Here is a 72089-nt window from a genome sequence, read left to right as displayed (position 1 = left end):
CATTTCCAAGGAATTAATCTGTGAGAGCTCTTAAGAAATTACAACTTATACATTGTGATGTATGTGGTCCTATGAGAACATCATCTATTGGGGGATATCTCTACTTCCTCACTTTTCTTGATGATTACTCCAGATATAGCTGGGTGAGAAGTCAGAGGTTTTTATGTGCTTTAGGCACTTTGTATCCATGACTGAAAATGCATGTGAATGTAAAATTGACACTGTTCAAATTGAGGGGGGGGTATATGTCCAAGGAATTTCATGCATATATGGCTGAAAAAGGCATGAGGCATCAATGTACAGTGCCATACACACCTCAGCAAAATGGTGTTGCTGAGAGGAAGAATAGGTCTCTCATGGAGATGGCACGATGTATGGTGAAAGGCCAAGATGTACCTCATGGTTTTTGGTTAGAGGCAACTATGTGCGCAAACTATGTGTTGAACAAATGCCCTACCAAGGCCTTGTAGTCTAAAACTCCTTATGAAGCTTAGCATGGCAGGAAGCCTTATGTGGCTCATTTGCATGTTTTTGGTTGTCTTGCTTATACACTTGTTCCTGAGCAACAACACAGTAAGCTTGATGATAAGGCAGTTAAATCCATATTTGTGGGATACAGTTCAGAAAGCAAGGGATATAGAGTCTACCATTCGGCCTCAAAGCAGATTTTGGTAAGTAGAGATGTTTTTGTCAAAAACTCAGTTCAGCCCATGCTTTCATGCAAAAACAGCAGAATGTATGCTCACGGGACATGTTTGATTCGCTCCTACCTTTGTTTAATGGAGGGCAACCATATGTAGAGCAATTGAATGCTCAACCAAGTGGTGCTGAAATTCAACCTCTTTTGCAGGTGCAAAATCAGCTTGCAAATCAACCTTTTGATGAGGCAATTATTGAGGATGTAGTGGATGAGGAGAGAGCAGCCATAGAAGAATCTAGGCGTATGCCAAAATGGCTTGTGTAGACATTGAGGGATAGCAAGTTGGCAACTCCTTTACCTAGCAGAACTTGTGTAGGTTCTCGTCATGCAGATTATTCTCATGTGGATCATGTTCTCATTTCTACTTTATGTAATGAGGAGAAACCTGTTTCCTTTGAGGAAGCACAGGATGATTGTTGAAGATCAATGCAAGGATGCAACAAAAAAGACACTTAGGGCTCTTGTAAAGAGTTCCAAGTTGGAGATGAATGTGGGAGAGGGCTTGACAATAATCCCACATGGGAACTTTTGGGAGTTTTAGAGTTTTTGTATAAAAAGTGGCTCATTTGAGAGCTTAGGTACATTGGGCAAACTCATGTTTGAGCTCTCTTGAGACTAGCTCTCCCTCTTTTCCCATAGAGGTGCAAGCTCTTCTCTCTCCCCATCTACATTGTTGTAAGTTCTATTTTTGTTAATTCAATGCAATGAGTGGATGTTTGTCTCTCTTCTCATGTCAATTCTCTAGTGTGTATGTTTCTTGTTGATAGTTTCAAGGCTTGTGTGCATGCTAGGGAAATGAGTGTTTGAGAATGAAGAATGCTTTGAGCTTGTGTATGCAATAGCTTAGCTTTCTTCTTGTGTATGCAATAGCTTAGCTTTCTTCTTGTGTTGGATGCAAGAATGAGTGGGATGATGAGTGAGTGAGTATGGCAAGATTGAGCTTGAGTGTGTGTTGAGTCTATGTCAATAGTAGTAGTAGTTTTCTTAGCATTCTCTCCATCAAATGGATAAGCTTTTGTGCACCGGTACGGGTTGAATCCCTAGCTCCGAAAGGGATGCAAATCCCATTGGATTGAGCTAAGTATGGATCATACTACTCTTGCTACAAGTGAGAGAGTTTTCTATCTCTCCATTAGCGCCGCCTGCCGGGGAGACGACTCAAATGGAAACCACCACTATTTCCTCTTTTGGTTGCAAAACCATTGAGTGATTAGGTTAAGTTCGGGTATGCGATCCTGGTGAGAGTGGATAAGGTTAGGATAAGAAAAAAAAAACCATTGAGCCGTTGAGGTTTCTCCCGCATTGTTTTTTATGTTTTATTGCCTTTATTTCTTTTCAAGTACCTTCATTATGCTTACATTCATTGTTTTTTTTTGCCATTTCATGCTTTCATGCTTTTTGCTAAGAAACATTCGAATGCACTTTGAGCAGTTTTAAAGCTTTCTGGAATCGGTTTAATACTATCTAATAATTGCAGGTTATTGTCTAAATAAGAGATAGTGCCATTACTGAAACACAAACTGTATTGACTGAATTGCTCGAAAGACCACTATCTGAAGACAATAACAAAAAACGCTGAAGGCGTAGCAGTGAATCCGGCAGGCAATGAAGTTGGGCGCAAGCGAGGAAAAGGAAGGCGGCTTTAAAAAAGAATATATATATATATATATATATATATTTTATATTTTATACAGTAACGTGGAAGGGCCTGCATCGAAGCGCTGGCGCGAAGCGCTGGCGCGAAGCGCTGGTAGAAGGAGTAGACGGCGGCTCTGAGAGGCAGAGTGGAACGTGGAAGCGTAGCAGTGGCTGCGTCGGCAGAAAGCGGAGGAAGCAAAGGGTGTGGGCGCAGCCTGTTAGACGGCGGCTGGAAGAGGGAAGCGAAGGAGTACACGGCAGCACTGAGGCAGTTGGAGTGGAAGTGAGAGGAAGCTGCGTGGAGGCGACCGGCACTGGTTGTAGCAAGAGAGAAGCGAACGTAGTAGGAGAAGGCGTTGGCTGCATCGAGCAGTGGAAGACTGGAAGCGAAGAAGAAGCAGAAGCGAGCGCCGCGAAGCATTGAACGCGAGCGCGTGGGGGCAGCGCAGAATCTGGGAGTCGGCGAGGTGGCGGATAAGGTTGATGCATTTTCAATTTTTTTATTTTTTATTTTTAATTAATTTTTCATGTTTTTTATATTTTTAAATAAATAATAATAAATAAATAATATTAAAAAACAACCAAAAAAATATTTTTTCTTGTTTTTTTTTTAAAAAGAGAAAAAGAGACAGAAAAAAAAGAAAGAAAAAAGAAAAAAAAGAAAAAGAAAAAAAAGAAAAACAATTAAATTTATTTAAAAAAAGGAGAAAAAGAGAAAGAAAAAAAAAGGAGAAAAACAATTTTTATTTTTGTATTTTGAATCCATTGTTCATTTTTTAAATTTTTGTAAAATTTTGCATAATTAAAGTAGCTTGCATTTTTTATTTTTTTAGAATTTTTGTAATTGCGTGCATAATTAGTAGATTCATATTTTGGTACGAAATTTATTAGTTTTAAAAAAAAACAAACAAACAAACAAAAGAACAACAAAAGGAGAAGAAAACAAAAGAAAACAAAAGAAAAGAAATAGAAATTAAAAAAAACATAAAAAAAATAAAAAAAAATCTATAAATTAAGTGTTTTCTAGGAGTCTACTTTTTTGCATATTTTGTAATTTTTTAATTTTTAATTTTTTGCATAATTAGGGTAACTTGCATTGTTTAAAAATTTCTGTAAGTGTGTGCATAATTAGTATTTTTTAGCGTGATTCATAATTTTGGTAATTTAAAAAAAAGTAAAAACATAAAATCATTTAAAAAAATAGGATAGATAGTTACACCACACATACTCATTTTAGTTGCATTTAGTGGTTAGGTAGGGTAATATATATATATATATATATATATATATATATATATATATATATATATATATATATATATATATTAAAAACAGAAAAACAAAAAAACACATAAAAAATCAAAAAAATTTGACCTTATGCACTTGCGGTCGGGACATCTTATAGATTCTGCCATAGGGCTTAGGGCACCTTCTAGAGTACCTACGCAAGAAAGTGGGACCCAATCGGTAGGAAATTTGGCAGATATTGCTGAAACCCTTTCTGAATCCCAATCCGATACCCTTTCCTCCAGAACAACTAGTTCATTGTCCATGGATAATCTAGGGCCGACAAATAGTCACCCCTTAGCCCCAAATAGGACACCCGCAAGATCTTTTAATCCATTTGAAGCCGACACCATGGGGTTAACACTTAATGTGAGACTCCAATATGTCTACACAAATGCTCAAGGAGCTGAGATCTTTAGAGATCCATAGCAACGGTATCTTGTTAAGATCGCAGACATTTTCTCAGAACTTGATAGAGCACCTCTAGTCAATGACCAGGGTAACATGTACATGGGTGGAGATGGTGTTCGCTACGAAGTCACCTACCATCCAGAAAATGTAGACAAATTAGGGGAGCTCTCTAAAACTGAGTTCTTAGACTTATCAAAACTTTCCAGAGCAAGGGAGTCTAGAGATGACTGGCTCATTGAGCCGGACATGCCTGGACCCTCCAATGCCCAGTTCTCAAAGCCATCCATAGATGATTTACTTCTTGTAGATCTAAATTTGGAAAGGGATAGGAAAGGCAAGAGCAAAATGGATCAGGGGGCTGAGAACCAATGGGAGTTTGTACGACAAATTCCAGTGACAAAGGTCTTACAGGATGACCCACTTCAAGAGGTCTATAAGGACTCTTTAGAGGGATATTATGCCACAACTAGATTGCCACAGCTAGATCTTCCTCTAGCTCATGTGGTGGTAGTTGAGAAGCTTGCAGGACACATGAACAGAATAATTGATAAATGGGCCAATGAATACCGAACCTTAGATTGGAAAGAGATTCGGGAGCTCACGTGGAAAGGACAACCATTATTCATGGAAGTGTCAACAAATATAGCCAAACCAGGAGAGACAGCCTTTCTTGGAGAAACTGTTGTTCCTCCCCTACGAGAGTTCACTAGAGAGGGACCTTCAACATCTAAGTGGACCACAGCTAGTAGCCCAACTCTAGCACCAAGATATCGTCCTACACCAAATGTGCGACCACAAGTCACACAACAACATCTTTCTCATTATAACAATCGGAGGGTAGGGGAGCCAACTCGGCCTCCCATTAATGCACCTCCTGAAATGCGGGTGACAAGATCTTTGGAGGGGTTTGGTGAGGCTGGTAATAGGGTACCCACACCAATTTTTGATGCATGTGGACCATCTTACCAAAGAGAGGAACAATTCCCACTGAGAGTGAGAGGCCGTAGGCCCTATGATGAGTATTCAAGACAAGTAAGGCCATCAACTCTTCAGAAACTGGTAAAGAAGTATGAAGGGTCGGGAGATCCATACGACCATGTAGCAGCATTTAGGCAAGCAGTTCGAGCTAAGCAAGTGGCTGATAAGCATACTCAAATTGAAGGATTTGGACTCACTCTTAAGGGAAAGGCCCTTGCTTGGTTTCAAGCATTAGAGGCTTCAGACAAATCTTCTTTACGAGTTTTGGAAGAGAGATTCATTGCTGCTTTTTCCTTGATGGGAATTCAACATGACACGGTAGCACACATCTACTCTTTCAAGCAAGGCGAGAATGAGAGTGTTAGAGACTGTGTAAATAGAATGAAGCAGTACATTAATCATTGCCCAGAAGATGAGAAGCCCGCCCAAAGTCGATTAATTTCTCTCTTCTTATAAGGACTAAAAAATTCAACACTGCATACACATCTCTATGCGAAGAAGCATACAAATTTCAATGAGTGTTGCCATGATGCTATGGATTTCACCGATAACTTCAAATTCCAAGATGGTTCTGGCCCAGAGGTGAAAACTAGAGATCAGTGGGGTGATGACCAAAGTTTAGGGTCTAGCGCTCTAGTAAATCCAGACCAGATAGCTAACCTAGTACTAAGGAGATTGGGACAGACCTATCGTCCACCCATGCAGCCACAATAACAGCAGCAGAGAATGAGGAGTGTACTTCCTACAGGTCCTCATCTTTGTGGAGCATGTGGCGGTAACCATAAAATAGAGGAATGTAATACCTTTTCTCCTCTAGTCACAAACCAATCCACAAAAAAGTGGTGCCAAGCCTGTGCTTGGAACTTTACCCATACCACACAGGAATGTACTCGCATTGCGAGAATGAGACAGGAATGTGATCAGCCAAGGGGTGGAGTGGCTCCACAAATGTATCAACAGTATACTAATTTTGAACGTAAGCCACCGATGGCACAAGAGCAAGCACGACCTGTTCTTGGTGCTCAACCTCCTGCTCCAGGGACTGCTCCTGTGAGGGTTGTTGACTACGACAATTATGTGTAGAGACTTGGTAAACCCAGGCTATGTGGAAGAGGAATATGTATCATATTCATCCAAAGAAAATATCTTTGAAAGTCCCACATACCCAAGCCCAGCACTGGACACTCACCAGGGGAACAAAACTCTTTAATGTTGCTAGGCGGCTACCAACCTAGGACTCCAGGCCCCTCAGGTCAATGGCAGCCAAGGAAAGTAGAGGCCAAACCAATGGGCCCCTGTTATGAGTGTGGAGAACCCCATTGGGCTCGTGATTGTCCACATCGCTCAAGGCAAGCATCTCGATCCAATACAACAGTACAACAGTTTCCACCAATTGAAAGATATTGTCTAGGGTGTTGTGTAGAACACTTCCCAAAGGATTGTCTGCTGAAACCACATGAGGAAGGCACCTCTCAACCAAAGGTCTCACTCAACCTTGTAGGGGCAGTTCCATCACCACCTTCATCAGAGAATGAGGATGTCGTGCCACTTAGAGTCATGACTAGATCACAGACACGAAATGCCGAAATACAAACTGATGAGACACCTCGAACTAGGGATGCAAAGACAAATCTAGTGGACAAGACCCTACAGTCCAATAGAAAAAAGACCACTAGGAGGAAAAAGAACCGAAACAAGCAAACTAAAAGTGCATCCACTGGTTCTCAAGAAGCCTCTAAACAAAACATGAGGGATAAAACTTTTACATCCCAAGAAGTGCATGAGGAGCATCAACCTCAACCTGGGCCTAGTGCTAAACAAGATGAGACTAGTACGACTGAGGATAGTTCTGGGGGTTCTGTTTTTATGGATAAAGTGAATGAGACTCTAGATGCCATCATTGATGCTCATAGAAGTCGCATTGCAGCTTTATCTGAGCTACCCAAGAAGCTTCAAGAATACCCAAACCCTCGTGAGGAGAAGATCAATCTAGCTGTACATCAGCAACTCATTAGGGAAGCTCAGTCAATACTTGAGGGACCACCACCACCTATTCCTCGGGGCCCAATCTCTCTTAAGCCAACATTAGAAACCATACCGGAAGTATCATCAAGTCGAGAAATGAAAAGTGAGCTCATTTCACAAGCTCATAGCGAAAGGTCTGCACCAATTGACACCCAATTGAAAGGAGGTATTATGCCACCACCTAGCCTTGTCTTCCCATGCAATGATGAAGTTATTGATGCTAATGAGGACATGGCAAATGAGATGTGGGCCGCAGTTCATGAGAAAGTTAATGAGAACATGTCTTCTATTAGTTCGCCTCCATTCTCTGAGGTGGATTTTACCAGGGGCACGGAAAACAACTTAAGACGCCCAAGCATCCAGGAGGAAGTTCAAACAATTGTTTCTCCTAGAAGTAAGCATACAATGAAAACCTTACCATCATATCTGGGAGAATATGAGAACTGTTATCAAACCTTGAGGATACCCTCCATGCATAAAAGGTTGACAAAGGAGAAGGATATGAGTATCGTGCAAGCTATTTTGTCAGCACCAGTGGCTTGTACCTTACCATTGCTTGATTTGATAAAAATTCGACCTGAGTTGTGGAATGATATTGCCACATGTTTGTCAGAGCAGGTATTGCTACAAAAGGGTCACCATGAGTGTACTATACACCCTGAGACAAAGCATGTTATGCCAGTTCCTATCAACAAAGTAGGAAAATTTTGTGAGGACGATCAGGGAAATGCTACCCTCCCATTAGAAGTGCGAAAAGTAGCTTCAACTGCAATACTTGATAGTGGTGCAGGAGTGGGCATTGTGACAAGGTCCATTTGGAAAAAGTGGGGCAAACCAGCTATTCGGAGTACCAGGATGCGCTTGCAGCTAGCAAATGGAAGCTTAGAACATCCCCTTGGGCTGCTTGAGAACATATTGGTCACCACATGTGGGATTGAATATAAGCACACCTTTGCCGTAGTGGATTTTGGAAAACATCCAAACTATGAAGTGATATTGGGTAGACCATTCATGCGACAATTTAAAATGATTCAAGATTGGGGATACAATTATTTGTACCTCCGACATGATTCTGTCATCACAAGAGTCAACCTAAGGAATCACTCATATCGTGATGTAACAAGGTCTCCAATAGATGAGTTTGATTCTGCTTCATCTCAGGGCTCAAGAGGTACATGGTCAGACGGTCGAGAAGATCTGTGGATGTGTGGAGCCTCATGTAAGGATTTCAACACTGAGAGACTTAAGGGTAATCGAAGTGTATCAGACGAGGCATACATTCCACAACCCTTCCCTGAGCATTTAATTGATCCACTAGAATGGAGTCATGTCCTTGCAACATTATCGACCCTAAGCCAATTCAATTCTGTGACTCAGATGGATATGACATTATTCCTATACGAATGGTACAACCACGTGACCTTTTAGATGATTTGTACTATAGGGATGCATCAACAACAGCTCTGCATGTAGAGGAAGTCTCTGCTACTCCACGAGCTTTATCATTTAAAAAGGGTGGTGTTTCTACCTTACACAACGCACTTTCAAAATCTGCTCCTCTTGAAGCTCCAAAACAAATGATGTGGATAATTGATGAGTACTCAAGTGAGGGCCATGGCTGGCATGTTCCAACTACTCTAGTTGCTGCTCAAAGAAGGCCAGGCAAGAAGGGATTATCAATTTGGCTACCCAAAGATGCGTACAAACTTGTACCATCTAGCCCAGTTGCTAAGCCTCCTAAGAAGCACATCTTTTCCAAGCCTAAACCTCGGATTGTTACTCGTTGGGTCCCAAAGCATGTTCTTAAAGCACAAGGCTATTATGAGGGTGCAACAGCAATTTGGCTTCCAAAATGCCATGGTTTGCTAGGGGTAAAAGAGTGTATCAGAAAGATTCCCAAAGCCACCCTTGGTTTTCCATATGAGTGGGTGCAAAAGAAATCAACGCAACCTCTTCAAGATAGGATAGGTGGCTGTGATAGCACCTACAAATCTACTTGTGTTGATCTTCCCAAAACATGTAATGAATCACCAGTTGTCCCAAATTCTCCTTGTTACACAATTCAACCATCAACTTGTGTACCTAAGACAAGTCCAAATGGGTCTCATTTGAGCATAGATTCTAGCATTTCAATGCCTAAATCCTCTTATCTTGCTCAAATTCCAAGACAATTGCTAAAATTCCCACCTAAGAAGGACATACCCAAAACCAAAGATAAGGCATTAACACTACAATTGAAGCTCTTTGGTAGATCAATGTTTGAATAGTGTGGTTTCTTATGCCTTTAGAGGATTATGTTCTTTTTGAGATGATCTCCACCACCAGCGCAAGGGTAAGCTCAGCGACTCCACAATAAGATCGACAAGCCAGGGCACTTTTCTCCCACTGGGTTTTTCCCCTCGGCTATATTCGGTGATTGGCACCAATAACAAATTTTATTCCTTTATTTTCTTTTCTTGCTTGTTAATAAAAATTTTGCAGAGATCTCCGCTAAACAAGAGCATCAAACACACCCTAATAGTCCACCTATCGTGCATACAAATTAGGAAGGGGGGAGACATGCTACGCCTACAAAGACCGAGGAGGAGCAATCTGCACAAAATCAGCAATGCATCAATGCAAACGAACAACATCAACGGGCACTACAACAGGTGTATTCAAATCTTAATCTTCTGTTCTTTATGTGCTTTTATCTTTTGGATACATGGTTTGCATGTTCACACAATGTTGGCTGGTTTAAGTTTTTGATTAGTTGTTAAAATATGGTGAGTGAATTCTAGATTCTTAGAGGACTTAGTAAAAGATATTTCTATCTAAAGACAGTGTAGGATATATACCAATGGAATATGCCAAATTCTTATGCTTTCAAGGTATATTAGTTATCCCTAGTGGTAGCTACCTCTTAGGTATGAGCTAGGTGCTAGGAGTTAAAAAAAAATTATACCCTAAAAAAATATATACAAAGTGAATTGAGACATGACGTGTCTACAGCCATGAGGAATGCTTGGTAGGACCTGGGGTTGTCTCAGCACCTTGGGGCCGATGCCTTGGTTTCCATGGGGTGAACACTAACGTCTAAAACTTCAGAAAAAAAGACCTTCAAGGAATCTATCGCCTTGATAGATGTTGGTAGGACTCTGGGGTACACTATGGGCCCTCGAGACCGATGCCCTCATCTTCAAGGGGTACTCCTTATGTCATAAAAGAAAGAAAAAGGGTCTGTCTCCCTTGAGATAGCGGTCTTTAGATTCTCTTGGCGGAGGTCTCTTGGCCATTGCTTGGGTCTCTCTGGGATGGAACCTTAATCTTTATCACCTTCTACACACACATCAAAAAAAATATATACATAAAAATAAAAATAAAGAGAGTTCCAATCACCTTTGCTCATATTTAGGAGTAGGTTTGCCACTTAGGAATAACTTAAATACTTGTAGGACATTGAGACTGCGGTCATAACCGGCGGTGTACAAGCACACTTGCCTTTGCATAGCACTATCTACCACTTAGTCTCACTTTGACTAGTCTTTACTCACCTATTTTAGTACTCTTTAAAACTTTAATCAGCCTTTCACTTGTATGCTCACATGTGGAATTGTCATTGCTGTTTTTTTCTTTTCTTCTTTTCTTTTCTTTTTTTCAATAAAAGACTTTACTTGTATCCATTGTTTTTTGCTCCTACCGCGCTCGAGGACGTGCGCGAAATAGGAAGGGGGGAGTGTTGAAGATCAATGCAAAGATGCAACAAAAAAGACACTTAGGGCTCTTGTAAAGAGTTCCAAGTTGTAGATGAATGTGGGAGAGGGCTTGACAATAATCCCACATGGGAACTTTTGGGAGTTTTAGAGTTTTTGTATAAAAAGTGGCTCATTTGAGAGCTTAGGTACATTAGCTCTCTTGAGACTAGCTCTCCCTCTTTTCCCATAGAGGTGCAAGCTCTTCTCTCTCCCCATCTACATTGTTGTAAGTTCTATTTTTGTTAATTCAATGCAATGAGTGGATGTTTGTCTCTCTTCTCATGTCAATTCTCTAGTGTGTATGTTTCTTGTTGATAGTTTCAAGGCTTGTGTGCATGCTAGGGAAATGAGTGTTTGAGAATGAAGAATGCTTTGAGCTTGCGTATGCAATAGCTTAGCTTTCTTCTTGTGTTGGATGCAAGAATGAGTGGGATGATGAGTGAGTGAGTATGGCAAGATTGAGCTTGAGTGTGTGTTGAGTCTATGTCAATAGTCGTAGTTTTCTTAGCATTCTCTCCATCAAATGGATAAGCATTTGTGCACCGGTACGGGTTGAATCCCTAGCTCCGAAAGGGATGCAAATCCCATTGGATTGAGCTAAGTATGGATCATACTACTCTTGCTACAAGTGAGAGAGTTTTTTGTCTCTCCAATGATGATCATTGGATGCATGCTATGCAAGATGAGTTATACTCAAGAGAATGATGATCATTGGATGCATGCTATGCAAGATGAGTTATACTCAAGAGAATGACACCTGGTATTTGATAGATCTACCTCATGGCAAGAAGGCCATTGGTACTAAGTGGGTTTATAAGTTAAAACACAAAGCAGATGGTAGCATTGATCGCTACAAGGCCAGACTTGTTGCAAAGGGGTATACCTAGCAAAAGGGCATTGATTATGATGAGAACTTTACACCTACATCTCATATGACTACCATTAGGTGTCTCATTGCTTTGGCAGCACATCATGGGTGGAATGTACATCAATTGGATAGTAAGATTGCATCCTTGAATGGTGATTTACACAAAGAGGTGTATGTATCATAGCCTCTTAGTTTTGCTGTGTGAAAGGAGAAGAGTCTAAAGTATGCAGGTTGAAAAAGGCTCTTTATGGCCTTAAGCAGGCTCCTAGAGCATGGTATGAGAAGATTTATGCATACTTGGTTGCAAATGGTTTTTGCAACAGTCCAACAGAGAGTACCCTCTATGTAAAGAGGAGTAAGGACACATTTTTGGTCATCGTTCTATGCGTTGATGACATGCTGCTCACGGGACCCGATATAGATCATCGTTCTATGCGTTGATGACATGCTGCTCACGGGACCCGATATAGATCATATTTTAGCCTTTAAGGTAGATTTGCAGTCATCATTTGAGATGTCAAATTTTGGGGCCTTGCATTACTATTTGGGGATTCAATTTATGCAGCGCAATGATGACATTGTTATGCTGCAGTTTGAATATATACAGAAGCTATTGAAGAGGTTTAATCTTGAAGACTATAAACCTATGGCTACACCTATGGAGACAGGTACTTGACTTAGTCTTCAAGATGCAGGAGACTCTTTGATGCTAGTTTGTATCAGCAGGCTGTTGGATCCCTTCTTTATGTGTGCAACACGAGGCCAAATATATAGCATGTGGTCTCACAGTTGAGCAAATTTATGCATAGCCCAAGTATGAAGCATTGGCAAGCTGTTAAGCGAGTTTTCTGCTATTTACAGGACACTCAATATTTTGGATTATTTTATCCAAAGGGGGGTGAGTCACAACTGTATGCTTTCAATGATTCAGATTGGGCTGGATGTTATGATACACGAGTGCTTTTGTGCCTTGGTGATTCATGTATATCATGGCTCAACAAGAAGCAGCCTACAATGGCCACTTCCAGCTGTGAAGCTGAGTACAAGGCAGCTTTTACTACAGTTGAGTGTGTGTGGCTCAGACGTCTTATGGTGGCTGATTTGGGTGCTGGACAATCGTCTAGCGCTACAATTTTCGCTGATAGCCAGAGCGTATTAGTAGTTGTGAGGAACCCAGTGTTTCATACTCGCACTAAGCACATCGAGGTCCATTACCACTATGTCAGGGAAAGACTCTCTATAGCAAGCTCGGCTTGGTCTATCTGCCTACACATGACAACATGGCAGATTTATTCACGAAGGCTCTTTCTCGTGAGAAGTTTGAAGCTTTTCGTAAAGATGGTTTACTGCCTTTTTAGGATTGATCAGCCATACCCTCATATTCGCATCATCACTCCAAGGAGGGTTTATAGCATTATATGGTAGTGATGTGTGTGAACACACTTAGGACCGCCGGGGCACTTTTTCCCTCACTAGGAGGTTTTTTCCCTATGCGTATGTACACCCTCTTATCTACCCATTTTGGGGTGTGTACTTATCTTTTGTATCTGGCACACATTTGTTGATTCTAATCTAGTGAGTTTGTGTGCTCTCAAGCTTCTCTATCTTGTGTGTGTGCATTGTTACAACCCTAACCCTAATTCCAACAGCTACAAGTGGTCCAAGGAAGGTACAAATGGATATCACCAAACAACTTGTATTGAATGTAGTTGTCAGGAAGCATATGAAGAATGAATCAAATATTAGCAACATGGAGTTGTCACTATTATTGGAACACATGCATCCCCTAATTCAATGTCAAAGGTAATGTTCTTTCCATATTGATTTTAATTGTTTGTGGTAGTTCTTGTGAATGAACGTTTACATAGTTTGTTAAGTTGTCCAATTCTCTTATAGATTCAGGAGGATGGTGCATGCTTCTAGGATCAATAGTTCAGTGTAAGAAGCAGAGTCAAGTATCCTAGAATTGAAGAGACAATGCGCTTTTCAATTCTTCCATGGTAGTCATTTTCCTGGGAAGGGTCAACCACATGTTTTTAAAATGTCAACCACATGGCCTACATCCACCAGTTTAGATCTGGTGAACCATATGTGCCGAATAGGATACGGGGATTTAAAGAAGGTTTGGATTTGTTTTGATCAAGTCAGGCGTGTGCAAGGATGGACAACAATGGCTGCACATGTATATGATCCAAGGTACAGTTTGGTCTTGTAAAGTTTTTAAAAAATTAGATCTTGTTTTTAGTACTTTTCCAATTGTCGTATGATGGCATGCAGCCTACAAGAGCTCATGAATGACAATTGTAACTTGCAAAATGAAAGATGAGGACATAGTGGCATAGGTGCTTTTCTAAGAGATGATTAACAATGTTGTGGTCCAAAAAGGCTTTTCCAAGCCAGATTTTTTCGGCTTCATGGTTGATGAGGCTAGAGCCAACTGGAGGGGAGTTAGGACACTCTATAATAATGGACCAGAGAAAATATTGGAAGGTCATGAGTGTTCGTGTCTTTTTCATTGGGAATAAAGCTTAAACATCCATACAATACAATATGTAGTTAGGAATTTTCAAGAAGAGAACAAACGACTATGTTGTCGTGGCGTTGTGCATTGAGTGAGGAAGAGGCACTTTTAAAATACAAACACATTAGATCGTGGTGGTGGATGAACGGTAAAGTCGTTGATGCAAACTTACTAAGCCATAGATTGTTGGCTTAGTTGGTGGCATATTAGATATCCCCATAGGAGGAAACATCTTGTAGGGGTAAGTATTATTTTCTTGGTTTTCGAAAAGAATACCTTGTACTTTGAATTTGAATTGTCAACTTAACTATCTAGTTATAGAATGCGGTTGGAGCTTGCAATTAACTTAATCTCCTATTGTAGGATGTCGATGATGATGCTTGTGTGCCGCACATGCCGACCACCAATCTAGTAGAAACGAAACATGCAAGGTGGTTTTAGTAGGAGAGGGTTTTAGGGGAACCATCTCTTTATATGATGCAGCTATTTCAGACCTCGCTAATGCCCTCTTGCAATCCACAAAGAAGCATGGATTTATGCAAGGTAAATATCATGGATCAGGCCCTACAATAACAAAGTTGATGGGGGAGAAGGCCAATTCATCAAAAGCTCCAAGTTCGTCAAGCACTAGCTGATTGGTGGGGGAAGCAGTGAGTGGCACACCAATGCACGTGCAACCAAACTTTTTTGGTGATAACATTACTGTTAGCCGGTGTAAAAGACCCACAGTTATAAATGTTGAGAAAGATAACTCATCACATCATCTAGAGTATGTCATATAAAACTAACCACGCAAAAAACAAGGTAGGAGATTAAGCTTTCCACCCACTTTTCCTTTAGCTACATGTGGTCAACACAATGCAGAGGGAGAGACAACTAAAGCAGAGGTGCTGAAAATTGTGGAGAGCTTTCCACCCACTTTTCCTTTAGCTACATGTGGTCAACACAATGCAGAGGGAGAGACAACTGAAGCAGAGGTGCTGGAAATTGTGGAGAGTGACATATACAATTCAATGTGGGCTATACGTCGAACATCTCTACATAGCAAGGTAACTTGCCAAGGATGGTTAGGTGGCCAAGATGGCAAGTGCAAAAAGAGAATTAAGAACTGTGGGCAAGGTGTTTTAGCTCCTTCTTTCTATGGTATGAGAGAATGGTCTGGGGGGCAAAGGCATCAGTTCATGTGATTTTGTAAAAACAGCAATGTGGATCATACTTGGAGAGTATGTAATACCATTTGTCAATCACTTGTTAGACCCCCGAGATTGTTTGGCTAGTGAAACGAGGTACAAACTTGACTGTGGATGACATCCGAGCATTGGAGGCTACTAGGTTTGTTTTGCAAAAGGGACAATGTCAAGAAGCAAATGATGTAGTCAACGGTCAATAAGGTACAGAAGTGTCATATCATATATGGCAGCCAAGAGAATAGATTCGGCAATTTTAAGTATAGCTAACTACGGTCTTTGAGCATTTGATCATTAAGTTTGGGCAGATGGAAGTGTTTGTAATTGAGACTGAGGAATCACTAGTACGCAATGAAAAATACCGAGTGACTATGGGAGAGAATCCATCATGCACATGTCCTGATTTTCAAATCAAGGTAGGTACTGAACGACCATATTATGCATGCAAGCACCTTTATTTTGTATATTTGCATATCTTTGGGTTAGATGCAAACCATAATATGTTTATACATCAACCCACTCTAAAAAAGGACCTAGTACTATGGTTCAACGGTAGGAGAAAAATGTGAAAAGGACCTAGTACTATTGATGACATTGTACTATAGTTTTGAAAAGATCCTTCATGTTGCAATAATAAAATGTCCTTTGTCTCAATTCTCTAGCAAGGACTATTTACTTTTCATTTTTTTAATGTTTTAGCAGGATAATTAATATGGTTATATGTCAATGGCTTGAATATGTTCATTCCATTCATCTACTTTTTTGAATAAAGTGGATAGCCATGCATCTACACTTCTAAATAAAGTGGATAGCCATGCATGTACTTTTCTAAATTTAGGGAAAAGCCATGAATGTACTTCTCTAAATTTAGAAAAAAGCTATGCATTTACTTTTCTAAATTTAGTGGATAACCATGCAAAGTACCTTTTGCCTTTTTCTTTGTGTATCTATAAATTTGACGGTTGCCTTTTACTCTAATCCTCACTTCCAAACCTTGTTGCTATTAAATTTGCAGCAATGTGATGAGCTATGGTGAATCAAATGCTAGAATCAACATCATTAACAAAGAGATTAGATGATAATTAAGACTTGATTAGTGAGCAATTAACTGATAGCTTAATGTAGGCATGGATAATCAAAAACCAGCAAATTCTCATCAGGCCAATGCCTCAATTTATAGAGTTTACATCCAAGCATCTAATCCCGCTAATTTCTCCTTGATTCACTCCACCTCTTTTGCTTGATTCTCTCCACCTCGCCCATAATATCTCCTCACCTCCTAAATCTCCTCATGCTACCCTTTATTCTCTCCCAGTAGATACTTCTCACCTTTTCACAGGTTCTCTCACATTTACAGATTCTCTTTTACAGCCTCTTGCTAAGGGCTTGTTCCTGCACACACCCTATTCACTTGTATATTTCAACACCTCCCCTCAAGTGAATACTCCTAGCACACTTGGACCCTATACCAAGTTTCCCTCTTACTTGATAGTCCACGACCAGTACCTAGCACACCTCCCCTCGAGTGAATAATCCTAGCACACATGGACCCTATACCAAGTTTCCTTCTTACTTGATAGTCCGCGACCAGCGCCTCAAATCCCTAAACTCATAGTCCTTGACACTCTCTCTCTCTATGTGTTCAAGGCTACTACAAGTGCCCATAACCTTGACTAAAGTGTTCACACATACATCTGCCACATGGCCTACATCATCGATGGCTCAGAGGTGGTTTTACTCTGTTGAGGCAGGTTACATTGGGTTGTGGGGCTTCTCTCTCTCTCTCTCTCTCTCTCTCTCTCTCTCTCTCTCTCTCTCTCTCTCTCTCTCTCAGATTTTCACATGGCTCCTCACTTCTTGGAGCCTCACATCTTCTCTTGTCTTCAGTCTTCTTGTCGTCAGCTTCTCTTCACGCGTCCATGTCTTCCTCTTCTTTCAGTCTTCTTGTTGTGGCAACTTCTCTTCACGCGTCCATGTCTTTCTTCAATGCTTGCTCTAGCTCTTCTTCTCGGTGTTGTTCCTCCTCTTGGAAAGAGATGTTCTTCTTCTTTCATGGGGCTGGGGCCATGAGCTTGACCGTCACTTCTTGCTCCATGTGAGCAAGAAGTTTTAATGTATTGTTGATAGTTCTTTTGGGCTTTTGATGTTTATCTTGTGTCATTATGCAATGCAAACCCAAATCTGTGTGGGAGGTCTTACCTCTTGCCTTATTCTGGACAAGGGCAGTGTCTGATCCCATTTTTACAATGATGTAATCACCCATGTGTGCCCAATACATAATGCATATAGCATTCATTCTTATGCACATTCCCAAATGCAACTCTGGCTGTGAATAATCTTGAATTTGAGTGTGATTTGCAGGCATAAACCAAGGGGTAAATACAAGATGATGATTATCACAAATTTATCAGCATAATTTTACCAGAAATTACATTAAACCAAGGGGTAAATGCAAGATGATGATTATCACAAATTTATCAGCATAATTTTACCAGAAATTACATTAAATCAAGGGTAACAAATTTGTACGGAATGGTTGGAGTATCAAACCATCTTTGAATTGCAATCTAAAGTTATAGGGATCTGTATCAGATACCTAATGGTTAATTTGAACCCTCAATTGCACCAAAATATAGTGATTAGTACTGATTAATTATTGATTAGTAAATTAATCCTCTATTTTGTGTGCATAAAACAGAGTATGCGAGGAGTCCAGATCTGAGGCCTTAGAGTTCAAATGAGCTCAAATTCTTTCAAGGCCATCAATAGCAATTAGTCTAGTAGATGATTAAGCCAAGGAACATAAGATTTGACCAAACATTAAATGCTTAATCTGGGAGAGAAAAATAAAGAGAGAGAGAGAGAGAGAGAGAGAGAGAGAGAGAGAGAGAGAGAGAGAGGGAGAAGGAGAGAGAGAGAGAAGGTGGGAGAGTGAAAGGGAGGGAGAGAGAGAAGGTGGGAGAGTGAAAGGGAGGGAGAGAGAGAAGGAGAGAGAGAGAAGGTGGGGGAGTGAAAGGGAGAGAGAGTGTGGGAGAAGGAGAGAGAGGGAGGGTGGGGAGAGCGAAAGGGAGGGAGGGAGAAGAGAGGAGAGAGGGAGGGTGAGAGAAGGAGAGAGAGGGAGGGTGGGAGAGTGAAAGGGAGGGAAGAGAGAGGGGGAGGGAACAAGGTGGAGAAGGAGAGAGAAGATAGTGTGGGCTGGGTCGTGGTGGGACAAGGAGAGAGAGAGGGGGAAGAGGGTGGAGAGGAGAGAGGGAGGGAGGGGGGAGAGTGAAAGGGAGGGAGAGAGAGGAGAGGGGTGGGTGGAGAGGAGAGAGAGGGAGGGAGGGAGAGGGAATTTAAGGAGAGAGAGAGAGGGGGGAGGATATAGAGAGATACCAAAGAGAGCGAAGGATAGAGAGAATTAGGAAAGAGAAGGATAGAGAGAGTGAGATAGGGAGGACACAAAGAGTGAGGAAGGAGAAGGATAGAGAGAGTGACAGAGGGAGAATATAGAGAGTTAGCAAAGAGAGACAAGGATAGAGAGAGTGAGATAGGGAGGACACAAAGAGTGAGGAAAGAGAAGGATAGAGAGAGTGACAGAGGGAGAATATAGAGAGTTAGCAAAGAGAGACAAGGATAGAGAGAGTGAGAGTGAAAGGGAGGGAAGAGAGAGAGAGGGGAAGGGAAGAGAGTAGGAGAAGGAGAGAGACGGTGGTGTGGGCTAGGGGCGGTGGTGGTGGGCAGAGATGGTGTGGTAATAGTTAGAGAGAGATTGTTCAAAGAGAGAGAGAGCACTTCCAGAAAAGCTCCCTCCACCAAGCTCCCTCAAAATCACACTCTACGTTTCCACAAAAACACAATGTCCTTAGAGGGATTTGCAAGCCTCATAAATCGTCCCATCTCTCCCTCTACACTTGCCAACCCCAATTCAATCTCCATATTTTATTCACCCTATTGCACCCCCCTTTTTAACACCAATCTTTAACCCAAAGCTCATTGTTAAAGATAGTGGACAAAACCATTCTTAATAAACAAATCTCTATTATTCATTATGTACTCCTCTTTAATATGTTTAAGCTCCCTCTAGCTACTGCAGACTGAGATCCAAAAAATCCTTTAGACAAGAGATACCTTTATTGTTAAGACTTCTAACAATTTTTTTTAATCAACCTCAGCTAGAGGGGATTTGGACAGATGTGACCACCAAATAGGGTAAATCAAGGTCTCCTAGCAACCATTCCATTCAGTGAGTCCAATACTATCTGGTCAATTTTTTATCAACGTGAGCTAGAGGGGGTTTGAACAGATGAGACCACCAAATAGGATAATCAGGTAGCAAGGACTCTCTAGTAACCATTCCATTCAGTGAGTCCTTCCATACCTTATGGCACTTGTTGTTCGGGGAACATTTTTGAGTGAACCTAACATGTATCCTTCTCACCATGGGTTAAGGCAATTTTGAGCAAGCATTTCTTTATAGTTTCATTCAATTACTACTTTTTTTGAAATTTGGAAGATACCTTCTCCTCTCAAGATACGACAAATTTTTTAGAAGTTTTTTTTTGGTATTACGAGGTTATTTTTTGGAGACAGAATTTGATAGACCACATGCCTAATGGTATGCGGGAGAAGGGGGCGAGTATTGAACCCTAACCGCCGTCGCAGTGGAGGGCAAGAGCCCTAGGATTTTTTAGAAGTTGAGCAGGATCTCAACCCATCTAGCTTATTAAAAAAACGCCCACTTTAAACCTTCAAAAACAATTATTACTCGCATATTCCTGCAAAATTAACTCAAACCCCAAAAACAACATTTTGTAAATTCCAGACTTCGAATGCACAGGTTTCGTCCGTGCAGTGATGGGTTCATGGCGAGTGCTGATCAGTAGAGGGCAAGCCCGCCTCCTGTCTTCTTCATCGTCTTCTTCTGCAGCACCCTTCTCATTTCTCAAGGTTGGTCAGGTCGAGCAGCCACAGGAGGCGACGTCCTCAGCGGCGTGGCTTCTAGCCCCGCTTGCCAGGGAAGAAGGCCAATGGAAGAAGGTTCATGATGCGTGGCCAACTGTGAAGGAGGGTGTCGGGTCAGGGCCAGGGTTAGGGGCAGGTGCTTCTCAAGCATTTGTGAAGGAGGGATTAGGGTTAGGGGCAGGAGCTTCATCTGAGGATCTGAAGGCGTCGCTGCTCGATTTCTTGGAACACCTGTCACATAAGCATGCCGAAGGTGGCCCATTAGGGTTTCCTCTGTGGGAGCCTCGCATGTGGGCGCCTGGTTTCTGTGGATCGGAGGATCTTACCATGGAGGCAGACAGCGTGAAGCGCAAAAGGAAGAAGAAGATGAATAAGCACAAGCACAGGAAGCTTCGTCGCCTGGCCCGCAAATCTAAAAAATGAGGGAGACTGCATGAGTGGCTATATTCATGTCGAATCTATGCAGCATGTCGCTGGACGTATAAAGCTCATGTGGTTTGCTCCTTTTAGTCACATGTTTGCCATAAATGCTGAGCTACCTTCTGTTTATGCACATGGAAACACATTTTTTACAGAAGAAGCATGTTGCTGACTTAAAGAGAGTAACAGATCATAGTTCTCATTTTCCTCTTTGAGTTTTTTTTTTCCAAATTTCTAAGACACAGCTTTTCCTGCAGATTTTGACTGTATTTTTTCCCTGGTTGCTTCAGTATCCATGTATGGAGTGTGCATGGTATTTGATGTATGTGTTTTAATTTGCACGATCATGATGGCAAGTTGGATGTTGACTAAGAATGGTTTTTCTTTCAGATTTTTTTAAAGGACATGTGGTTCATATGGAACCATCATGGATCTTGTTACATGTGGAAGCTTGTGGGAACCTTTCACTTGACTAGCAGAGAACAATCACTTCTGAAATTACGAGAGAGAGAGAGAGAGAGAGAGAGAGAGAGAGAAAGCTGTATTAACGTCTACTAGAGGCCGAACTCGACCTATGAGACAAATCAATGTACAACTGTCAATGTCTTCTGGATGTCCAGAAAAAAAAAAGGACAAAATGAACATGAAATAAACTATGAAAGTACTGAGCTAGTGGGGGGGTGTGATGGATGGAGCACTACTGCTAGAGGCTCAGTATGCAGCCTATATGCGTAGGGTATACAAGAATGCAATGCAGATTTGTCTAGCTCCAACCAGTACCATAATGTGGGTGTATACAATATGTGATACATAGGCGATGGCGAGGCAAAAATACCTCGGAGCATGATCTCCGGGTGTGAGTGTAAGTGAGCTAGCTGCTCCTGGATATGGTGTTGATGTCGAGCCCGTATATCTGTGATCTCCCTCTGATGTAGTTTGGGAGTCTGGTAGCCTAGTGCTCTCGGTCTCCGTCTGGCTCGGAGGTCCGCAGCGCGCTGAAGTGTAACCCCGCATGTGTCATGTGTCAGGGTAGGCACTGGGATAGATCTCTGGAAGAAATTAGTGAGCTGGAGCTATCGCCCACCTCTCCCTGTGATATGAGTCTGTAGCAGTCTCTCTGTGGCGCTGTCTAGTAAGAATTGGCCAAATATGCGCTGGTCTGTGGACTCCATGATCTGGCGGAGACTGCCGAAGGACTCTGTTCCTCTCACTGTGAGAGAGCTGGATGTGTGGTGCATGTATATCATATTGGAAAGGTGGCAGGTGATCTATGTCAAGACCATGCTGAGTGAGCCACTGTATCATCTGTGAATACCATGATCTCCTATCTCCACTCTCTGCGAGCTGCTTGGACGCCTCAAAAGCTCTATGTGAGAGTCAATTTGATGGCATATCTCTGATCCTCTGTATGAAGCAGATCGTCTAGAAGAGGGCCTCTACTAGCATAGGAGATGCAGCAAACTCCGTCCGGACAATGTCATGTGGGATGAAGGGTTTGCTGTGGATCATCCGTGAGAGCATGAGAATCTGAGGCCTCTCTATCTGAGACCATGTGGAGGTGGCGAGCCCAGGTGCCCATACTGCTGCAGCATACATCAAAGTAGGGGTGACTAGTGTGTCAAACAACCACCCCTTCGTGCGGGGCTCCTGGAAGTGTGCATGGTGACACTGTCTCTCTAGCATGGCTAGAGTTGCATACCCTCGTGTGAGTCTATCCCTAGTTGCGTGTGCCATAGTAAATCTTCATGGCAGAGTCGTAAATGTAATCCCCAGGTACACATATGGGTCTACCACCTCTACCTGTCCTCTTGCCAGTGTGAAGATGGCTTGTCGTCAAACCGGCCGTGAGGTGTGGAAAATCATGGCCTTGGTTTTCCCAAGGTTCACTGTAAGCCCCCTTTGTGTGCAGAAGAGATGGTGCTGTAGTCCCATCTGCGACTCAGAGACCAGAATAATATCATCTGCATATAGCATAGTGTGGACTGTGGTACCTGAGATGTCTACCCCGTCCCCACCACCGTGACCAATGAAGTCAGCCACCTCATTGATGTATAGCCCAAATAGTGTAGGAGAGAGTGGGCATCCTTGCTTCACACCTATGGTGCTAGCAATAACATGAGATAGCCCCCCGGGGCATCGTATGCGCCCGAGGACCTGCTCATATAAAGCATGGATGCCCCAAACCATCTCTGATGGGATCCCCAATGATTGTAGGCGCTGGAAGAGTCTCTCTCGTGGCACCGTGTCAAATGCTTTGCGGAAATCCACAAAGCAGCAGTATAATATCTTCTCCCGCGCCCTAGCCTGGTCAATCAGACATCTCAGAGTGAATATATGGTCAATAGTGGAGAAAGCTCGTCGGAATCCAGCCTGCCCTGGTGCTCGCAGTCCCTCCTTCTCTGCATATGAGCTCAACTCTGCCTCGAGCAGTGCACCATAAAGTTTGGTCAATGTATGACCAATCATGATAGTCCTGTAGTTGCTGGGGTCTAGCATGTCTCCCGCTTTGTGGAGAGGCACGATGGTGTGCGTAGTCCACTCAGCTGGTAGGTCCTCCACTAGTGCCCTATTAAAGAGGTGAGCAACAAAGGGTCCCAGTGTGTCAGCTGCATAGATAAGATGCTCACTCTGTATACCTGTGTGGTCAGTCGATCTCCCATGCTGTAACTGGCAGATAGTTCTCTCTACCATCGAGGTGGTAAAGAAAGTAGGGGTGGTAGGGCGGGACTCCTGTGGCTATGGTATGGGCGGCTGCTAAGGGATATGGTAGAGGCTCTTTGCATATGTGTGCCACGTGTGTGGATCCTCAATTGGGGTACGAGGGCGAGGCTCTGTCATCCTGCGCCATGCAGTGGCTGCATCTCTGCTCATGAGTAGGTGGTATATATCCTAGTACTATACTAAGCAAATTGATGTGCAGATGCTGGAATTTTGGGGCTGAATGCCTGCCGCCTTGGTGTAGCATCTAGTTTGGACCACTTCTCCTAGAACAAGACATGACATAAAAGGAGACCACCACTACCAACTGAAACCGGCCTTTGGTAGAAACTAAAGTGCGGTAGACTAGTAGTGTAGAGAGCAAAACGCAGAATAGAGAGAGAGAGAGAGAGAGAGAGAGAGAGAGAGAAGCTGTAGAAACTCTGCTCTATACACAAGATCCGATACACAATTTGAACAATGGACGAAAGTTGTGTATCTTGTTTATAGAGGCGAATTGTGTCTTAAACACATGCTAAAAATCAGCCCAAGTTGTTGGTGGCTTCATATACGGAGGTCCTTCCACTAGGCGAATGTTTTAATGCTAAAGCATAATTTGAATCTGACTAATACACTGAACATTAGTGTATTTGTATAGATTAAAAAAAGTGGCCACTTCCCAAGCCAGCTATCCAAGTAAAGTTCCTCACACCCCTTATGTGACATGGGAGGGATGAAGACCGTAGTAATCACAACCTTAGTCTATACTTAACTGCACTTAATGATGTTTAAGAGACAAACAGATATGTGTCAATGCAATGCAGCTATATTAGATGAATGAAAGATGTTACAATGATGATCCAAATGGATCTGTAATGCTGATTATGCTGCCTATATGCTGAATATGCGGGCTGAACTGCTGTCCACTCTTTCCCTTGTCTCCTGGGAAGGAAACGCTGAAGGGAGGCTTTGGAACAGATGCTGAATGCTGATGGAATGATGAAACGCAGACCTGTAGGGCTGAACTGACTGCGTTTGCTGATGATGATGGCTGATGATGATGCGTTTGCTGATGATGATGCGTTTGCTATAACTGCTGCCGATGATGATGCGTTAGAGCACCATGGGCTGAATGGTACTATGATGATGCTGCTACTGTATGCTGATGATGACAGGCTGAAAACGCATGATGATGAGGATGCGCTTCACTGCTGAGCCTGTATGGCTGAATGGATGAGGCGCCTGTATTTATATGGGTGAGAGACTGCTGGTCGGCCATATGGACTGCAGTCGGCCAGATGTCAGAAGCCCACGACTGGATAATAGCATAAATGCTAGTCGGCTGCCCCAAAAATGCCTATTACAATGCATAAAATGCCTGAATAATGCCTGATAAATGCTGGTAAAATGCCTGATGATATCTGAGATGCTAATATGATGCCATGTCACTGTACACCTGACTGGTGTGCACGTGACATTCCCCGCTGCTAAACTGTTGCTGGGTGATAAACCTGGCAACCTTCGACTCTTCTGCGATCCTTCTCCTCCAACCATTGCCCCCTTCTGTCTTCTGCTGGGACTGAGGCCGTATGCAGGAGTGAAATCCTTGAGCCAAGACGCTATGTACTGCGGGAACTGAATGGCAAATACCTGAGTCACCCCTGACCTGTTCCTGGAAACCTTTCACCTACCATCTCCGTCGTACCTGAAGCTCTGAACCTCCTGAGGCGATGTTGGAGCAAACTTCCGTCTTCTGTGGAAGAGAAAACCCTTGCTGCGGCCAGTTGAAGCCAAAACTTATGTGCTCCTTTGATGATGGATGTCCTTCTTCCTTGAGAGTTCATGGGTAACATGTATGCAGGACTGACTGCTAAGATGACTGCTAAGATGACTGTCTGCTATGCAAGCCATATGCAACCCTAAATGCTGTGCAAGAATGCAAATGGATGGGTTACTGATGCAGACCTAAGGGAAAATCCCTGAGGGTGGCTTGCAAAATTTTGAGAACTGGGTTTAACTTTGCGGAAGTGATAAAAATGATGACTGACTGAATGACTGATGAACTGAACATGCTCTAAGGCTGGTTACCCTGTAACGCTCTGATACCAATGTGACATGGGAGGGATGAAGACCATAGTAATCACAACCTTAGTCTATACTTAACTGCACTTAATGATGTTTAAGAGACAAACAGATTTGTGTCAATGCAATGCAGCTATATTAGATGAATGAAAGATGTTACAATGATGATCCAAATGGATCTGTAATGCTGATTATGCTGCCTATATGCTGAATATGCGGGCTGAACTGCTGTCCATGATACCAATGTGACATGGGAGGGATGAAGACCGTAGTAATCACAACCTTAGTCTATACTTAACTGCACTTAATGATGTTTAAGAGACAAACAGATATGTGTCAATGCAATGCAGCTATATTAGATGAATGAAAGATGTTACAATGATGATCCAAATGGATCTGTAATGCTGAATATGCTGCCTATATGCTGAATATGCGGGCTGAACTGCTGTCCACTCTTTCCCTTGTCTCCTGGGAAGGAAACGCTGAAGGGAGGCTTTGGAACAGATGCTGAATGCTGATGGAATGATGAAACGCAGACCTGTAGGGCTGAACTGACTGCGTTTGCTGATGATGATGGCTGATGATGATGCGTTTGCTGTAACTGCTGCCGATGATGATGCGTTAGAGCACCATGGGCTGAATGGTACTATGATGATGCTGCTACTGTATGCTGATGATGACAGGCTGAAAACGCATGATGATGAGGATGCGCTTCACTGCTGAGCCTGTATGGCTGAATGGATGAGGCACCTGTATTTATATGGGTGAGAGACTGCTGGTCGGCCATATGGACTGCAGTCGGCCAGATGTCAGAAGCCCACGACTGGATAATAGCATAAATGCTAGTCGGCTGCCCCAAAAATGCCTATTACAATGCATAAAATGCCTGAATAATGCCTGATAAATGCTGGTAAAATGCCTGATGATATCTGAGATGCTAATATAATGCCATGTCACTGTACACCTGACTGGTGTGCACGTGACACCTTCTCAGTGGAAAAAGGTTCCGGAGTGCAAGGAAACCTGCAAAGGAGGAGGATTACTAGCTGCAGCTTGGGGAGCCTACCTCTTTGTGTAAATCAAGAACAGTGGAGTACAAAGAATCCACAGAAGGAGATGTAGGAGGATGACTGTTGAGGAGCGGTGATGGCTGTCCAATAGGTAGAGGTGGTTGCACATAGCCCGCAATGTGCATGTTGAGAATATGGAGCAACAAACTAAGGACTGTCCCACATACTGAGGAAATGCTTGTGGTATATTGGGTTGAACCATGTCACCACCTTGTACAAGAGCAGCAGGTATGGTAGCTACTCCTGGTTGAGTCTCTATTGGAGATCTATGTACCTCTACAGAAGAGATTGAGGTGTCCATATACTCAGCCATAAATCAGTTCAGAAAAGGGAGCACCTGTAGAGAGTGTATGAACAATAGATGGTGGGATGAGTACTTATGACAGGTAAGAGTTGGTGAGGGAAGTGATGCACAAATAGGAAGCACCAAAATATGGGGTTCAGGTCGTCGTCAAAAAACATTATCCCTGGTCGACTTCAGAGATTACAATGCATAGAGTGGCCACATGCTCCCAAAAAAGGCATACTTGGCTCCAAAAAGGCGTCTCCAATAAACACTCCTCAAAAAGCTCCACATCATGCTGTTTCTAAGTTTAAAAGTACCACGTGTCCATTGCAAGGCAGCCCCAACACTTTTCATGCTATATAAGCAACAAACTAATGTCTTCTGGTGTGCACCTGTATCCAGCCCATGCAGCCACGTGTGCTTCATTAATCACCGCCAACACTCCATGCTATTCAGGGAGAAATCTGGCACCTTCTGCTGTGTGCCCTAGTTCAGACCTTCAGCCATTAAGAGAGGCGTCCCCCTCGCACTTGGGCTTGCCCAGCTTTTGGGGATCAAAGCCCCACACTTGGGCGATCTCCTGGGCAGCCTGAACCGGCCACATCAGTGTGCCTTCCTCCTCTCTGTGCTCTGAACGGTACCCGCACTTTCCCTGTCGTGTGCAAAGAGCTAAGGTACATACCTAAATCAGTCCCTAAATCAGCCGTACTTGTTTGACGTGTACCTGCAGCAGTTAGGGTTTTTAGGTTTGGGTAAGTCACTGGATTGGGTACAATGGATGAAGTTCTGATGGTGTGAGCACTGCAATTGTTTAAAAGAGGAGGCATATCGAGGGTTACAGTCTGGACTGCTTTTCCATGGACTGATGGTTTTTTCATTTGGAGCCAAAGGGCTCCTCTTTTTTTTTTTTTTTTCTTTTTTTTTTCCTGGCCGCCATTTTTGCTTGAGAAGTGCATGTTTTGGCACTGGCTTCCAAAATACAACTGTGGCTGATCTGTGCATTGCCATTGAAATCCCTCTTTGTGCTATAACAGTTCCGCTCTTACTTCTGAACCACTAACTTCAGCTGCTTCAGCTGATCTACATAACCGTTTCTCTTCTGTTACAAACCCTGTGTATGCAGGTTGAACGTGGGCTTGCCTACTCGACAGCTGATCAAAAGTCTGTACGTATGTCTGGCTTTTGTGCCCGTGTGTTCAATTTGCAGCCTATGTGGTTTGGTGGCGAAAACACGACTACAACTATGTCCTGGACCAGAATGCATGGCTAATTCTTTACAACTGCCAAATCCACTCATGGGAGTCACTCCTGGAATACCCCTCTCTTATCCTCAAAGCAGGTGATTGTATGCCACAACTAAGTCATGGTTTGCCCACCACCTAGTCTTGACTGGGGCTTAGGCCATAGCCAATAGGTTATGTTCTTTTTCGTTCTTGATGTCCATCAATCACCCTCTTGCATCAAGGTTAGTTTTTTTTTCTTTTAGTGGCCACCATCATTGATTCTCCAATTCTTATGGGGTCAAGATTCATGGTCCACTATCAAGAAAACATTTGGAGGCTAAATGAATCACGTCGACACAGTTCATCTGTCCTTCTGAGGAAAGTTCCATCATCAATGCTGTAGGCCCATTCATGCAGGAATACAAGTGCCAACCTTCTAGGTTTTGAATGTGACATATGCCACTGTAGAGACTTGATGCATACCTTAGCTTCAGGTAGAGCTGTAGCCTGCAGATGGGTGGCTGAGTAGTGTGGATAGGGTTGGCAAGCTTAACAGCAGGTATGGGTGGGCTTGTAACAGGTAGCCAAGCACCAAGGGCTCTGGTGAACCACCTGCAGGACGAGTAGTCCCTGCATCAATAAAAAGCCTTACTCTAGAGACTTGATTCATACCTTAGCTTCGAGTGGAGCTGTAGCCTGCAGATGGGTAACTGAGTAGGGTGGACAGGGTTGGCAAGCTTAACAGCAGGTATGGGTGGGCTTGTAACAGGCAGCCAAGCACCAAGGGCTCTGGCGAACCACCTGCAGGACGAGTAGTCCCTGCTGCAATAAAAAGCCTCACGTGGGAATTCTTGGGAGCAGCAGTGTTTAGTGAAATCAAACTACGTGGCCATGGTCATCACCAGCAGGATCAATCACTATAAAATACTTACTTGGTTATCCTTTTGAGATCAGCACTTTAGTGCAGTAATTGACCTCATGCGACCCCAGCCCTTCAATCATATCAATCATATTTATTCCTCCAGAGATCATATCAATCATATTTATTCCTCCAGAGATCAGTAGAGCGCATAGAAGCAAAAAAGCAGCAGCATTCTGTGAGAGGGAAAGGAATTGATAGAGAGTGTTTCATATCAAAGGCAATAATAAGCACTGACTGAGGGTTTTGTATCCAAACACTTATTTAAGGATTTCTCTATAATTATTTAGGTTGCTTGTCAGCTTCATTTCTTATTTTATTTCTCATATAAATGGTTTTAGACAGTTCTGAATGGGTGCTACTTCAAGTTTTCATGCCATGTTGGCCATCACTAATCACCCTCTTAATGTTTGCTTTATGCGGGAAACTTTTTTGGACCATCTCTTTTGCAAGGTTGTATTTTCAACTCAAGATAACTTTTATAAAAAGTTTATGTTCTATTGGTAAGGGCCTAATGATTTTGTTGTACATACTTGGCATGGAATGGCTATGGGGTATGGTTAATACTCCATGGGTGTAGTGTGGGCTATCTGTTGTGGAGTTAGTTAATAATCCCATGAAAGCAGGGATTTTAAGAGTTACCTTATGACCTATTTAAGGGAGTGAGCGCAATGGTGTTGTGGAGTTACAGGGATTATATGAGTTACCTATGACAACTTTAAGGGAGTGAGTGCAATTGACCCTGAAGTGTTCAGCCAACAGTGTGGGTCCAGATCTAGTCTAGGATAATGGTTGCTGGGTGTGGCACTGGATGTCTCCAGTGGGCATCTGTGGTCTATGTTAAGAGGCCTCATAAGTTAACTCTCCTATGCTCGGGGGTGGTTTCCCGTTGTCAGGTCTATGGTTGGCTGGGGAAGTTTGCCATTGATCTCGATGTCTCTGTGTGTGTGTGCGTGGGGTTAAATATGCAAGTTGATTGTGAAAGTTTACTGGTGGATGTTAACATTTATGATAACTATTGCTATGTTTTGTCTCCTTGTATTCGTTAAAGTGCTTATTTTGAGGCTGCTGAACATGGTGGTAGCTGCCATTTTTAAAACTATATGGGCTGTTTTGAGTAAATTGTGCATTCGGTGATTTATCAAGATTTAAATGCTAATAGAGCGAACCACTTTTTGAAAACGCAATCAGGTTACAAAAAGTACATGGCATGCAATGAGAAGTCCTATTTGGCATTGGCATGAGAGTAGGTGGTGGAGATTGTTTGTGAGTGGGAGTAGGCTGGAGGTTGGTGAACATAGGTGGTACTAGTCTTATCATGTAGAAGCAAGTTTATTAAGGTGGCAAATGTGGGCGATTGTCAAATGTACAAGGCTTAATTGTAGCAGCACGTGCAAATTCAGTGAAGGTGCTTAAGATTGTAATTAAACTCAATAGGAGGATTCATATACAAAACATTATTGTTTTAGGGCGGGAAAAAGCCTTTGCATTACTTGATAAAGGAAGCTTGGCTGTATACAAGCAGTCATAAGCTTTACATACACATCTTTTTATAGTAGTTGCGAAGTCTCATGATCTCTCTCACTAAGGGGGATTTGTTGGCAATAAGGGAAGGTAGATGATGACAGGAGGCTATGGTGGGCGTAAAAGAGTACACATGGAATGAAGTGAAGCAAAAAAAAGCAAATGTTGGCAATGTTGAGAGTGGATTTGTGACGAGGAAGTGTGAGATATGATGTTTGCATCTTTTTCATTTCTTGCAATTGCCACAATTCCATTTGTGCTTATGTTTGTAGATGATTTGCTAATGCTCAAAATTTGTGGTTTTGTGTTGGGAGAGTACCTTTGGTGATAAAGGTGGCTTCTGTGAAATGCATTCACTTGTGTTGCATGAAGCAAAAGTTTTTGTTGGAGACGCTAAGGAAACTCTGTGTGTGTGTGTGTGTGTCAACAAAGTGAGGATGTCAATAACTTGTTGATTGGAGTCTAAGCTTTACGACATAAGCCACCCCGAGGTCGTACTTTGTGTCAATTATGTCTTGAAGAGCTAAGGAATAACTTAACACTAGTGTTAAGAACATAGCATTTCTACCATCATATGGTAATTCTAGGATAGTGCCTTGTTGATCTCAGCTAGGAACAAATCAAGGGATGCATAAAGTTAAGCATATAGTGGACACTTATTATTGATTCAAGGTGGTCACAACCATAATAAAGAATGTGGTTGAAGATGTCAATGCCCTTCATATTTTCACTTGTGCTTATATGATATTTTTGGGGAGCCTATTGCTCGAGTGAGATTATCAACTATCAATTGCCCGTCGCACTGAAATACTCAATTGTCAAGCTTTTTTCAACAATTGAATTGAAAAGCACAAGAATGCATGGGAACCTTTTAAAAAAGAATATTTTGCCAAGACTAATAAACAAACAATAATTTCTCATGAAATGCTTGTGATCATTTAAAGCTAGAAAAGTTTTACACAAGTGCTCCTCAATGTAAAGTTGATATATTTACGTTTGGGTTCCACAAAATTTCGAGAATTGTTGTCACTATATATGGTGTACTCTAGTGTTTCTTCTTTTTTTTGTCAAGGGGTGCATAAGAAACCTTGTTTGATTAACAAAGGAGGCTTGACATATAATTAAAGCTTTAGTTTTGAATAAGAAGAAACAAAAAATTGAATCAATCTTGCTACTTGTATGATGATGGGACAAGGTGTACCAAAGTCATCTAAAAGTAACTAGGCTCCTCTTTCAACCATGGGCAAGTGCAAAGAAGACTTATTGTTCACTCAATTGGGTGGAAATTGCGACATTGTCTAGCATCCTTGAGACTTTATTTTGGGTCTTCTAACATGTGCACAAGAGTTTTAAAAAAAGAACACAATGTCTAAGAATGGGCATGTGGTTCTTATGAGAAATCTATCCCATCGACGCCTCGTTGGCATTTGACATCTAGATGGTGTTGTATGGTCATTGCCAAAAGTAGTCTTGTACCACACAATCTATAAAAAAAACTAGTTGAAACTTGGGCATGAGGATCAAGCATATCTATTTCTAGTTGGATACATCGCAAAGTATGAGAAGTGTATATATTTTCTCATAGTTGTAGTATGCCACTTGTAGGAATACTATGTGGCATTGCTTCTTATTTAACTTCATCATTAGACTTGGAGTTGAAAAAAACAAAGCCAATCCATATCTCAAGGATGCTAACCAAATTTGATGAAAGTGGAGATCCCATTCAATACCTAGAGAAGTTTGATCAAGTTTGTGAAAATGTGGAAAGGATTGATGATCTCACCAAGATCTACTTATTTGGACTTTGTCTTGAAAGCAAAGTAGACCAGTGGTTTATGGCACTAAACCCACTTGAAAAGGCTAGCTATTAAGTGTGAAAGCTAGTCATTTGTATATAAGGCAATTTTGACATTAAGCAACAACACGCATTCATTTCTTTGCAATAAAATATCTATAAGCTTTCCCTCTTCCCTATTCCATTACTTATATTGTGTTGGATTCTTGCATGCTTCATGGTTTGCTTGAATAGGTTTGTGTGGAGGTTTCTCCCTCTCATGAGTTCTTCTCTATCCACCTCTTTTGAGAGAGAACCACCGCCAAGTTGTTCTCTTCTTGCCTCCATCTAGGCAAAAAAGAGAGTTCTTCCTTCACCCCCTAGCCATGGAGTAACAATGGAGTCAGGACACGATGGAAGCAGTAGCACACCTAGAAGGGAAGTTGCATTTGTGTCTCAAACGATGAAGTACTAAACAACACTTTTGGCAAAGGCTAAGGTAAAAACTCGTCTTGAACATCAAGACTCTTGGATTCAAAAGTTCATGGAATGTGTCGTATATTACTATTGTTCCAAATTTCATAAACAGTTCAATGTAAATCAATAATTCCGTTTTCATCGGCATCTCCCTTTACATACATGTCTATGTCCCTTATGCCTACATCTTACAAATGCGGCTTGTCATGGGGCTTGGGCATACTACCTTCAAGTCCACAATTACATCATAGTTATGAAAACTTGAGAATTGCATCAATCAAATATTACAACATTTATCATAATGAATAATAATTGTTTGCTAGCAACATAAACTTTGCTTTTGCTGCTTTCTTACCAGTTCGAAGATTTCCACAAGCAAGTACAACTTTCCAAAGAAAACACAGCCAGAATTTTAAACTCACTTTCATTGTAGCTGTTATTTTTCAAAATCAACTGACTTTATAACCAAGTCCGCAAGCGCCTTTGATGCCATAACAAGTTCCACGTTTTTACGGTCATTGTAATCAACCTGCCATGTTCAACACAGTCACCAAAGAAAAAGAAATTAGTACTTTTCAATGGCTACCATTTGTTTGACTATAAAGAAAACCCAAGGGATCAGGAAGGATTTCTGAGCAAAAGATGAAGTAAGCTATAGCAAGTTGTTTGCTTGCTTTCCTCATAGGGAAGGCTCCATTGTGGTGGTTATGGGTTCCCAACCCTTGTCTCCAGCACAGTAGATCTTACCACAACACCTCCCCTCCTGATGTACCTCACTTCTAATCACTTATGCAGTGTCCAATAATTTCCCCCAGATTGCACTTGAATGTATCGACTGTAACAACTTGTATGATTCTTTCGGTATCACACAAGGAATCCCATCTCTTCAAACAGAGACCCTCAACTCAACCCATTTACATTGCTGTCCAAACACCTCTTATAGCACCAAATCTACTGCCAAACTTCCCACAACGAAGATTTTTGAGATGCGTAGAATGTTGAGCGTAGAGCCATCTATATTCAGTTGCAAGAGGAAACAATGGTTGAACTTCCAGCTAAGGAAGCTCTCTGCTTTGCTCGCTTGCAAATTGATGAAGAGCTTTTTCGAGGTTGTATGAAGAAGTGCAGTGTCTTGAGTTACGAACTTTTACATCATTTCTATCTTGGATTGAAACTTTGGGAAATGCAAATGCTTGTAAAACACCAACAAGGTTCTGTAATAAAGGATTACCCGCGACTTGGCTTTGTCTGGTGCATTTCCTATAAAAGAAACAAAAACCCAAGTGCAAATTAGATAATCTTCAGAAGGATATAACAAGACCCCTTTTATTTGATTCTTAAAATGTGACCTATCTTCAATTTTTTTGATTTTAACTCTGGACTTGCTAAATTTCAGCGTAAAAATGCAAAGAAACCTCGTCTTTCAATGGAATTATGCAAGTAAACAAAGTCATCTATACTTCTAAATCACCCTAATGACAACAGATTTGAGTCATGAACCTATGCTTGTCAAATGTATAAATCATGGAATAGCGTTGAAAGAGGTGGTTAGGAATAACTCGTATTGCCTAAAAAGGAAATCATGATCAAAACATGTAGAAACATACATTATCATGGTATCCAAGGACTGCTTATTCTGATAGGTATGCTAATCTCCTAAATTCAAACCATTCTATGCAACTTGCAAGCTACTCAAATGGACAAAATAACGGTACGTTGTAATTATAAGCTACTAAAACATACAATTGACTAAATAATATATTTTGATAAAACCAAGGCCTAGCTCAGAGGACATGCCAATGTGTGGCCCACGGGTGTGCTGCCTTGCCACTCCTGTCTTTTTCATGCCACAAAAAAAAGGAAAGTAGGAGGCAGGCATGCATGCTTGTTTAGCTTCACCCACTTTCTCAAGGGCTTCCCCATACAAATCTATCTCCCAAGTGCTGTAAAGTCATTCAAATGATCTCATAATACCAAATTGGCCCTCATTGTCAGCAAGTCTTTCAGCACCACCAACATAGTTACACATCAATGTAGAGGGCGCTATTAAACCCTCATACCTAAAAACCCTAAAAAGGTTGAAGATACACACAATAAATCTCAAGAAGATGACTGATAAAATTTGACTAGTGACTCTCCTCCCAGCCATAAGAAGCAACCTTGAGCCTGAGGTCAAAATTGGCATGAGTCAACCAAGCCCTTAGAGGGCGCTATTAAACCCTCATACCTGAAAACCCTAACAAGGTTGAAGATACACACAATAAATCCCAAGAAGATGACTGATAAAATTCGGCTAATAGCGACTCTCCTCCCAGTCATATGTTCCACGTTCTAGAAGCAACCTTGAGCCTGAGGTCAAAATTGGCATGAGTCAACCAAGCCTTGACAACACGCCCTAGACCGCCTACCCACCTACAACTACCCTTGGCCTTGAATTCGCTCGGCCATGGTAGACTCTTCCACCATGAGGATTTCTCATAATGATCATAAGTAAGCTGAACACACAATTATATAGTAGTGATTATTATCATTAACTTTTAGCCATTATTGGTCTTAGTTAGCTTTTGATTGACTCTAGGCCAATCTAGATCTCATCCTTGCTAGTCCTTAGCCCCTTGGGTGGGTCCTACCAACCCCTACACTCAGCTAAGCCCCGTGGGGTCAACACATCCCCTTAACCCCGTGTTATCCTAACCCTCGGTTAACACTAGTCCTAGCCTAGTTAGGGATGTAACATTATCTCCCCCTTCTATTAGATTCATGTGCTTTTGAAGCCAAGTAAGAGATAACCATCTGCCGGTAAGCCTAACCTCGAATTCTTATATCCCACCATAGGCAACCAAAGCACCAAATCCTGATCACAAGATCTCCTCTCATCACCAACCAAAGTTAGGGACTGAACCGAGACCTTGTTTTCAATTGGTTAAACAGTTTACATTCTGGTACTTTTCCTGCATCCTCTTGTGGGAATCTGTCCCTTCCACCAGAACTCACCCTAGTTTCCATGAGGCCTTTGTTCTAATAGTGGGTCTTTTCAGGCAAAGGTGCAAAAAGCAATCAATCTTTGACCAAATCTGTCATGAAAAATTTCCAACTCCCTTCTCATGGTTGAAGCTTAACTAAAAGCTTGTCCTCCTTGTCTAGAACTCCTACCAAAATCTGCTCTCACATGGAATCTATTCCTATGGGACTCTCTAGTGGAGATCCCATGACATAGATAGGATAGCTTACAATAGAAAGATCAAAATCTGATATTTCTCTGAGTTGTGACTCGTAGAAGAGGATTTCTAGTTGAAGCAACTTGCTCATGGAGAATTAATGTTCTCCCAAGTCACACTCAAAAATAGGCCTGACTGACTCCTCAAGTCGCCTTGCATTTCCAGAGCAGTCCATACCAAAGTCGGTAAGCAGTTCTGAATTCAATTTGCTTTCCAAATGCAAACCATAAGTAGCAAATGTGGGTTCTCAAACCTATGCAGAAGGGACCGTATACCTCACCGAAGTTTCTCTAGTGTATAAATACCAAATACTACCCCCCGCTATGGAGATCTGTAAGATCAACTGGCTACTAAGTTCTGTCCAACAGATCCTTCATCAAAATGATGCAATCATATAGTAACAAGGTACATGATTGGTTCTTTGTATGAAAAAGCTTCCATACACCAATCTCTAACTAAGAAGGCTATCCAGGCAATAAAGGAATACCTCCAAATTCAAAACTATTATGGACACTTTTTAACTCCTACCATGAGGGCAGTATCCCAGAACTAATCAAACTGACCTTGTAATAAGTGGTTCCTCATTAACTGGACAACCCAACACTTGCACCATAAGGCAACTCTCCAATTGAACCCAACTGTCATGGTCAATTAAGTTTAAATTATTTTTACCCACCAAATCGAGCGAATCCTAGAGGTAAGCATCTCTCATAAGCTCTCTGATGTCACTAGATCACTAGAATCTCAACAATGCACAGTGACTCCCTAAACAAAATGGGTTTCAAGATAATGGGTTTCAAGATTACAAGCTCTCTTGCCAGAGACATCATATCAAACCAGTTCACACAGTTGCTCCCCAACTAACTGATTGAAATTCTTCAACCAAAGCTTGTTATTGAGTTAGAGCCAAGTCCACCCTTCTCTTCCATCAAGGACCTCATGAGATAGGTGTTGAAGTTTAAACGACTTCCTCACGCTAGCAAACTGACTAATCAATCCAGCTATCAATCTGTTCTTGGAATAAAGTGATCAGCTTCACGCCCAGATTGTCATATGTGCATGGGTCAAGTATCCCCCACTTCCTAGGAAATGAAAATACACATTGCCTCCACCGCTGGAAGCACACTTTCCCTAAACCAGAAGTGCTAAATCCTCTCTTTGCGGTCTATGGTCTGCAGCTCATCGAACATAGGCAAAACCCCTCCTTAATTAACAAAATCAGGAAATAAGATGCCTCTGTTGAACTGAGTTCACACCTTGGAGCATTTGATGCTACTATGGGACCAAGTTCACACTTAGAGCACCTTTAACATTCGTAGGTACCTGTTATGTTGCAAGGCTAACCAGGGTTAAGACCTTCAGGTATTAGGCATCTTAAGTGGGGGTTAGTAGCTTTCATGAGACATGTGATATATTTGCCTCCTCGTTTATAAGAGGCCTATATAAGTGACTGTTTAAGTCAATTTAAGGAAGAGCTCCTGAAACCTAAACTCGAGCTCTTGAGACTACTCCGTGCTTACATTCAATGGGTGTATACTGGTGGTATGGAATGCCAGTGACTTTGCATGTGGAGCCATGGATCGGATGCTACTATCCCCCTGTGTTTAGGGGTGAGCCTGAACGGCTCTGTGGTTGGGCGGTGTCTCGCCCAAGCCTATTTCCAACCCTTTGTGGGCCCGCATTCGGTACAACAACTTTGTCTCAGGGTACCACACACAAGCTACCTCAAAAAAGAGTCGAAGAAAGTAAAGTGTTGAGTTTTCACTTGATGAAGCTTCTACATGGGCCCACCTTTTGCCTAGTACCCATGCACACCACTTGCAATATATATCAGCGGACTTTGCTTGTAATAGACACATAGGCGCCATTCCTTCAAATACCTACATTAAGCCTCATCGCCGACAGCCATCCAAGTACATTTCTAGATGGTGGGACCATGGCGGCCACAAGCCTGGCCAATGGAACGACCCATTGCTTGGACCTTCCTCAAATCAATAGGAATCTTCCGTCGCCTCGTTTTCGACCACACCACCCATTTGATCCACCTAGCCTCTATCCCAAGTGCTTGACAATGCCAAATCCCTCGAGCCATAGAGGCCACCTAGCTCCATTGTAGTTGTGGGCACAACCATGCACAAGTCTGCTGCCATGCCTTAAACAATGTAATCATCTTGACTCCCGCAAAAAAGGGTTGTCTAGTAAATGTCGAAGGAAGCAGCAAAGAGAGTTGAAGGAAGTAGTTGAGTTGGATAACTCTTCATAATGGACAAGTCTACACACGGGCATACCTTCACCCATTGCCCATGCACGTCACCTGTGTATTTCAAGCACACCTTCCACCCACTGCCAATGCACGTCACTTGCATATTTCACTACGGGCATCACAATTTTTTCGCTTCTTGCATCTTATGGCACACACAAATACATGCCTTTGCAACTAGCCTTGTCAACGCCAACCCTCTAAGTACATCTCTGGATGGGGGAACCGACCATGGCGGGCGTACGCTTGACCCATGGTACGATCATCGCCTGGAAAACCCTCAACTTGCAAGCATCTCCAACAAGCTTTAATACATGAAACCTCTGCTTTGACTTCATTTTATCAGCAACACAACACTCACCCTGGCCCATGTTTTCGCCACGAAGAAGTCTCATCTCTCGACATCACGTTGTGACATCATGCCCTACTCTCATGTTGTGCCATGATGCCATCTCCACATGCCAATCATTCCATGGTGGTGCCGGTGCTTATTTCGCCAATCACAGGATGTGGACCGCTTCTACCAACCACCTCATGTTGACGGGTCCACCACTTCCACAACCAACGGAGGCTTGGCATAAAGAACCTCTACATCGCCTATCACTTTTCATGCTACCTTGACAAGCTGCATGCTCTCACGATTACTCAAAGCTTCCCACCACTTTGTCCTGCATCCGGTTGCGGATTGGCCCCAAACTATACCACTTACCCTCAGCCACCAACTTCATGGCATATCCTGGATTATCCACAACTTTCAACCCTGGTAGTAGCCTCACCATTGACTTGGATGCGATCACCATAAGGAAGGGGAGTCTGTTAACCACTCCAGACTAGTACTAGATGCCGGACCATTCTTAAGTTTGGCCAACCTAGAGGAACTTCTAGCACCTTGAACTGCCTAAGATTCCTCCACCAATTGAGCTTGATATTCCTTGACTAGCTCGAGTAGAGCCTTCAACCTACCTTTCTCCTTAATTGGATTTGGATATTCATATAAGTCATTTTTGACAATAAGCAATACACAATCATTCCCTTACAATGGTTTACTTGTGAGCTCTCCTCTTCTCTCTTCTTGCTTGCTTGTATGCCATTGAATCTTGCTTGGTTGATGGATGCATGCTAGATACTTTTGATTGTAGGTTGCCTTCTTGCATTAGCTTCCTTTTCATTCCCCGTCTTTTGTGACAGAGAACCACCGTGAAAGAACACCTCTATTCCAATGTGACAACAGAGTGAAAACGTTATGGATGAGCCAGCGAATCAATTGCAATTTGTGTTTCTAAGGAAAGACCCAACAACACATGCTTCAGCAAGGCTAAGGTAGGCTCTTGACTTGAACAACACACTGTAAGGATACATTGCCTTTCATTAAAAAAAAGCATGTGCACGGGTTATTTTGGGCATCTTTGGCCATAAGTGGCTTTAATACCAAAAAAGGGGAAAAGAAAGTTGAGCGTTGGGCTCGACTCAATGGTAGGGATTTGATTGATATATTGAAGCTCACCAAGTACAATGCTTTTATACGCATAGGCCTTATCTTTTAAATCACACTCACAAATATACACATGACACATGTTACACTTATTTTATCCACATATAATGGGGTGTTCACACCTGAGTAGGTGTTCACACACATCCACATGAATAAGGACACACACATGCACACGAGGCTCTGAATACCCAACCACCACCAAGGGGTGGTATCCTGCACAAGTCAATGTCATGCCCGTCTCACACTCGTTTGCAACTCTCTTGTATGATGTAAGGTGTCATGTCTTCCCCCAGGCACTTATTAGGCTAGATATGTCATCCTAACTTTATCAAATGTCAAAGTTCTAGTGTGTGAACCCATCTAATTTGGTACTAACAACACCACATGGGCATGGATTAAGGTCTTTATAGACCATTAGGCAGCCCATTGACCGCCGCCCACATTGGAGGCCACGGTTGGGTTGGGTACCCATAGCCAAGGGCCAAGCCCACATTGGAAGGCGCCCATGGAAAGAGAACAATCATACATTTTTCTAGTGCACGACTAGCTCCATGAGCTGGTTGGCCAGCCCTACAGGGGTCGGCCGGCCACCTGGCTAGAAAGCAGTCCTCAGCCCTAAATGCAAGCATACAGAAAAAGAAAATCATTGAATGGCAGACTTCATTGACTTATAAGGACACCATGTGCATACCAAGCATAATAGACCTCTTCAAGACTCTCTTCAAGGTGGTTTCGATATCAACATCCAGAAACCTGATCACAAGCCATGCCCCAACTGAACTTTATAGCATTGCACGTACAAAGCGGAACCACATAGCCCAAGACATTATAACATATGTTGGCAGATTTTGAAATGGACCAGGAACAAGGAGTGTTACCAACGCTCGTCAAACATGTCATAGAGGTCTTTCCATTTATCATCTGCAAGAAGCAGGTAATTTCCTTCAACCACGATCACTTTGTGCCTAATCATTGCAATGATAATAAGTTTAGGTCAACAGTGTACTTTTATTCAAACCCATAGCTTGAGTCATAAGTCCCAAAATAAAATCTCATATAATCAAATTTAGGTCACATTAAACAAAGTAAGAAAACAAATCACTTGGTGAATGGTTCCCCTTCAGCAAGCTCCCCAGTCCCAACAAGTAGTTTTTGCTCAAGAACAATTTAAGTCTGTCACACTTCGAGTGTGCTTGCCCTTTGGGAAATCACATGCCATGTTTATCCGTCCAGCAGGGCCTGGGAAGGATGCAACGCAAGAATTGCCCGGGTATTTGAAGCCTTTTCTTGTAGAGAGGAATGAGCAGAATCGGGGATGCGCCTGAAATTGAGACTAACAAATCCTCTCAACAGACCAGTGCGGATGGCACTGAGGTAGCTTCTTCCGAAGTTCTCAGGGCTTTTGGTCTTTGGAAACGGAATCCAATCAAGCTGGACCAGATGACAAGTCCTCGAGACCGATCGAAGGGCAGCGTGATGAGAGAATGATTAGGCTGCAAAATCCAAATGACTTTGGGAATGGGCAGCCTGCTGTGGAAGAGCAAGAACCAATTGAAGAGTCCTCGGCGCTAAGCGATGTTCAGAGCTGGAATTTGGCTGTCGAACATGAAAGACGGCGTGCAGAGGATCCTGGAGAGTGGGCCAAATCCCTCATGGAACAGACAGTGAAACCTCCCGTGGATCTCATAGTATACTAAGCAGCAACATATGTAATGCTCCTCTGTTTCAGCCTCTGTGTGGCATAATCGGTAGATCCTCTCCTCCTTGGGTCTCCATATGAGCTTCCTGGCTCTAAAGACACGCTCAGCTCTTTTCGTCTTCATTGGCAGTGGGATGAAACCCGTATTTGGCCAATCACAATCTGCATAGTATGGGACAGGTGAACACTTAGGTAGCACAGCTACTGGATGAATCCATCCTCAGTGAGCCTGAGGAAGTGATCTCTGTAGCAGTGCATATTAAGTGGGAGCTCCGAAGGTGTGATCCATGTGCGGTGCGTGTAGAGACTGAGACCATCTTACCGGATAATTCGGTCAACCAAGATCTCCTAAACACAGTCCAACACAAGATTAGACCAAACAGAAGGGGTGCAGGCATGCTCACCACCTAACCATAGGATTTGTACTTCGATCCACCTCCAAGCTAGGGGCTAAGAGTCCACTCCATAGATACATGCCAATTAGCACTAGATTCCCATACCACCAACGCCTATCCACAAGGGCCCTCGGCAAGACTATATGTCCACGGCAGGAGTAGAAACTTTGGTCTAGGCACAGACCCATCAGCAGTGCGCCGCACAACTAATTCACTAATAATAACCCAAGGCATCACTTATATTGTGATAACTACCACTATAAATAGCTAGCTTGCTATCGATAGCCATAGTAGCCTAGTTTTATTAATTCTGAACCTTAGCCCACTGTATTTGCCTGCTATCTCTTAATTCCACGGCCCCCTAACCTTGCTAGATTAGGCTTGCTAATTTGAGAATTAGCTCTAGGTACATACATAGTCACAAGAAACGTTTCGAGGTTTTTTTCATTTCGAGGTTTTTGGGGTTTTGTTTCGAAAGGTTTCGTCCCTTCACTAAGAAACCGCGAGGTTTCGAAAAATCAATAATTTCACAAAGTATAAATACTTAAGGAACTTATAGTAGCCATCTAAAAACATAGTGTAATTATGAAAAAATGGTCTCTTCTCACTCATCTCGGGGAACCATCCTTATTTTGGTGAGGCATTATGGGAATTTTGCTTGATTAGATGCCACAAGTGGTTCAATCAAGGACTCTTACGAAATTGAAGAAGATAAGGTAGAAATTGGGAAAGATTTAAGACGTTGAAGAAAGAAAAAGGGAAAAGGAGAGAGGAGAGAGGAGAAGAAGAGAAAAAGAGAAGAAGAGGAGAGTAGAGGAGAAAGGACGAAGAAGAGAGAAGAAGAGAATGCAGGAGGAGTAGACGTGAAAGAAGTAACAGAAGATAGAAAAGGGAAGGAGGGAGGCAAGAGAAGAAGAGGGAAGGAAGGTGATAAGGAGGATATGGAAGAAAAATAAAAATAAAAAAATCCCAAAAAAATCAAGAGGGGAAAAAAACAAAACCTGAAATTTGGGCAAAACTGTTGTATTGGAGAGGTTTCGAGGTTTTTAAAAACCGTTTCGAAGTTTCGAGGTTTCGAAAGCTAGAAACAGATTTTTTTGTTACTATGGGTACATACTTCCCCTCCTAAGATGTTTCGAAAGCTAGAAACAGGTTTTTTTGTTACTATGGGTACATAACATACTTTCCCTCCTAAGACGTTTCCACTCTTGGAAACAAAACCTGTCTAAGAAAAAAAACCAAGGAACCTATGCTATATACTAGCAACTGTCTCCCCAGTCAAGTCCTCCTCTGCCTTATCTTTCCACTTCATTTTATACTCATGGGTCAACTTATTCCTAAGTTGCCTTTCTTTGAAATCAATCACAGCTTCTAGTTCATGTGGAACATAAGACAAGTCCTCAACCTCAACACGTTCCTGAAGAGTCACAATGCTATCCTCACCTCCCATCTCTTTCAATCTGTTGACATGAAAGAATGGATGAATTTTCACATTCTGATGCAATTCTAGTCTATAGGCTACTACCTCTCTGATCTTTTGAAGGATCCGAAAAGGTCCAAAGTACCTAGGGGATAATTTTCCAACCTTCCCCGTCAGTAGTGTCTCTAAAATCTTGGGTATTCACAAATACATAAGCATTCCCTCGGATAACTCCCTCGGCAAATGCTACCTATCAGCATAAAACCGTGCTCTATCTTGAGAACTCCTGATAAAATCTCTAGCTTTGGCTAGCATCTCCTGCATATCTACCAAGAAATCCCTAGCCGCATCACTCTAAATACCCTTAAGTCCCATAGCTACCGGAGATCTAGGTTGTATTTGTACATCAGCATAAACGGACTATAACTAGTGGCCGCATGAGCTTACACTATTATGAGCAAACTCAACCATCAAGATGTACCTCTCCTAGTACGATGGTCTCTTGGAGAGGTATGCACAAAGCATATCCTCCAAAACCTGATTCACCCTCTCCATCACCCATCCGACTGAAGATGATAAGACGAACTCAAACTCAACTTGGTCTCTAATTTCTTGCAGATTAGCTGCCATAAGTGTCTAGTAAACTTCAAGTCCCTATCACTTACTATTTCACAAGTAAACCATATAACTTGAAAAGTTTCTCAACAAACTGTTGTGCCAATTCAAGAGCTGTTACTATTTTCCTTGTGGGTGAAAATCTTGCCATCTTTGTCAATCTGTCTACCACCACCCAAATGGCATCATGTCCCCTGTGAAATGCATGGTAAACCGGTGATAAAGTCCATGGAAGAACTCTCCCATTCACTATAAGGGATCTCAAGAGGATGTAGCAGTCCTCCAAGGCGCTCAACCTTGTTCACCTGACATTGACAACACTTTACTACATAGTTCTAGACTTCTGCCCTTGACTTGGGCCAGTAAAACATATGTTTTATGAGATCATAGGTTCGTGTACACCCAGATGACCTACTGGGAGTGTCGTACCAGTCATAAAGGAACAACAACCCGTTCTGAATAAGGTACTGACCTCCAGCCACCTCAACAAGTGGAATGATCCCTGAGCTCCCTGTCCATGAGAAGATGCAAAGAATCCGCTGCCAAACCTGCCGAGCCTTCACGCAATCCCAAAAGCAATGTCGTTGAGACTCATGGGGGTGGCCGCACCTCGGGCACGCTGCTGACCGACCTCCGATGACCTCCGATTGCCAGCCAAGTACCGACTGCCAGACTCCAGTGTGCCATCAGCCAAAGAAAGAGAGTGATCTTCCTCAGCCGATAGCTGTCCCAAAACCTCTTCCAGAAATTTGAAAGAAAGCGCTGTGATAAGCCCTGAGACTGCCAGTTTGCTGCCGCTGCCGGTGTGCCATCTACCTCACACATCTGGATCCTGCGGCCAAGCCGTGTTGTATATGCAAAGAAAGGGGCATCCGGAGTCTCCTCTCAATCTGCGGGATTATGCCAAGTCCACTCTCCTAGGTCCCTCATCAGCAACCGCGTGAGAGGTCGGCTCTCCCAAATCCATAGCCGCCAAAGTCTCTCCCTGGCCACCTTGGCCGGTGTTGGATCTATGTGTCATACCCGTGCCCTGAAAACCAATCACCTGCACCCTTTGCAAGGTGCAGCCTCTGAAATCCTCCGAGACGTGCTCTGATCTCTCTAGTATGCTATGGGATCCAATAGAAAAAGTGAGTAGACCATTGTCCTCATCTGCTCCATGGATTGCCACGTGGATATCGTGTTTGGTAAACACGCATAGCCACAACGGGGGGTTGGGTCTGGAATAGGAGTCAGCTCCTAAGGAATAACTGGGTCGATGTCGATGTTGAGCCTGTCTCCACCCCGAATCCCTATCTCATGCCTCTCTCCTACTCCGCCTGAGGTAACTACCTATGTGCAATCCAATCTCCGAGAGACCTGGCTGATCCCATGCTCAAGGCGCCCCAGGGTATATGCGGTCGGGCCCCTAGCATGTGGCCACTAGGTAAACGGATCAGGGGTTTCCAGACCAAAGGCTGTCGAAGCTGCTCCTCTGAGGCCACTGGAACAATCTGCTTGAGGGCTGGCCTGAGATGATCCTAAGCACGAAGTAGACTGGCTATGAATCAGTCCTCAAAGGCAGGACTAAAACCAAGGGTTCGCATCTCTGTGAAGATCCATCTAGTACTCTCTACAGCCACAGGGCCTCCAAGGCTAGGAGTGCGGGCTGAAATCTGGGCCAAGAGGAAATCCTTCCAAGGCTCACCGCCGTGTAGGAGTCCTCTGACAATCAACTTGCCCAACAGGGCACGGCTCTGTATAGCGAGATCGATGAGGCCAAGCCCCCTCTGCTACATGGCTGAATGATCACTCTCCTCAACTGGTCACCAAGTCAAGGAGGGGGCTGAGCCTACCCAAAAACCACGCAAATTGTGCCAGTTGATTTGTGCTCCTGATGCACGGCAGAAAATCTCTATCGCCTCCGTGAATCTCTAGAGATTCCCAACATCTCCAGCAAGGTAGGCTGATGTGTCATTTGCAAACTTTGAGTCCAGCAACGCGGAGGGGAAGGCACAATCCCTGAAGTCCGGTCTCCTGGGCAGAGAGAAAACTACTCATGGCCTCGGTGACATATGAAGAGGTACAGCACCAAAGGACAGCCTTGTCGATCCGAGCGGAAAAGGGGGAATCTGTCGCCTCGGGCTCCCTAAATGAGAACCTGGCTATGTGATGCTAAATAAAGTCCTGAGACTCCACGAATCCACTCCATGGGGAATCCCATCCGGCTCATTGTGCCCTCCAGAAAGCTCCAGTCCACTCTGTCATAAGCTTTCTCAAAGTCTAGGAGTAGCACAATCAGGTCCTACTGCCGCATCCTGGCTGAAGCTGTCGCCTCCCAAGAGAAGGCTGAAGTCGCCTGCTCCGCTGATGGCCTTGGCCAAAATCTTATAAGCCATCCCTAGAAGGGTGATGGGTCTCCACTACCGGATCTCAAATCTATCACCACCCTCCATGGGAATCAAATGTATCAAGCCCTTTGTAAGCCTCTCTGGCATGGCACCTGTGAGCATAATCTCATTGAAGGCAGTGCAAAGGCCACCTTTCAGGAGGTCCCAATGGCGAAGAAAGAAAGAAACATGGAGCCCATCCCCACCCCCCCCACCCCCCCCGGCGGACATTTTCCCCTGGGTAATGTCGTCACCGTCTCCACCAGCTCCTCTGAAGTGAAAGGGGTCAATAAGAAAGACCAAGGGGAGGGAGGAACCACCTCTCTGGTGTGCCTCCAGACTCTCTCGCGCGCATTCATCACCTGGGGGGATAATGGGGCACCAGTGAGAAGAGATCGTAAGAAATCCATGGCAATGGCTCTCATGTGTGGGGAATCAGAGACAATAGTTGCATCCTGGCCACGCAGCCTACAAATACCGTCTCTCCTCCTGTGGGGGCCAGCTCTCTCTCAAAGAAGTCTCCAGTAGCTCTACCACCGGCCTAAGTCCAGAATGAAGCCCAGGCATGGTATCTATACTCGACCCTCCTCTCTTCAATGGACCGAATCTCCATGCGGGTGGCAACAATCTGACTCTCAATCCAAGGGCTATTTGGGGAACTCTCCTGAAGACACTATAAAGAGGCTAGGCCCCTCCTCAGACTCCTTTCCTGCTCCCGAAATCCCTCCAATCTACTCCAGGCTGCATCATGTAAGAAAACATTGAGCTCCTCAAGACCATCATCCAAAGTGCACGCTACAAAGCCTAAGAAAAAGTCCAGTCCTGCCCATATCTGCTCGATCCAGCTCTAGATCTCGGGGTCCTGAATGACGCTGTCTGGAATCCTGGAGCTCGCATGCCTATAATGCCTCCATGGGTCCTCTAGGGACAGAATAGCTAGGGCATGATCTGAAAATGTAGTGCCTGCCAAAATCCCAACCATGCCTCCACGGCAGCAAGCCCACTCGTCAACATAAAACCTGTCTAGTCAAGAGAGGTTGGGGACAGTGCTCCGCCTATCCGATCGAGAGAAGCTAAGACCCCCAAGGCTATGCCCAAACTCTAGGAGATGCCAAGGGTCATGTCCCCTAAGAATCAGTATCATCTCCTCCCACGCAGAGTACTCCGCTCCTGAGACTGTGGCAGTGCCACCTCCTAGTCTGTCCCCTGTTGAATATTGAAGTCACCGCCCATGCACCAAAAAGAAGCCTAGGGCAAGGCCTGTCGGACAATGCTCCAAAAGATAACTCTACCTGTTGCAGCATTCGGGGCATAAATGTTGAGGAAGCCAACGCTATCCTCACCAATCAGAATGGTAACCCACTGAGCACGTCCTGGAACTATGACTCATGATCCTATCACAGACGGCAAAAGCTGCTCACTGACAGAGACACACTCCTCCTTGCGTCCCTGAAGGGCCGAAAGGCTGGAGACCAAAAAGTATGACTCCTGCCAAGTAGAATCTTCCCGCAGCGGCGAGTGCGTCCCTCATTAAGGTGATGCTCTTGGAGGAAACGAATGTCGATAGGTCCCCCCACCATAGCTCGCTGAAGCTCTCCTATAAGGACACCTCGTCCCTGAAAGCACTGAGCCCCCCTAAACCCTGAATGTTCCATGAGACAATCCTCATATCAATCTCTGTGCGAGGCGGAACTATCGAAACCGCCCTCCACTCGAAGAGTCTTGGGTGCGGGCTTAGACGGGGAATAGTCACAAACTCTCCTGGTGCGAAGTCGCGTCAAGTGGGCGTGGATCCTGCCCTCCGTGTACTGCCACTCTACCCGAGCACGAGAGTATGCATACTCCGTGCTCCATCGATCACAATGAAGATATCTGTAAGAAGGGGGGAGAGGTACTGCGATAGAGGTATGCATGAACACAAAAAGCAGCACCTCTAGGCTGGAGGTCACCACCTCCACTCCTTGGTCTCTATGGCTGATCCACCAAGCTCCATCCTGGCTTCCATCACTCTCCTGATGGCACCACCAATCACCGGGAGCAGAGGAAGGTACTCCTTCCTAAGGCCTAGGAAGCAAACTGTCCCTAGGAAGCCCGAAACGCCAGCCAATGGGTCAGATGCAAGATCGAAGCCATGCTCCCACCGAGCAAAGAAGGCATGCGCCATATGCAATGCAAGGGGGCTCAGCTGCATGACTCGGTCCGACGTCGATGGCAAGTCGAACTCCACCTAGTAGTATCCATGCCCCAGAGGGTGAATATTGGTGATCTTTGTAGGTTCACCAATGAGGCCAGCTTCAAAAAGATCCTTGAGTTGTCCGCACGCAGGGCGGCTACCAACAATTTTGCAAACCAGGGTCGAGGCCTCAAGTGAGGCAACAGTCGTGGCAAGAACATGAAGATCCGCTTCGGAGAAGGAAACGCAAGCAACAACGGCTTCGGTCGGGGATGACGGAGCTGCTGCCATGGAGTCCTCCCGAGGGTGGAGACCAGAAAGAACCGAAGCTTGCCAAGAAATTCAAAACCCCCCAGAAACCGCGAAGCAACAACCTACACGGGAGGAAGGGAGGAGAGGAGCGAGGAAACAAGAAGAAGGGAAAAAAAAGAGGGGGGGGGGGACCGGGGAGAGACACACAAAATAATAATAATAATAATAATAACAATAATATTTTTTTTAAAAGGCGAAGAGAAAGAGGGGGGGGGGGGGGGGGGGGGGGGGGGGGGGGGGGGCAATCAAGATAAAGAAGGGGGGGTGGCGAGCAGCATAGAGGGGGGAGGCAATGAAAGAGAGGGAAAAGGAGAAGGGCGGGGAGGGGGTGGGGGTGGGGGTGGGGGGGCAGCCAAGATAAAGAAGGGGGGGTGGCGAGCAGCATAGAGGGGGGAGGCAATGAAAGAGAGGGAAGGGAGAAGGGCGGGGGGGGGGGGGGGGGGACATAGGAGGCACAGCACACAGAAGGGGGGGCAGGAAACTACAGAACGAGGGGGGGAAAGCGAAGGGAGCAGAGGAGGCAGCAGCTAATCAGCGAAGGGGGGGGCAGCAAGCTAGGGGCGGCGGCAACAGCCTTGCGCAAGGGGAGAGGCGGAAGAGATGGGCGCATGGCAAGCTGGGGGGAGAGGCGCAGGCGACTCTACGAGACGGGAAGAGGGGCTCAACGCTTGCTCACGACTGCATGTACGAAGATTAATCTTTGCAAAATACTTGGCTCCCTCGAGCCTATCAATCAGATCCTTTGCTCTAGAAAGGGGGTATCTATTCTTCACTGTAGCTTTGTTCAACTGTTTATAGTTGACACACATCCTCCAAGTTTCATCTGTTTTATGCTTCAAAAGCACTAGAGCTCCCCAAGGAGATTTACTTTGGCAAATCTAACCCATCCTAAGATATTCCAATAACTATCAGGCAATCTCATCCTCTTCCAGTTGGCTCATACTCACAGGTTGAGACCCTAGAATCAACTCAATCCTATCGTCAACCAACCGACTGGGTGGTAAACCATGAGGTAACTTTGCAAGGAAAACATCAGCGAACTCTGCTTTAATGTTTTCCAATACTCTTGTCTCCCAAACATCTAACTCGCTCGATTTAAAATCAGAAGTAACATCAGATGAAAGAGGATCAAGAACACATTGGAACACTTCATGATCAAAATACAAACTCTTGATAATATTATGAAGTTCTGCAGAGTTTACGAGAGTAGAGGGTGGGACTCCAAAATCACCCTTGAGACTAACAATAGCATCTTCCAGTAAAAAATACAATGTATGATCCTTCCAATACATCATGGTTATGAAACCATTCTTTACCTATAATAATGTCTACCTTATCTAGATTCATCAACAAAAAATCTAGTTTATCCAAATAACTCTGGATAGATATAGGTAACTTGGTCACACATCTGTTCCGGATCTATCCATGCCCCGCCGCCACACTCACACCGTAGATATGATCACTTGGTCGGGTCTCCACTCCCAATTTTTGCACCAATTTGGCATTGATAAAATTGTGAGTGCTACCAGGATTAAATAGGATGTGTACAATTTTCCTCAACCCTGATCCATACATGTGTATGAGAGCATTGGCCCGAAACTGTCATGCTAAAGTTAGCTAGAACTATGATCAAGAACTGTGGTATGAATGGAAGTAATCTTAGAATTACCTCTAATCTCGGTCAAGTGAGCTCCCTTAGGCTTCTGCTTTTTTTGCGCTTGAGGGAAACTCCCTCTCCAATGGCCTATCTAGTCACAAGTAAAGCACCGGCCCTCCCACTATCTTGGAGGCTCTACTCGGTCCTCTTAGTCTTCTTGGAATTGGGTTGACCCGAAGTTTGGTCTGATTCTGGGTTGTGGAAGCCTTCACAAACCTATGTTTGGATTCTGGTTCGAAGTTACCTGCGCTTTTCTGCTTTTGAGGAACATTCTTCTTACTCTTGCCGACAACTGTTTCTTCATAAATCTTTGCAAAACAGATAGCATTCTCAAGTGTTTTGCAAGTATTGTTCCTCACTTCCAAATTATGATTAGGGGACAAACCCTACATAAGAAATCCAAGCAAGGTGATAGCATCCATGTGTTGCTTTCGCGCCTACAACTCTCAAAACTTGTGCAAAGAGGTGTCAAAAGACATGGCCTTCATATCCAGCTCCATAAATCTGAATACTATAGCATACTCATCCTCCGCCTAGAGGAACTCATCCTGGAACATCTACTCGAAACTAACCCAAGAAGTAGGCTTGTTCCAAAGCTCTCTCCACCACGACAAGGCGCTGTACCATCTAAATCTTTCGAGTGTCCTATCTTTCGAGTGTCCTGGAGAGGATGGAACTCAAAAAGGTGTCAAAAGACATGGTCTTCATATCTAGCTCCGTAAACCTGGATACTACGGCATACTCATCCTCCGCCTGGAGGAACTCATCCTTGAACATCTGCTCAACACTAGCCCAAGCAGTAGGCTTGTTCCAAAGCTCTCTCCACCACGACAAGGCTTTCCCCTTTAGGAGGCCTGTACCATCTAAATCTTCCGAGCGTCTTGGAGAAGATGGAACTAAAAATGGACATTCCACGGATTTAACCATGCATTAACCACTTCCTAGGTTCTCCCTCGGTTGAATTTGAAAGGAGGACCATGTCAGCTGCATAAAGTAGTAGGAGAATCACTATGCCTGCAAGTGTGGGACCAGCCCTGCCCAATCTGTCAATGAAGCTTGAGATCTCATCGATGTAGAGACCAAAAAGAGTCAGTGATAGAGGGCAGCCCTATTTCACCCCAATAGTTGGGCAAATCTCTTGCGATGTACCTCCTGGGGCTCTCACTCGTCCAATGATGACAAACTCATAGAGGAGGGTGATGATGCTCCAAACCATGTCAGCTGGGACTCCTATCTCCTGTAGACGTTGTAGAAGGCGGGCTCGGGGTACAATATCAAAAGCTTTGTGGAAATCCACAGTGCAGCAGTAAATCCTCTGATTTCATGCTCGACCCTCCTCGATGATGGCATGGAGGGTGAAGATGTGGTCAAGGGTAGAGTATCTCTTCCGAAGGCCTGCCAGTTCTGAGGCTCTGCATCCCTGTCTCTCTGCAAATGAACTGAGCTCCGCCCCTAGCACCGATCCATAGAGTTTGGCTAATGTGTGGCCAATCATGATCATCCTATAATTATTAGGATCAAGTGGATCTCCGACTTTGAGGATGGGGCTGATGGTGGTAGCGGACCAAGAGCAGAGAAAGAGAGATGTTATTAACATCTATGAAAGGCTGAAGGGTCTATGAGACCAAAAAGATGTTACACATGATCCATGAGTAAACAGGATGTCAAGACAACATGAAAAAAGAAAAAACTACCTACTGAAATAAAGAAACAAGGCCAACATACTACATAGGCCCTGTGTGTACAATAGAGTAGGTAGAAAAAGAACCTCACATGTCTGGACTCGTGTGGTCCTCAGCTTATATCCAACCCTTTATAATTATCAAAAAGAATCCTCCAACTAATCCAAGGAGTGCATGGAACATATCATGTGCATCCCCAAGTTCCTAATTTGTCATGTGCATAACTTGCACCAAACTCCAAACTCCAAACCACCATCACATATCATCTAAGCCTAGAAATTTAACCTAAAGTCCATGTCCATATGACCTTGCACACTATTTCTTGCCTTAACCCAATGAAGAAGAATATCTCTAAAAAATGTCCAACTTTGTATACTATCCCACAAGGTAAAACTGACTCTACCAAAGTGAACCCAAGTTCAAAAGCACACAGACTCTCATGCTCCTGTTGAGAACAACTTGGCAAGGCAGATTACCTGCTTTGCTACCTAAATTCTGACAAATTCTTTCACAAGATATCTATGACACCAGTATACTTTTCCAGGGGATGGTTTGACAAGCTAAGAAACAACACTTTTTTGAGACGTGACCCAAGAAAGAAGACTTCACACCATTGACACAATGAAATGATACTGGCAGCTTTTAGATTGGTATAAAAAATTAGCATGATTTACCAGACCTCACACGAACAGAAAAAAAATCTGTAATTGAGTCAGCAAGAAGATGCATACGAGGGACTGACAATGATATCATTCTCCTTTGGATCTCCAACCCCGTGGTCAAAGGAAGGCGCATGCACCCATCCCTGAAATAAAAACATTATAATCCTTTAATAATCGCAATCTAAGCAGAAATATTTCCTAGGCTATATTCCTTATAAAGCCTGTGCAACTAGTGAAAAATGAGTCCACTTGCGCTTGTGTAGTAGTGTAGTACACAGAACCTAATAAATATTGATCACGAGAGGTTGCCAACCTTTTACCTGAGTACGCAAAGAAGTGAGGCATTTTACAAGGCCAGCAGGGTCGAATGTCCATGGTGCTGAAAAAGATGATATTAAGCTGTAAAAAGCTTTTTAAGTCTCTCTCTCTCACACACACACATAAGTGTTTGGATTCAAACCCATGCCCCCTTCTGGGCAGTGCAGTACAAAGATTTATCTCAGTTAAGCAGATCCCAGTCCTATTCTCTATATGCAACTAATGTTTTTTAGAACAAAGAAAAAGCACTCACCTCCTCTACGAGCATGGGCTTCAGCTGGATCCTGTTAATATACATGTCCCAAAAATCATAATAAATAAAACGATTATTTAACCACTAGTTTTTTCCTATTTTCTACTTACAAATCCATGTTGCCTTGCTTCTCTTATTATGTGAGTAGCGAGAAAAAGAGAGAGAGAGAGAGAGAGAGAGAGAGAGAGAGAGAGAGAGAGAGAATCCGAGAAAGGGCTGGAGAAAAGAATTACATAAAATCAAATAACTTAAAAGTGCAAAATGTTGGAAATCAATGCTCCACCCTCGTCATTGTAGCTGTGGAGGTACCATCCAGCTTTATCTTATAAGGCCCCCTTTACGAGAAGAAGCCACTTTTGTTATAAGCAACCTAGCACCCAGCCAGTCCTTGTTTGGACATTGGATGGTGGACAGCCAGATGGCTTGAGACGGTTTGGATAGATACATAGCCATACATGCATATTCCCATATCTAACCACACTAAGGGCTGAGGGAGATCTTCCGGGATAATTTATCATCAGGTTGTGGGGCCTCAATGGGCACCCAATAATCCCAGACAGATGTGAAAGCTAAACTGTAACCCGGCCTCTTATGTAGTAGTCTAATATTTACCCCAGCCGAATGATCTACTCGTTTGTGTCCAACTAAACCCGGCATAAGGTGGCTGACATAGGCTGGCACCGTATTGGGTCCCACATCACCCTTTGAAGGGGCCTCAGCATGAAGGTGTATTTGCTTGGATTGCTTAATATGTATGGGACTGATTTTTTGCTCAATTTGTATGGGACTGATCGTTGGCTGCAAATCAACACCAAACCACTGACGTTGGACTTCTGCAGAGTACCTGGAAGAGAGCTATCCGCCCTTCACGCTGTACTGCTGGACAGCACCTAGTTGCTTGCGGCGTTTTCCTTCCTCAGCAGGTCGCCTTCCTTCAGCCTCTCTTCTCCTTGCATTTCCTTGTATTGTGGGCTGCCCAAGGTATGTGCACAAGCAAGGGTTCTTGCAAACGTCTGAGATGGTGAACCAAGGCTGGAGCACAAAGTACGGGCCTGCTGAACCTGGCCAACTGTGGTTGACTTGCAAAAGAGGAAACAAAATCATATATATGATGCTTCACACGTGTGTCTCCTATGTCTCAGCGCCTCCAAAGGCCTTTTGCTCAGCCCATAACATCGCCAATGGGCTGTCCACAGTCCATGGCCCCCCCACCATGTATGTTGCTAGTTACCATGCTAATGAAGGGTTCACACACATACAGTGCAAGAAAGCAATCTAGGCAAGGGATAGAACTCATTGGTTGGAGTCCTCACAACTCGACTCAAGGGCTGGAGTCCAGACAGGTTGCTCCTCAATGCCTAAAGTAGCCATAGGTTCATGAAGGAAGCCATGAAAGCTTGGTCAAGAAGCTAATAGCTCCAAGAAAGGTAAAGTGTATATTTTGTCAAAAGGTAATGAAAAGCACAATATCCTAGGGTTGGTGCCTTTTAAAGTCCCAAGGGCCATGTGCCCCATGTACAAATGACCCTAAGCCCCCATGTTCCTAGGCCCATCCCCCCGTGTGTATGTGCACCTAAAATCACTTTCTTACAAACCATCCCCTCCTCCAATGATTTTGTGCTCCAAATCGAAGGGCGGTCGTACACAAACAACATATACAAAATGCTATATACAAAAGCCAAATAAAGAAAAAACCTCCCGAATCAAATGGAAAGCCAAGTAGTCGCCTAGCCATAACCATAGATCTTGTGCCAACTGGATTACAAGGGTAAGTCATATCACCCCAAACCACAAATGTGCGGCCACCTGGATCAAACACAAAGTGTCACCGCCCAACCATCGGAACGTAATCACCAAGGATGCCAGAATTGAACAAAAATCTCCAAAATACGCCACCAAGATCATGACGTGAATATCCGCCCATATGAAAAATGAATGTGTCATGATGACGTGCCACATCAATAAGCACAATACTCACCAACTGACCTCCAACACAACCAAAATGAATGCTCCATAAACAGTATCTATATCAATGCATAAGCATCCACGAGCATCATAAAAGAATGCCTTGTAATCCAAATCAATGCTTGGATCAAAAATTGATGTATCATGATGACATGTCTTAATATCTAGCCCAAACTGAACTACATAACATCCACCATGAACAAACATGAATACCTCGTAGACATGATCAACATCATCAGGAGAACATCTATGGGAATCACAGATAAATGCCCCGTAGCAATCTGAATCATGCCAAGCCATGCCATCGACACATAAACCATCCTACAACTCAATCAAGGCATGGTCCACATAAACATGAACCATAGCATGCATATCTATAGACGAATAATCTGCATCATCAATCACATGCATATTGACATCACCAATATAAGTAGCATGTGTGTCATCCTCAACATGTATACGACCATAGTCCACATCATCAAATACATTACTAACAACATCACTATCCACATAGGTAGATGTGATATCATCCTCATGATGAGTACGCCTGCCTTTCCAATGAGGTTTGACCATCGTGAAATCATCTCCATTCTCTTGCAAGATACCTGGCTATCCAAATACATAAATGACACCATGACAAATACCACCAAGGAACTTGCGAGAATGAGTGATCATAACCAAATCCTAACTCCCCAAACATGTATGATCCCTAGATCAGTAACCTGTCATATCCAACATAAGAAACTCTCGCATGTGCTCCTTGTGGCTCATATCATCTGTCAAATACTCAGGGGCATCTAATGCATCCACACAAACCCTGGGAAGATAGGTAGGCATAATAGACGTATCCTCACCCACAATGCTCGGTGCCATGCATGTCTTGAGATCATGTCCACATGATTTAACTCATACACATTAATGCCACATACATCGTCATCACGTTCATATGCGTATATCATCATGTGCATATGTATCAATATCATCATATGTACGTGTATCAATATCATCATGTGTGTGCGTGTGTGATACATCATCATCATCATCCGCATCATAATAAAATGAATGGATCAATCTATGTAAGTGGGAATCAGAAGCTATGGCTTATAAATTATGTGGACAAGTGATAGAAACAATCAAGGCCCATGCGAATACCACTACGATAGCAACATATGTGTAAGCACACACCACACGTGTCCAACAAGGACTCAATCCTATCAAACCATGACTCACATAATGCATCCCAAGAACGACAATCATAATCATCATCTGCCATGTAGCCATATGTATCAACAACGCAAAGATCGTGACCATGCACCATCTACCCATCTCGAAACTCCTGATATGTCATGCCCGTGGTGAATACATGTGGCAATGTCACCCACATCTTGAAACCACAGTCACCAGAAACGAGAAACGGAAACAGAAACGGCACCCCCTCGAAAACGGAAACGGCTAAGAAACGGCACATATACTTGATAAATTAAATTACAAAACCAAAAACTAGTAATTACAAATTCAACAACGAGACTTTTTCAAATTTGCATAAAGGACACCTCAAGATCAAGTCAATTTCTTGTTGAATTTAGAATAGAAAGTACAATGCAAATATATCTGTCAAGTTTGGAACTCATGAGTAGATTCAAACTTGCGAGAGATGCACATCATCTAAGCCCAAATCATCACAATCTAGGAAGTCGTTGGGGCCACAATCCCCTGCTTCCCCCAAACTAGCTCTCAGGTCAGGCAGTAAACTAGCTTGCTCCTCTGCCTCTAAACCTTTCTCATCCTCCTCTGACCAATGCTTCCAAGATTGGGGATTCTCACTACACTCAAGAAGACGCAAATTGGCGATCACAAAAATCAAATCATTGGTCGTTTGAGTGCCAAGCCGATTTTGCTTCTTTGAAGCGATATGGCTAAATGAGCTCCATAGTTTGCTCCAAACAAGAGGAACTGACCGCCTGGCTCAAAATCTTAATGGCCAATTGTTGCAACTCTGGAGTGTCTGCCCCATAGTTCTCCCACCAAACACATGGATCACTGGTGAAGCGTACCAAAGCATTGGCTCTTCCAAACCTCCTCTTGCAAGCCCTGTAATCTGCTAGTTGATCCTTGATATATATACCTAGATGAATCCAAGAACATGCCCAAATTCACCTTTTAGGAACGTGCATGTTATATACTCATGGTAGTCAACCCACAAGACTATAACTATTAACTCCATTATGCATAGTATGGACTAGATACTACGACATCCCCACTAGCGTCATCTGCCCAATAGTGGGTGTAGAACTCTGTATCAAGATATGCTCTCACACACGCACTCCACACACACACACACACACACACACACATAAGAGCATATATTCACACAAAGACCTTCGTGCCGAGTTTCTGTCAAACCTCCGGAGATGCAAGGCAAAGTCAACCATAATGAAGCCTGACTGCACGTAAACCATCCACTATCTGGGTGGGCTGCTCTTTTAGGTTGACATGGAGCACTAGTAAACCATCCACACCAGAAAAAAAAAATATCGGCTAGTTCCTTCAAAGCTCTAATAACAATGTTGCATCATGCGGTAGAATTGTTAACTTGATTAGAGCATAAATTCAACACTTAAACCTGTCAATTTCATTTGCACAAATGAAAGAGAGAGAAGCGCGAGAGAGTACACCATATTGGGTCCCAAATAATCCTCTGAAGAGCAAGATGCCCGTTCACCTAGCTACGAGCCTAATGAGTGCCTGGCACATCAACACATCATTCAAGAGGGTTCATCAGTGTGACACAAATGAGCTTTTACATGTCCATTCCACATAAGATTTATGTACTCATTGAGCTCATCTTCAAACATGCATTATCTTTTAAAAGATGTGCCACCCCACGCAAAGTCCCCACCTAACTACGTAGAGAATAGAAAGGTATGTTGCATCAATGCAACCTGCAAGTAATACTTCAAATATCATGGTCAAAGTGAAAAACTCTCCACAATAATTGTTTTGAGTCGACACTTCATAAGCACGGCCGAGAACCCAAACACCATGGCAAGGCAAAGGAAAGGAAAATAAGTACCTTTATTTATTGGAAAAACTGCACAAAGGCATGCCAGAGTCAAATTATAAACTAGACACTAGATTCCCAATTTGGATTGATGAATTAATTTGATTTGTGCTCACGTAACTTGGTTTTAGGATGTGTAATGTGACAAATTAAGAATCCTAATCTTGTGATTTATTAACAATTAAAGAAAGATAATTGGGAGATGCTTCCAAGGGAAGTATTGTAAGGCCAAAATTTGCATCACCAGTTTTGGATGGAAGCTATTATGTATGCAACATATATGCTTCACAGGTGTCCAACAAAGGCCTTTGAGACTATCACTCATTATGAAGCTTGAAATGACAGAAAGCCATCATTGGCTCATGTGCATGTCTTTGGTTACTTGGCTTATGCTCATATGAGCCATCATTGGCTCGTATATGCCTTTGGTTGCTTCGCTTATGCTCTTATGCCTAACCAACACCGCATGAAGCTTGATGACAAGGCGGTAAAATGTATCTTTGTGGGCTATAGTTCGGAGAGTAAAGGGTACCGTCTCTAGTGTCGCATGCACCCTGCACTGTGGTGCTATGTGACACACCGGCTCAGCATTCAGTATAATATGTTACATCATTAGTACCCTTTTTTAGGAATATTTGTTGTATGCAGGAGCCCCATTGTGATCCCCAGCCCGGGACATGTCAGGCACGCGCTACACAGGTCAGTCTCTCAACCTTAGGTGTCAGTGTCAGTCCCTTAACCCACTTGGAGAACAAGCATATAAGTCATCTCAAGATAGGGCATATGAGTCAGTCCATTAGATGCATTAAAACCAAGCATATAAAGGCATGTAAAGCCTAGCAGCATGGGCCAAGGCATGTCTTATGCCTTGTTTAGGGTGCCAAACATCATAGGCAAGCCCTAATATCCCAGTTGGCAGCATGTCTAGCCATTAGCTACTAGTCGGCCAACATCAGGATATGCCACATCAGCAAATCGTCACACGTGTGAAATGCGCAGCATTAAATGCTGATTTTATCAGGTCATGGGCATTAAATACAGTTCAACAGCAATCAATCTCACAGCATAGGTCACTATTTAAGCAGCCCCACATTCCCTTGCATAAATTATCTCATTTTCGCAGAAGTTTATCAAGCAGATAGTGAATATGTGCGCCTAAAAGCCTTCGGGTGTCGACTCTCATCTTCTCTCTCAACTCGTCTCTCTTAACTCTTCTCTCATCTTCTCTGGTGTTGACTCTCATCTTCTCTCTCAACTCTTCTCTCTTAAGTAAAGTGGATTGCATAAACTCATAGGTTTAAAGAAGGCTTTGTTGTGTGTTACAATGGTCAACCTATTGCATGCTACATCTACCATCCTACTTCACAACGGATTATGGTTACTCGAGACGTGGTCTTTGTGGAGAATCATCTCAGCCCTTGCTTGAATGTTAAAAACAGCCAACTGTTGGCTTACATGATCTGTTTGATACTCTCCTCCCCTTGTATGGGACACACTTACCACGGGTTGGGCATTTGGACACTCAACCTTTGGCCGTAAATCAGTCCATAGTTGCTGAAAATCAGCCCACAGATGCTGAAAATCAGCAACCAGAAATGCCAGATGTTGAGCCCATCGGTCGCACAAACATTGATAAAGCAGTGGCAAAAGAAAGGCGAGCAATTCAACAAGCTAAATCGGTGCCTCGTTGGCTATTGCAAACCTTGCGGGACAGCAATGTAGCAGCTCCTTTGGTAGGTAGAGTATGTGCTAGTTCTCACCATGCATCTGGGCATTATGTGGATCATGCTCTTATGAGCAACTTGTGTGATGAAGAAGAGCCAATCTCTTTTGATCAAGCACAAGAGGATCAGAGTTGGATGCAACAAGAATTTGATTCCATTTTGAAGAATGGCACTAGGGATTTAGTTGCCTTGCCTTTCGGGAAGAAAGCTATTGGTACGAAGTGGGTCTATAAGATCAAGAGAAGGACTCATGGTAGCATTGATCGCTACAAAGCCAAACTTGTAGTAAAAGGGCTATGCACAGCAAAAATGCATAGATTACAATGCAACCTTTGCATCCATGTCTCGTATGACCACCATCAAGTGCATCAATTGCTTGTATGCTTGAAGGAAGGGCTTGTTGAGAAATATGGTGCCATGGAGAGTGTCCACTAGCGGATTTTGTTTCTTTCTTGGTGGTTCATGCTTATCATGGCTCAACAAGAAATAGCCGATAATGGCCATATCTAGATGTGAAGCTGAGTACATGGCAACATTTACAACTACCATTGAGTGTCTATGGATCACACGCCTCTTGGCAGATTCTTAGTGTTGGATAGTAGTCCTCCACTCCCATCTACATTGAGTCTCAAAGCGCATTCGCAATTGCGAGGACCCCATTGTTTTGCTCGCACAAAGCACATTAAGGTGCATTATCATTATATCAGGGAGAGACTCCATGCAGGAGAGATCAGCTTGGTTTATGTCTCTACACATGCGAAGTGGCAAATTTATTCACGAAGGCTCTTCCTCATGAAAAGCTCAAAACTTTCTGCAAAAGCTTTAAGCTTACTGCCTTTTGGGGATTGATCAACCATATCCCTATACATGTTCACATCATCACTCCAGGGAAGTTTGTAGACATCTATGTCATGGACAGTGGTGTGTGACCACTCTAGGACTAGCTGGGGCACTTTTTCCCTCACTAGGAGGTTTCCCCCGGCATGGGAACCATAATCACAGGGGACGCCCGTCCCAGGCCTCGGGGACGGGGGAACGCCGTCCCGGCCTACCTTTCACACGGGGACGCGTCCCTCTGCAGGGGGGACGTCCCATGCCCCGTCCCCTATCAAGGGACGCCCTAAACATGTGGGACGGCTGGTTGGGGACGGGAAGGGAAAAAAAACGAACGGGCGCCTCATTTTATGGTTTTTTTTTATAAAAAAGAAGACCCAATCGTGTGAGCGTCAAGCGATCTCTGCTCTCCTCCGCGTCTGCTGTGTGCGATCGAGTGCTCTCCAAAGTCCAGACTCCTCCGTCTCTGCTATGACCTGTCACCTCTGCACTTGCAGTCTTGCTCTCCTCCTCCTTTGCTCTTCCATCTCTGCTCTCCTCCGTCCAGGTATGTGCTGTTGTGCGCTTTCCAGGTTCCTCCGTCTCTGCTATCACCTGTGCAGTGTGCACACTTGCTCTTAGCCTCTCCTCCATCTCTGCTCCTCCATCTTTGCTGTACAGTGCGCAGTGATTGCACAGCAGGCTGCAGCACAAGTTCTTGCCACAGGTGACAGCCCACTACTCCAGAGTCTAGTCCCCATCTAAGCTGCCCAGCCTCCAGGCCCCAGGCCCCAGGCCCCAGTGCCATCAGTGGCCAGCCTTCAAAGCTCAAAGTTTAATCACAATGGCCTCTTCCTCGCGAGCACCAACAGCCCATGTTGGGGGCAAGGGTTCAAATTGGTCTTGGTGGGAAGAGGTGAATGCCCAGAGACCAGGAAGTGGGGGAGGTTCACGTCAATGGCACTGCAAGTTATGCCCATACACACGAACAAGTGGGGCAAACAAGGTGAGAGCTCACCTTCTCCACGAGTCTTGGCATGAGGTGCAATTTTGCCCAAATGTAAGCCAGGAGAAGAGGACGGAGCTCTTAGAGCAGGCTGCAGCACAAGCGTCTCTCTTTACAACAAAGAGGGCGGCACGTCCTCTGGCAATTGACCCCGCAACATTTGTCAGGCCACCTGTATCAGAGGCATGTAGTAGAGCCTCTAGAGCTTCTGCATCAGCATCAGCTAGCCATACATCCTCCACACCACATGCGTCCTTTAGCATGCCATCCACAGTTCCTGCACGTCGACATAGCACCCTTGATCAAAAATGGGATCCCAAGAGAAAGGAGGATGTTGATACAGCAGTGGCTCGCTTCTTTTTTCATGATCATATCGCCTTCAATGCTGCTAGTTCTGAGTACTTCAAGGTTATGGTGAGGAAGATTGGCAAGTATGGTCCATCTTACACTCCCCCAACCTCAGAGACCTTGCGTACCACTCTTCTTCAGAAAGAGAGGCGTGTTGTAGAGCAAGCTGCAGAGAACACAAAGCATATGCGGAAAAAGAATGGAGTGTATCTCATCGCTGATGGATGGAGCGATACACGAAAGAGGTCTATCCATGGGGTAGTGGCCTATTCTCGAGGAGAGATGTATTTCGTTTCATCGCATGATGCATCAAGGACTGGGAAGAGTGCTGATGTGCTTGCATTAGAGTGGACAGAGGCAATAGAGTTTGTTGGTGGTGACCTTGTTATGGGATTTGTTGTGGATGGCGAGGTCGCTAACAGAGCAACAGGTGCCATTGTTGAAGGGATGTATCCACATGTGACAGTGTCATTTTGCATGGCACATTGCCTCAATAATTTGCTGAAGGATATAGAGAAGTTGCCTTGGATTGCGCCCATCATTGAGAGGGCAAGTCACATGGTCATTTTTGTGTTGAATCATCAATTCTTACTACATGAGTTTCATAAGAAATCAAGCAAGCAGCTCTTGAAGTACTCGGAGACACGGTTTGCGTATAACTTTCTGATGTTGGGCCGGCTGAGTACATGTACTGCCGCATTGAGGCAGGTTTTCATTAGTGATGAGTTCACTACATCTCCGTTAGCCTCTACTACTGGAGGGTGGAAATGCAAAGATGATGATCTTGAGTTTTGGGAGCATGTGCATCGCATTGATGCAATGGTGCAGCCCATAATGCATTTGTTGAGGCTTGTGGATGGCATGAAGCCATGCATTGGGAAAGTGTATGAGGCCATGGACAGGATGATTGAGAAATTGAAAGAGCTCATTAAAGAGCAAGAGCAATTTGATCATGATGACGAGGATGAGGAGGACACTCTCAAGAGCAAGTATGAGATGGTTCAAGATCTTTGTGTCAAAAGATGGAATGCATATCATTCTCCTTTGCATGCAACAGCATACATTTTGGACCCCGAGTTTCAAGGCAAGAGTCAAGAAAATGATCGAGAGGTGAATAGTGGTTGGCGGATTATCTTAGAGAGATTGGTGGCAGAGCCTAGTGCAAGGCGCAAAATAAGAGACTCACTTGCAGAGTATAGATTTTTTCGTGGCATGTATGGTTGCCCCGATGCACAAGAGGATCGGACTCGGGTTGGGGCAGCTTTGTGGTGGGAGGATTTTGGATCAGATGGACCAGAGTTACAGCAATTGGGTATTCGCATTCTCAGCCAAGCTGTGAGCTCCTCTTGTTTGGAGCAAGGAGCTCCTATAGTGACATTGCATCAAAGAAGAGGAACTGCCTTGGCATAGAAAAAGCCCGTGATTTGGTTTTTGTAAGTGCCAACTTGTGTATGTTGGGCAAGGGGGTGATTGCAAAAGCTGATCCTTTTGTGGAGTGGGAGCAGCAACAAGAGAAGGAGAATGAGCAGGTTGAGGTCACAGAGACTGATGCTCATGACAATGAAGCCAGTGTTTCCTTCAGTATGGATTCTGATTGATTAGCACAACACCGTAGGCTTCAACCTTGGATGTCACATGTGCAGCTCAGCCTTTAGGGCCCTCTACCCAAGCTATATTTATGTAGACATGGTTTATTTTCTAGTATCTGCATTCTAGAGACAGTAGACTATGGCACTATGCTTCAACCGTGAGTCTCGATAGTTGTGTTGTGTTTTGTGTACACAGCAGTACACTATTTTATGTCATGAATTGTGTCATTTTGTGTGCTTTCTTTCAAAGTACTCAAGTGTAATATAAATACTCAACATTTGATGGATATATTGATGGATATATTGATGTATTTTTTGTGTACTGTCCCACCCCCCATCCCTGTTCCCTGACTCCAAGCGTTCCCCATCCCCAAGCCCTTCCCCGTCCCCGTTCCCATCCCCCGACCCATGTGACTATGATGGGAACAGCCTCTATCTCTTATTATTGGGTGTACTTATTATCCTTTGTACTTTCTTTGTGTACAACACTTACCATTAATCGAGTGGTACATTTCTCTTCTCCCAAGAGCTTCACAACTGTATCTATTGCACCCTGTGTGTGCCTTGTCTGCAGGCTGTAGACATCTATGTCATGGACAGTGATGTGTGAACACTTTAGGACTAGCCGGGCAACTTTTCCCTCACTAGGAGGTTTTTCCCACGCATGGGAACACCCTCTATCTCTTATTATTGGGGGTACTTATTATCCAGCAGTCTTGTTCTTATTTTTTCCAACGCCAGTCGTGTTGAAGCTACTAACATTATTGACGAGGCATTGACATGGCTTCCAATTCAGCTGCTGATGTGGACTTGAACTGGGCACTAACTAAATTTTCAATGGCCAAGTCTTTCTGGGGACATTGAATCCTTTCATTTGATTTCTTATTTCATTTTCATCCTGTTCACTTAAACATGGTATTTTTATGAGAAAAAAGAATGTTACAAGATTGCTTCTCGTAGCCAAGCCCAATTGGATTGGGCCTTGCATGAATCAATCATGAGACATGCTTCTCGTTGGAGAGCAAGATTGGCTTGGACCTCCCTTAGTGAGAGTATAGACCCAGCAAACAGGGAAGAGGCTTGCATCTTGCAAGATGCTTTAGAGGCTTGTTCCCACGAAACAACAAGATTGCATGCGTTCATAGTGCAGGAGGAGATCTATGAATAATGAGGTGCGCTCCATCTTAGGACAACTGCTTAAGAAGCCAGAGGCCATGTCAACGCATGTTTCTTAGATTGATTTTGTTGTGCAATAATCAATGAGATGCTAAAAATCACAGTCGAGCAAAGAACTCTTCAAGATGATCATTTAGATCCACTCAATGAGCAAAATAATAGAAAAGAAGGAAAAACATGAGTATCAGCTTTATTCAATGGAACGTTTTTGGCAGCTTTGGGCAAGTTTTGACTAGTTATAAGCAATTGCCAGCTAAGAGTTGACCAGTGTGATCAGCCTTCGCAATATGACCAACTATGAATCGACGTTACCAACATTTGATCATCAAAGACTTGATTTTGACTATGTTTAGGCCTATTTATTATGGAAAAAGCATGCTCATGGAAAACAGTCCAAAAGATGTATAAATACGTCTCCAGCTATTTTATAAAGAGAAGAGGATTAGAGGACTGCGATCTAACCTTCACTTGGAACACTGGAGCCTTTCTGTCCAGAGATGGAGGCGGCATCTTTTGGCACTACCAGCCTAGTGTGTCTCATCTCCCCCCCCCAACCTAGTCCCCACTAGTATACACTTGAGTATATTTGCAAAGCGTGTTCTACTGCACCAATGTGTTTTTAGGATTTTTGTCTAATCTCTGCTGCAAGCATGCTCTTATCTATATCTTCTCCAAAAAGTCATACGTTCCCTTCCAAGATGCATAGTTTCTTGTTCCCTCAATAGTTCCATGTCATCAACCCACTCCCAACCAATGCAAAGTTTCATTATACGATTTACAAAAATGGTGTGTAGAAACCCATAATGAGCAATATAACTCCAACCACAAAACAGAAATTTACAATTTCAGAACTCAGGTTCCCTTTTCTTACCTCCATCATGTCAAGTTGACATCGATACAAGTGGAACCCATCCATCGGCAAAGAGACAGCTATATCATCTAAAGTGGTATTGGTTTCAAAGTCATCACTTGCTTTTCTTTGAAACCACAGTGCATTCACCCGCTCAGCCACCTCCTTTGCAGCAGTGGACTTTCCTGCTCCAGGAGGACCAGCCAATCCAACAATATACCTATGCCCAAGCATGTGAGAATTAATTGGCAGATTGCTTTAAACTTTAGACGAATTAGCAGGAAACTTTAGAACTAGAGAATGCCATGGTCATCAGCAAATGCCAACAAATGTGTGTGCTCCTACACATAGCTAGATATGTGTATGCATATGCACTTGATATAAATCCATACGTATATGTACATGAAACAGGCCAGCATATGTTCGTGTGGAATGTCTTGACATTGTACATACCTCTTTGCCCGGCCAAGCCTTTTCCCTTTTACCACTTCCCTCTCAAAATGCCCCACTGCTATCTTCACTGCTGCGTCGACGTTTCCAAGATTCCATCACTTGATGGTCAGGTGTGAGACGTGTACTTGCAAGGAACGGATGCTTCGTGATGGTGCTTGCAATACGATGATTAAAATCTTTATAGGCCAGGGTAGAGGACCCGAGGAAAAAGAAGAGCTCCTTCATGATTTGTTATCTCAAAAAGATACTGATATGGTCAATAAATACCTTGTTGACACATGCAACTTGTTGCAGACGAGGCAGGTGAAGGAGATCAAGAGCTAAACCCCGAGGCCAAGACCGAGGAGTAGGTGCATGGATCAAGAACCAATTGGGTAGGCAGAGTCAACGGTGCTCGGCTTTGGGGCAACTGAGAGTGGTGGTGGCCGGCTTTGGGGTGGTGGAGTTCACACAGAGAAAAGAACACAGAGCAAAGTAATGCAAGTGGCAGCAACATCAAAACGCAACAATGATAAAAATACATAGAGGTTGTGTTTGAAGCATAGCTATGAAGCTTACCCAAGCTTTGATACCATATTGGATATCAAAGGAGATCACACATGCAGCTATGGAGGATGAAATATCATCATCATGGTGGAGAGTGTAGAAAAGAGATGAAGCAAGGAGAGACAAGGAGAGAGATACTCAAGCCAAGAGAGCAAGTTTGCACAACTTAAATGATATTCACTATAATAATGAATCCACCCAAATACATGCTTTTATAGGCACCAAAGCCTTATCTTTTGAGGGTTTTCACACCAACGAGGACACTTGACTACACTCTAGACTAACTCCGAAATACCCAACATGCCCAACTTGCAAGAGGTGATAGCAACAAATTAGGGTTTGCGTTTTTGCCTTTGCAACCAATTTTTGCATGTGCAGTAAGTCGAATTGCATTAAGTCCTTCAACCACATTCATGCAGTAAGTCGAATTGCATTAAGTCCTTCAACCACAACGACATTCAAAGGACTGTGCTTTGGACATCTTTTGGATTGTTCTAATTTTTGGCGATGGCTTTTGGATTGACTAGTGCCCCGGCAACCTTTAGCAAGATAATGTCTCAAATTTTTTCAGTCATATTTGGGAAGCTTCATCATCATTTTTCTGGAGCTTCAGCAAGTCCAAGGAGAAACATAACTGGCATTGATTCAAAGTAGATTTAACAATACTAGACATTGCCTATGACTGTGGAACATTCAACTGCAAGCTTTAGTACATTCAAAAAGAAGTGTGCATTTCAACCAGGGACTCCAGTAGCTATAGGGTCAATGAAGAAAAATGTAACATTTCTTGGCAGTTTGCAGAACTAACCTAAACAAAAACAGAAAGGAAGGGAAGAGGGGAGGATCATCATACTTAGAAGAAGGGGGAGTCGCAGCCACTGCAGACAAGAGCCGTCTGGCTAATATGTTATAGATTTCTTCCATTGAACTGCAATGCACAAAAAAACCTGCTCATCAACACGCCTTAGTCCTTTTTGTTTTCATGTATGTGTAAAAATAGAGTTGAGCAGAGCTTTGCAAGTGCTCCCTCATTTGCTTTTCTTCTCACCTGGCCTGCAGGACCTTTTCATCATTGTAAGGGTCCAAAGAAGCCTGAGGAACCCGAGACGTCGTGGCAGTGAGCTCCAGGCAAACTCTGCAAATCTGTGGCAAACTATGGATCAAGAGTTTACCTGGATACAACACCATGGACTCCAAGAAGGCCTTCTCCCATCCTTTCTCTTGAACTGTGCAAGATGCAAGCTTGACAATTTTCCTGCACGAAAAGCATTTCATCTCAAGGTGTTTAAAGGGAGAATAAAAGCATCACCAGAACCTGAAGAGAAGAGTCTCACTCCTGCATGATGATGACGATGATGGTGGAGAGAAGCTGAGATGATTAGTATTGTTGAGAGGCAGCGATGCTGTGAAGCAATACTCCAAATGGCAATGAGCAGCCTCCCACCTTCCATTTTGTAGACAACTTGTCGGCACCAAATCGCAAAAAAGCAACCGAGTACAGACACGAAACAGAAAAAAGACCTCAGGCTTGACAATCGCTGCTGCTGTTGATGTTGTAGCACAGGTGCGATCGCCATGCAGACAGTGTGGTTTCCGAAGAGCTTAATCTGACTAATGTGCACACTGTTTGTTTTTGTTGTGATGTCATTTCAGCTTTAGGGGCCCGTGTCCACGGTCAAGTGTGCTTGGACATCTGACAGCATTCACAACCACCGTAGTTGCAATGTCCGGGCAAAAACCATCTATGGAACCGTATCCATTTCACGAAACATCTCGGCCACCATGTGGCCATAAACCCTCAATCTCTTTTACAAAAACTGATGCACTAGCCACTTGGCCCACTTCTAATGGATATAACACTTGTTGGGAAGGTGGATATATATCGTCGGCTCAACCAGCGTGCCACCGTTGCGTAGTCCCTGGGCATCGAACCCAAGTCCCCATCGTGGAACTCGACCATTCTACCAACTGAACTACATGCTCATCAATTGAATGGATATAACACTTTATGGGAGCTTCACTGTCCATGGATGCTGTGAAATTTTGTCTGACTCAAAAGCTTTTTTGTTCTCCCCCTTTCGCACACGTCTACAAGTTCTTGCTCACTTATAATTAACACCACTTACATGGTTATCCTCATCACTAATGTTCATATCATTTTTGCTCCCGTCATCACCCCACCAACAAGGTCCATCGTCAACACTTCCATTACCCGCGCACCCTCTTCACCCCAAAGCCTTTCAATTCCCCTATCATTGGCAAGAATAGAAAGATCATGCTTGACACTTCTTCTTGCCCAACTTTTTCTACAATGATTAAAATAAGGGGAATAACATAATAATCATGTCAATCCATAGTATTACCTATATAGTATTAAACCTTAGTCATAAGGGGAATAACATAATAATCATGTCAATCCATAGTATTACCTATATAGTATTAAACCTTAGTCATTATTTCCGTACTTAGATATCAATCGGCATATTGAAACCGTACGTGTCGCTTTGTATCTTTTCCAATTATCTTATAGCATAAGGTGAAAGCTTACGTTGTAATGAAAATCATCAATAGTCAGAGAGATAGCTTTTACAATAATACAGAGATATGTTATGACCTCATTGTTTTTATCTTGTCGATGTCTGGTATGTACTGATATCTGTTTCTGTTATCAATTGATTGCAATGTATTAATATATTAAATTGTATGTGTTGGTTATCTGCCACACTTTTAGCGATCCTACTGGGTTCGATTCTCATGTGTTTCTCTCGATTTTACTTTAGAATGTTGTTTTGTTATCATGGACTTGTCTCGTTGGTTAAGGGATTGCCTCTCCTAGCTAAGCGAGCAATCAGAAGACTGGAAACGTTGAATTCATGCAATGTGTCCCCTGCATAGACTCCTCCAATTTACATTTGGGTTCTATTTTATTGACACCTATGCTTTATCATATGTGAATTATTGTTTGGTTGAATTATCCGCTATTCAATTAGCCAATTATTGAGGTATTATCAACCGAGGATTAACACACTCCGAGCGCGACCGAAACCGAGCAGGAAGCATCTCTGAGCGAGTGCACAAAAAAAAAACCAAAAAAAATACTAGTGAACGAATTTGCCAATGATGATAACAAAACATACATTTTCCGTGTTAAATACAAGAAGCTAGCGGAGCTCAGCTTTCCCATCAAGTAAGCATCCAAAAATATCATCTCTTTGGCTTTATTGTCACCCTTGACCTATGCAAGCTAGAAATATATCTCAGTCGCATGTCAAAAATGGAACACTACACCATCAAACAAAAAAACCTACATCCAACACTATAATAGAATTCTCATTTGCCTTCATATTCCTCGCGACTCCTCATAGAAGCAATTTTTTACAGCTCCATATTAGCCAGAGATTCATTGCAAAAAATAAAAATCCATTGATGTGGAAACACCTCAAAACAAGGTACATTCAACCTCAAAACAAGGTACATTCAACCTCAATATACGCTTCGCATAAATAGTCAACGAGGATTTCAAAGGACTGAATAACAAACAAAGAGCCCAAACCCAAAACTTACTTCTGTCCAACACCACAAAGTTGGACTCATTTGTCCTTTTCCACATGGGATTATGACATCCCATCCAACATCAATACATATTGTCAAGGCATAGTGTGAGACCTGCGTCCTGACAGGGCTTGGAATAGTTCCACCTTAGTATACGCTTCGCATAAATAGTCAATGAGGATTTCAAAGGACTGAATAACAAACAAAGAGCCCAAACCCAAAACTTACTTCTGTCCAACACCACAAAGTTGGACTCATTTGTCCTTTTCCACATGGGATTATGACATCCCATCCAACATCAATACATATTGTCAAGGCATAGTGTGAGACCTGCGTCCTGACAGGGCTTGGAATAGTTCCACCTTAGATAGAGCAGCCTTATGCATGAAGGAATGAGTCCGTGCATCTAAATTAAGCACCTATAGGGACACAAAGTACATGTGTTTACAAGGTACATAAGTAAGGTGTTTGCTCTCCCGCTTTTGAAAGTCCTCACAAGTGCAATGAGGGAGCTCCAAAATCGTGACCGAATAGTTCACGCCCTTGGTTCATGACCCCTCCATGCTAACATAAAATATGTGTGATTTATTACACAAGACAATTGCTTCCCGAACCACTTTAGCCGAGAGATTTTACCCTTTTTCAAATTTTTCATTGAACTCCTTAGTCAACTTCTCCCTCCATCAAACTACCTAGCCGTCTCTATATTTAGGACGTACACCATTGGACTGGCCTTGGGGTGGTGTGGTGATCTCTCTATTGATTGGAAGGTGAGCTTCCTCTCTCCTAAACAAAACCACTTGCATGAAGATTTTCAATCTCAACAATGGTGAGGATTTTCCTAGTGGCAACTGGCCAAAGCCACTTGCATGAAGATTTTCAATCTCAACAATTGGTGAGGATTTTCCTAGTGGCAACTGGCCAAAGCCACTTGCATGAAGATTTTCAATCTCAACAATTGGTGAGGATTGTCCAGCTCCTGGCCAAAGCCACTTGCATGAAGATTTTCAATCTCAACAATTGGTGAGGATTTTCCTAGTGGCAACTGGCCAAAGCCACTTGCATGAAGATTTTCAATCTCAACAATTGGTGAGGATTGTCCGGCTCCTGGCCAAAGCCAGGAGGCAGACCAGGTAGCCCCAAGACCTTGGACGTATCCACAGCCCATGGTGGAGTTGCAGAACCATATAAAAGTCTCAATTACACCACCGGGGTATCGATGGCGACCCCAAAAACTAGGTGCAAGAACACCCTCATATGCGGACTTCCTATAAGGATTAATTAATTTTCCACACCTCATTTTGCTCTTTGGCAATAATCCAAAACATGTGACCATACTATGCGGTTCAGTTCTTCGAATAGCCCACATGGTCTTGTTGGCATCTACGTCCACAACATCCATACCGAATTATCTTTGTGGCGCACGTGGACCCACTCGCTAATTCATTGTTTATGATCACGTACTCTTGCCCGTGTGACTATCATTCTCAAGAACAACACCTCGAGTATTTAACACTGGCCACTTACGTCGCATGCTACATCTCAGGAGAGTTAATGCTCGCCTCTTCCACTGTTGAATTAGCCAAATCAGCAAGCTTTTTACCGAAGGATGTGGTAACCTCCCCACTATAGAAATTGTCATGTATGCCCTCTAGTTGTTGCGGACCAGTTCCCAAGTGCTTTCTTATAAGAAATGCATGGTAGTTCGAGCTTTGC

General features: G+C 43.5%; 2 protein-coding genes across 3 annotated transcripts; one reads left to right on the top strand and one right to left on the bottom strand.

Annotated features, from left to right (window-relative positions):
• Positions 1 to 20112: 20112 nt before the first annotated feature.
• LOC147610412 (uncharacterized) lies at positions 20113 to 21082 on the top strand. The gene has a single exon (XM_086786437.1). The coding sequence runs from the start codon at positions 20186 to 20188 to the stop codon at positions 20714 to 20716; it is 531 nt and encodes a 176-aa protein (XP_086642563.1). The 5' UTR covers positions 20113 to 20185; the 3' UTR covers positions 20717 to 21082.
• Positions 21083 to 32829: 11747 nt separating this feature from the next.
• LOC147610411 (P-loop containing nucleoside triphosphate hydrolases superfamily protein) lies at positions 32830 to 68535 on the bottom strand. Of its 2 annotated transcripts, XM_086786271.1 has the most exons (13): positions 68343 to 68508; positions 68156 to 68265; positions 67994 to 68076; positions 67870 to 67913; positions 67675 to 67749; positions 65844 to 66042; positions 53291 to 53321; positions 53040 to 53098; positions 52789 to 52862; positions 40614 to 40700; positions 40427 to 40488; positions 33997 to 34025; positions 32830 to 33294 (listed from the first exon to the last, which is right to left on the bottom strand). In XM_086786271.1, the coding sequence occupies exons 1-13, from the start codon at positions 68396 to 68398 to the stop codon at positions 33202 to 33204; spliced, it is 1002 nt and encodes a 333-aa protein (XP_086642397.1). In that variant the 5' UTR covers positions 68399 to 68508; the 3' UTR covers positions 32830 to 33201. The 2 variants fall into 2 exon arrangements, with proteins under 2 accessions (XP_086642397.1, XP_086642398.1); XM_086786272.1 differs by lacking the exons at positions 40427 to 40488; positions 40614 to 40700 and having other exon boundaries at positions 52800 to 52862; positions 68343 to 68535.
• Between the last annotated feature and the right edge of the window lie 3554 nt (positions 68536 to 72089).

Source organism: Cibotium barometz, chromosome 49 (assembly GCF_041138505.1).
Source record: "Cibotium barometz isolate CiBa-2024 chromosome 49, ASM4113850v1, whole genome shotgun sequence".
Lineage (NCBI taxonomy): Eukaryota > Viridiplantae > Streptophyta > Polypodiopsida > Cyatheales > Cibotiaceae > Cibotium > Cibotium barometz.
Note: the sequence above shows the minus strand (reverse complement) of the source record. Positions and strands in the feature narration are given on the sequence as shown.

Bases quoted from the DNA above. Each gene is read 5' to 3' on its own strand.
- LOC147610412 (XM_086786437.1), top strand. From the start codon at position 20,186: ATGGGTTCATGGCGAGTGCTGATCAGTAGAGGGCAAGCCCGCCTCCTG.
- LOC147610411 (XM_086786271.1), bottom strand. From the start codon at position 68,398: ATGGCGATCGCACCTGTGCTACAACATCAACAGCAGCAGCGATTGTCA. The intron at 67,914-67,993 runs GTAAACTCTTGA...CGGGTTCCTCAG, and splicing joins GTCCATGGTGTTGTATCCAG to GCTTCTTTGGACCCTTACAA. The intron at 40,701-52,788 runs GTATGCATCTTC...TGCAATGATTAG, and splicing joins GATATCATTGTCAGTCCCTC to GCACAAAGTGATCGTGGTTG.